General features: G+C 40.1%; 1 protein-coding gene across 1 annotated transcript; it reads right to left on the bottom strand.

Annotated features, from left to right (window-relative positions):
* Nucleotides 1–27,333: 27,333 nt before the first annotated feature.
* On the bottom strand, nucleotides 27,334–58,373 carry SHCBP1 (SHC binding and spindle associated 1). Its single transcript, XM_040253615.1, has 13 exons — nucleotides 58,233–58,373; nucleotides 53,775–53,942; nucleotides 53,491–53,606; nucleotides 51,845–52,053; nucleotides 47,132–47,224; nucleotides 42,997–43,230; nucleotides 42,737–42,905; nucleotides 42,321–42,441; nucleotides 39,037–39,168; nucleotides 38,251–38,369; nucleotides 31,618–31,704; nucleotides 31,109–31,250; nucleotides 27,334–28,648 (listed from the first exon to the last, which is right to left on the bottom strand). Exons 1-13 carry the CDS (start codon nucleotides 58,339–58,341, stop codon nucleotides 28,323–28,325), a joined length of 2,025 nt encoding a protein of 674 aa, XP_040109549.1. The 5' UTR covers nucleotides 58,342–58,373; the 3' UTR covers nucleotides 27,334–28,322.
* Between the last annotated feature and the right edge of the window lie 13,716 nt (nucleotides 58,374–72,089).

Here is a 72,089-nt window from a genome sequence, read left to right as displayed (position 1 = left end):
TGTGAACAACAGTGCAGGAGGGTCACTTTCTCTCCACACCATCTCTAGCATTTATTCTTTAAGATGTTTAGAGGTGGCCAATCTGATGAGTGTGAGTGCTTGCCTCATTGGACTTTTGATTTGCATTTCTCTAGTCATTATGAAGAGGAAAAGTGAAAATTTTTGCATAACTGCCTGCTCTTTCTGCCTCTGTAACTCAGCTTGCTCCTTGCAGTCTAGATCACGTAGGTCTCAGAAAGTGGGGACTCACAATACTATAAACTGGAGCTTATCTCACTCACCCTTGTCCTACTTTTGCAATTGCCCTAGCCCCTGCAAACCTGCAAACCCACTTAATCATGCCTGTGCGTGTATAAAAACTCTGTAACCCCTTTGTTTGGGGCTCAGAGCTTGGAGTTAACTCCTCCGGGCCTGCCGGCATAATAAGTTGAATTCTCCAACTCTCTGAGTGTGGTGCTTGGTTTCTCGAGCACTGGTTTCTGCAACATTTCTGGGGGCCCCAGTGAGATTCAACCACGCTGGCCCCCTGAGCCCCGGGACTGGTGGCTCGACCCGGTCAGAGCAGAGGAGCCCCGAGCCGAACGAGGAGGCGCGCCACCTGGTGGTATTCCGGGTTCTCTTTCCAGCTGGCGTTCTGACTCTCCGGATGGCTGAGCCCTGGCTGGACTCATTGGAGGGATGGACCAACTCACCACGAACAGCCACAGGATAAGGTAAGGCCCCAGGGCCGGTCCCCAGGCAGAAACCTACCCCAACGGGTGGAAGAGGGGACTGATCACCTCCTTGGGCTCCCAAGAAGGGAGCATCAGACAGGGAAACCTGGGGACTCAGGAAAAGGGAGGTATTGTGATAACCTCTGAGGGACTGTGTATGATCGATTGCTGATTGGAAGAAGTGAAAGTGAGCTCCACAGTCCTCGGACTACGGAGCCTGAGAGGGTCCAAAACCTGCAGTTCCGTGACTGAAAGGTGGTGCCTTTCGAAGGGCTCATAAGGTTCATAAGGCTGAAAGGTGGTGCCAGTCTCTGGGGGATTTGATCCCTCCCTGTGAGGCTGGTCCGGGTCGGGGGTTTATATCGACCTGCCAATGGTAAGAGGATTTTAAATCTCCCTCAAGAGAGGAGCCAGGAGGACAAAAAATGAATGTGAATGAGTGGGCGGCCTGATTTGCTTGCACTTCAGGCTCGATTGTGTGGCTTCATGGCCTTCGTGGCTACGGAGTCCGAGTGGGCCTTAGCTTGCGGTTCCGTGGTGACCTCATACGGCTCAAGGCGGTGTCTGCCTCTGGGGGACCCAGTCCCTCCCTGCAAGACAGATCCAGATCAGGGGTTTATACTGATCTGCCAATGCTAAGAGGCACCTAAGTTCCCCCTGGGGAGGCAGCTAAGCGGGAGCCTGAATGGTCTCCTCTTTTGACCGGGGCACCCACCCTTGTTTTTTCTTTGCGCCACTGACTCAGGGCAGGATACACAGGGAGGGAGCAATTATTCAGTTCAGTTCAGTTCAGTTCAGTCGCTCAGTCGTGTTCGACTCTTTGTGACCCCATGAACTGCAGCATGCCAGGCCTCCCTGTCCATCACCAACTCCCAGAGTGTACTCAAACTCATGTCCATTGAATCAGAGAAATTTTTGGTTACTGGTTATTCTTCTGTCAACTGACTCCTTGAGCCGACATCAAAGAGATTAGGGTTTCCTCAAAACCCTGCCAGGTAGATTACATTTGTCAACATGGGGGGAAGTTCCTGTAAGCCAACAGTTTTAGACTGCATGATAAAGAACTTTAAGAACGGCTTTGTAGGAGATTACGGACTCAAGATGACCCCCAGGAAGCTTCATAACTTAAGTGAGCTCCATTCGCCATCCTTTGACGTTGGATGGCCGCCAGAGGGCACTCTCGACCTGCCCACTGTCCAAGCAATACACCAGGTAGTCACTGGGACTCCAGAACGTCCAGATCAGTTTCCATACACAGACTCCTGGCTTCTAAGAGCGCAGACCCTGCCCCCATGGGCAAGGTTTTGCAGGAACAGACAGGGACAGAGTAGGGTATTTGTGGCCCAACCACTCAGAAAAAGTGAAACACAAAGCAGCCCGGCTAGCAGCAGCATTGAGGAGCTCAGATCCAGTGGGACAGACTGCTCCCTCGTGGAAAGGGAAAGCTAAGAAGAGACCACCACCACGCTATGACCAGTGCGCCCATTGCAAAGAGACCGGACACTGGAGGAATGAGTGCTCCCATCACAGAGGGACATCTAAAGGGTCAAAGAAGTTCAGTCAACCCAACAAAGAAAGGTTCCAGCCTGAGCAGGCTGTCCAAAACCTTATCAGCCTGGCTGGAGCAGACAGACTAGGGAAGACTGGGCTCCCTGATCCTGGGCCCCTGGGAGTCCAGGGTCACAATGAAAGTAGGGAGCCAATCAATGAATTTTACAGTGGGTACTGGAGCTGAACACTCCGTGGTAACCACACCTGTGGCTCCCCTCACAGGCTGAACAGCACCTATAGTTGGGGCCACAGGAGACATGGCAGCCTGCTCATTTTGCAAGGCCTTTTCATGTCAGCTATGGGGCCATCTGGTGACTCATGAATTTCTGTACTTACCAAAATGCCCCATTCCCCTGCTGGGTAGAGAATTACTGACAAAACTGGGGGCACAAATCACTTTGGCCCCCAGAAATCCTGTGAGCCTCCCTTTGGGGAGCCAATCAGCTCTGAGGATGGCTGTGACCATGCCCAGGGAAGATGGATGGTGTCTCTATTCCTCAGGGAGGGAACAAATAAATCCCCCCAGCCTGCTAAAAGACTTCCCTGTCTGGACAGAGAAGAGGCCCCCAGGTTTGGCCAAAAACCATGCCCCCATTGTGGTGGACCTGAGCCACAAGCCACTCCTGTTAGACAAAAACAAATATCCAGTACCATGGGAGGCATGCCTGGGAATTTGGGACCACATCCAGCGTCTACAAGATGCCGAGATCCTAATTGTCAGTCTCCTTGGAAAATCTGCTCTTACCAGTCAAAAAATCTGAAGGGAACTACTATCACCCCATCCAGGACCTCCGCGCGGTCAACAGTGCAGTGATCACCATCCATCCAGTGGTCCCAAATCACTACACTCTCTTGAATCTCTTACCCACTCAGGCAATCTGGTTCACATGCCTTGATCTCAACGTCACATTCTTCTGCCTCTGGCTGTCACCAGCCAACCCGCCATTGTTTGCCTCTGAATGGGAAGACCCACACACTGGGAGACACAGCTGACTTGGACTCAACTGCCACAAGGCTTCAGAAACTCACCTGCCCTGTTTGGTGAAGCCCTGGCTGCGGACCCTGCTTGCCTTTCCTGGAGAAACTTTAAACTGCACCCTGCCCCAGTACATGGATGACCTGTTGCTAGCCAGTCCCGCCCAAGGGGACTGCTGGAGAGGCACCAAAGCCTTGTTGGTTCTACTGTCCACCACAGGGTACAAGGGGTCATGGAAAAAGGCTCAGATCTGCAGACACGAGGTCAAGTACCTGGGGTTTGTAATCTCAAAAGGGCATCGGGCACTCAAACATGAGAGGAAGCAAGCCATCTGTTCAATACCTCAGCCGAACACCAAGAAAGAAGTCCATGAGTTTCTCGGGGCTGCTGGATTCTGCCGAACCTGGATATCAGGTTTCTCTGAGATTGCCAAGCCTTTGTTTAAAGCCACAGCAGGGTCTGGTAAAGACCTCCTAGAGTGGGAACTTGAACAGAAAAATTCCTTCGAGGATATAAAGAGACTCTTGACCCACGCTCCAGCATTAGGACTGCTGGATGCGACATAGGACTTCAACTTCTTTGTAGGTGAGAAAAATCACACTGCCCTGGGGGTCCTCACACAAACAGCTGGGCCATGGAAGTGCCCAGTCACATACCTGTCCAAACGACTGGATCCGGTGGCCACGGGATGGCTGCCAGGCCTCTGGGCATTAGCTGCCACTGTGGTTTTGGTCAGAGAAGCAGATAAGCTTACGCTGCTGCTGCTGCTGCTAAGTTGCTTCAGTCGTGTCCGACTCTGTGCGACCCCATAGACAGCAGACCACCAGGCTCCCCCGTCCCTGGGATTCTCCAGGCAAGAACACTGGAGTGGGTTGCCATTTCCTTCTCCAATGCATGAAAGTGAAAAGTGAAAGTGAAGTCGCTCAGTCGTGTCTGACTCTTGATGACCCGATGGACTGCAGCCTACCAGGCTCCTCCGTCCATGGGATTTTTCCAGGCAAGAGTACTGGAGGGGGTTGCTATTGCCTTCTCCGAAGCTTACGCTAGGGCAAAATATAAATGTAAATGTTCCCCATGCTGTTACTGGTCCGATGAACAGCCAGGGACAAAAGTGGCTAACCAACTCCAGGATGACTCACTATCAAGGAAACCGAAAACCCACAGGTCCAACTTGAGACTGCGGACATTGAACCCCGCCACCTTTTTACCTACGGAAGCAGGAACCCCCGATCATAACTGTGAGGAGGTCATAGATGAGATTTACTTGAGCAGGCTGGACCTGACGGACATTCCCTTCCAGAACCCAGAATTTGAACTGTTCACTGATGGAAGCAGTTTCACCCAAGACGGGCAGTGCAAAGCAGGCTCTGCCATAGTAACAACTGACGAGAGAGTAAGGCTGAGGCCTTGCCACAAGGGTGGTCAGCCCAGCAAGCTGAGCTGTGGGCACTCGCCCAGGCGCACGCCGAAGGGAAGCGAGGCAGTGTCTATACTGATTCAAGGTATGTCTTTGCTACTTCACGTATACATGGAGCCATTTATAGAGAAAGGGGACCATTAACAGCAGAGGAAAGGAAATTAAAAACAAAAAAGAAATCCTTCAGCTGTTAGGAGCAGTCTGGAAGCCTTTCCAAGTGGCAGTCATCCATTGTAAAGGCCATCAGCAAGGAACTGATCCAATCAGCAAAGAAAATTAGTTGGCTGACCAGGCAGCCAAGGAGGCGGCAACTCAACCGAACCCCACAGTGGGCCCCGAGGCAATCTTTAAGGTCCTCTTGACACCAGAATTGCCTCCGTCCCCGAGATACACCAAGGAAAAAGATCAATGGGCTCTAAATGAGGGAAGAATAAAAGAAAAAGAGGGCTGGAGGAAGCTCCCAGACCAAAGACTCTTTGTCCCCAGCAATATAGCAGTCCAGCTGGTAAAACATCATCATGAGACAATTCATTTAGGAAAAACTGTGCTGGAGAGTTTACTGAGCTGAATGAAATAGTATATTTCATTCTTAAGCTCCCAACCCTGTGTGCCCAGATCAGGGCTGGATGTGTGACTTGTGCACAAAACACTACCAGCCAAGGACCAAGACCCAACCCAGGGGTACAGATAGTTGGGACACTGCCCTTTGAAGATCAAGAAGTGGACTTTACTGAAGTCAAGCCCTATAGTGAAGTGAAGTCGCTCAGTTGTGTCCAACTATTTGCCACCCCATGTATACCAGGCTCCTCCATCCATGGGATTTTCTAGGCAAGAGTACTGGAGTGGGTTGCCATTTCCTTCTCCAGGGAATCTTTCTGACCCAGGAATCGAACCCAGGTCTCCCACATTGTCAACAGACGCCTTACTGTCTGAGCCACCAGGGAAGCTCTATAGGGGCCATAAGTATTTACTTGTGGTAGTCTGCACCTACTCAGAGTGGACCGAAGCCTACCCCACATGTGCTGAACAGGCACAAGAAGTGGCCAAGGCCTCACTAAGAGACATAATCCCGAGATATGGGCTGCTTCTTTCCATAGGGTCTGACAATGGGCCAGTTTTTGTGTCTGAGATAATCCAAACTTTATCCAGGACACTGGGAATCAAATGGAAGCTTCACACTACTTACAGGCCACAGAGCTCAGGGAAAGTTGAATGCATGAATCGGCTGTCAAGACTACATTAGCTAAACTCTGTCAGGAGACCCAGTTATCTTGGGTCGACATCTTACCGCTAGTCTCACTCCAAGCCTGATGCACCCTGAAATCCTAAGGCTATTCTGTCTTTGAGATCTTATATGGGAGAACGGCCCCAGTGATAGGAAAACTCAATGGAAACGCCCCCAAACTAGCTGAACTGGAGATGTCCCAACACCTCCAGGCCCTGGGAAAAGTCCTCCACCATATCACCCGAGACACCTTAGAAAGGATACCTGTTCCTTTAGGCAGTTGGGTTCATCCCTATCAGCCAGGAGATGAGGTGTGGGTTAAGGACTGGAAACTCCTCTGGGCCCACCAGCGTAATAAACCTGAGTTCTCCAACTCTCCGAGTGTGGTACTTGCTTTCTCGAGTACTGGTTTCTGCAACATTGCTAGAAACGGCTCTAAGCAGTTTACATTTAACCTCAGAACAATCCTATGAAGTGAGTATTTTGTGCCTAAGCAAGCAGATGCACCAAGGGATGACATAGCTTTCCCAAGGTCATTCAACAGGGAAATGGTGAATTTACTAAAAGATGTGGAATCCCTGAATATCAGAGCATTGTATTATGATCATGTTCATTACAAACTTGAGGCCAACAGCCCTAGAAAGGCAGAAACTGATATCCAGCATGACCTTATGGGGCCTTCTTGGGGCAGATCCTTTCCCCATATTCTCTACTTTAGCTTCTCTCTGAAGTATGCAGATAACAGTATTTGATGCACACTTCCTGAGATCTTTTATAGATGTCAACCCCCCACCCCCACCCAAAATGGGAAATGTTAACTACTTGATGCCCATAACCTCCAAACTTCCTGGAGCCTACAGACTGACAATGGGAACCCCTGTGACACCACCTTGTTACCTCACCATCAACCACTCAGGGAACTGTGCATGAGTTGAATACTTACCCTGTAACTGCCCCCCTCACCTGGCCTTTAAAAATATTTTCTTGAAATCCTTTGAGGAGTTTGGGGTGGTGGTGGGCATGAACCCACAGTTCTCCTTGCATAACCCTCTGAAAAACCTTTCTCTCCTCCAGACTCCAACATTTTGGTTTGTTTGGCCTCATTGTGCATTGGGCCCATGAATTTGCGTTTGGTAATAGTAGTAGGGTCATGACATTTTGGGAATGTGAAACTGATACTCTGAGAGAAGAAGTAACTTGCCTAAAATCACACCACCAGGAAAGGCTGGGATATAACTCAAACTCACATTTGAATGACTCATCGTCCCTGCTCCTAATTGCTCTGTTGTACTGCAGAAGATAAAGGGGATTCAGCTTGCTCCATAGAACTTAGCAGCACAGAATTAGTGAGTTATAGGAAAACTGAAATTACTTCACATGAAGAAAAACGGATCACAGCAGTGTGAGTGCCCCTCAGGGCTCACAGAAGGTCTCTTTCGTTGGTCTCACCGTAAGACCAATGCTGACAGGTCTTATGTTGAGGTTGATGAAGAGGAGATTCTTGCATCATGAAAAGGTTCCATCAAGGACCTCTGAGGTCTTCTCCAACCTCCAGACTCAATGATTCACATGGCTAAAGCCCCTGTCCCTTTAATTCCTGGGAGCTTTATTCTTTGTGCTTTACACTTCTTACATTAAAATTGAGAAAAAATAATGAGTGAGAACATAAAACTCATTTTGACTTTTTTTCTATTTTTACATCTAAAGAATTGGAGTTCAGTTTAGGTGATCTGAAAAATATAAGGAACTAGCCTTCAGTGTTTGATTCCCCAAGTAGTTAATCTTAGTGAATCTTAGTGAATCTTAGCTTTATGTGCTTAGTAGAAGTCACTTTTGAATTCAGCAAAGATGTTTCATTTTTCAGCTGCCAATGAGTTGATCTCTGTGGCAGACAGATTGAGTTGTGAGCAGCATATTTGTATGGTCCAATGCAGACTGTGTATGCTTAGCTTGGGTATAAGGTTTTGTACTTGCTACAGATGAATTCCTTTAAAGATTTTTTGCAAATTTGACTCAAATAAGAAATCTTTGGCTACGGCTTTGAATCTTAAACACCTGATTCACTTCTTCTGATAAATAATTTAAACATTCCAAGTGCTGTCATCCTATTCAGCTCGATGACCTGAGCATACCATGCTTTGAACATCATGCTTCTTTCTTTTTCAAGAACAGTTTATTTTGTCTGCCAAGAAGGATTATTTCCAACAAAGGATAAAAGCCGAGAAAAAGAGTAGTTGACAATTTGCATGTGTTCAGCTCAGCTCAGTGTCTCCCCTTCTTCCCCTATGCAAGCTGAACTCAATCCTTCCAGACATGTAGGTCCAAGAAGAATAACACCGGTCTCTAGAGAAATATGTAATTCTCAGAAAAAATAGAAGCCGTCGGATGGAAACGTTCTCATCTTCCATCTACGAAATCCATAAACTCTACTGCGGCAGTGCCTCTCCTCTTTCTGCCTCTTACAATTGAGGAAGAAGTCCTTCCTGATATACATGAAAGGCCCACTCCTCTATTTGTGCTACGAGCCTCAAGCCTTTTATCCCTCTAACGGACCCATCGACACCATCGTTCTCTTCCCGTCCTGTGTCTCCATCATCCCCACCTTGGTATAGTGGACAGGAATGTTTCCTAGCATTCCAGTAAACAAGAGTCAAGCCAGTAGCTACTATGGCTGCTTCCTAACCCTGTTCCCAGGATGCACCATGAGTGGAATTCAGGATAGAGAAAAATAGGAAGCTTTATGTGCTTTGGATACTGAACCTAGATAGTTCAAATGCACATCTAAGGAATAATTTCAGTGACCTCAGATTCTTGCATCTTCCCATACATACAAAAGCACTAAAATAATTAACTTGAGATTCCTGGTTTTGTGATTAGCAGTAACCTTTTGATATCTGACTACAAGGATGTTTTCCTGGCAAAAAAACTCCAACACATCCTGGTTCATCCCTTATCTCTTTGGAAGAGTTATCACGGCTGAGAAGCTGTCTCCTGAGCATAACCCTCACTTAGTAAGGTCCCTGAATAGAACTTAGCTTGCAGCTTTTAAGTTGTGCATTTTTCTTCAGTTGAGAGTTTACATTAAACAAATGCCCTAGTCTCTATCCTCTTTAAAAAAAGAGAACACAGCACACTGCACGTTGCCTCAAAACCTGTCCTATTTTCTTCTCTCCTCTTCAGAGTCAGTCTTCAAAAGCATCTGAGTTGTCGTCTACATGAGGTGTTGCCATTTCCTCTCACCCCCATTTCCTCTTCAATCCACCCTAAGCTGGCCTCACTATCACAACCCCCCAAATGAGCTCTTACCAAACGCACTAAGGGGCCCCAATGTTCCTCGATCCAATGACTACATTTTATTTTTTTTTTCTTTTAAAAGTTTTTAATTGATTAAAATGAAAATGATACAATGTATTTTGGAGTGTACAGCATACTTAGAAGTTCAGTTCAGTTCAGTTCAGTCTCTCAGCCATGTCTGACCCTTTGAGACCCCATGGACTGCAGCACACCAGGCTTCCCTGTCCATCGCCAACTCCCGGAATTTACTCAAACTCATGTCCATTGAGACGGTGATGCCAACCAACCATCTCATCCTCTGTCGTCTCCTTCTCCTCCTGCCTTCAATCTTTCCCAGCATCAGTGTCTTTTCCAATGAGTCAGTTCTTTGCATCAGGTGGCCAAACTCCAAAATTGAAGTTTCAGCTTCAGCATCAGTTCTTCCAATGACTGATTCAGGACTGATTTCCTTTAGGATTGACTGGTTTGATCTCCTTGCAGTCCAAGGGACTCTTAAGAGTCTTCTCCAACACCACAGTTCAAAAGCATCAATTCTTTGGCGCTAAGCTTTCTTTATGATCCAGCTCTCGCAATACATGACTGCTTTGACCATACAGACTTTTGTCGGCAAAGTAATGTCTCTGCTTTTTAATATGCTCTCCAAGTTTGTCATAGCTTTTCTTCCAAGGAGCAAACGTCTTTTAATTTCATGGCTGCAGTCACCATCTGCAGTGATTTTGGAGCCCAAGAAAATGAAGTCTGTCACTGTTTACATTGTTTCCCCATCTATTTGCCTTGAAGTAATGGGACCGGATGCCATGATCTTTGTTTTTTGAATGTTGAGTTTTAAGCCAGCTTTTTCACTCTCCTCTTTCACTTTCATCAACAGGCTCTTTAGTTCTTCTTTGCTTTCTGCTATAAGGGTGATATAATCCGCATCTCTGAGGTCGTTGATATTTCTCTGGACAATCTTAATTCCAGCTTGTGATTCATCCAGCCTGGCATTTTACATGAGGTACTGTACATATAAGTTAAATAAACAGGGTGACAATATTCAGCCTTGATGTATTCCTTTCCCAATTTTAACCAGTCTGTGGTTCCATGTCCTGTTCTAACTGTTGCTTCTTGACCTGCATACGGATTTCTCAGGAGGCAGGTAAGCAAGAGAATTCCAGAAAAACATCTGCTTCTGCTTCATTAACTACACTAAAGCCTTTGACTTTGCTGTGGATCACAGCAAACTGTGGAAAATTCTTCAAGAGATGGGAATACCAGATCAGTGACTACATTTTAATTCCCACTTCACCTGGCCTTTTAGAAGCATTTGCCGTTTTTCTTAAAAAGCTCTCTATCCAGGCTTTTGTGACTGAATGTTCTCCTGGTTTTCCTATGATCTCTCAATCTCTGCCTTTTAGGTGTGCCATCTTCTCCACCCAGCTTTACATAGCAGAGTTCTTCAGGGTTTGGCCCTGACTCTTGGTCTCTTCATATTTCTTCCTTGGGATCTCTCTCTCTCCCAAGATGTCAAACACAGTGCAAATATAGTCACAGCTATCTTGTTCGCCATAATTCCTCAGCACCTACTCTCCATCATCTTTGCTTAATTAATGAACTTGAAGCCAGAAGTGCTGGATTCATCATAGAGAAAGGAAGAGCAGGTGACAGGGAGTAAAACACAGGGATTAAAGGTGTCATCTTTGGGGTCAGAGCTTTGGTCATAACCCAGCTCTTGTCTGTGATTTTGGACAAATGAATTTTCCCCCTTATTTCTAAAATAGAGCTAAATGTGATACCAATGATGGATTTTCCTGAGAATGAAATATATACTAGAATTAAAATTTCATAAGGGCATATCTTTATTTTTTTTGTTCAGTTAATAATATATATATCACTTAGAGTCTAGTTTGGTCAGTAAACTATACCTGAACATCAAACCCAGCCCACCATGTATTTTTACATGACTAAGAATGTTTTTTACATTTTTAAGCAGTTGAGGGAAAGCAAGAAGAATATGTGATAGAGACAGTATGTGGCTTGCAAAGTCTAAAACATTTACTGTCTACTGAAGCCGAGTCCCCCTAAAACTGTTGCGAGTGCTGCTCCAGGTCTTTGCTCAAAAATCATCAACCAATACCCCACCCCCACCTTTAACAAGAGTGCGTGCATGCTAAGTTGCTTTAGTCGTTTGCGACCCTATGGACTGTCGCCCGCCAGACTCCTCTGTCCTTGGGATTCTCCAGGCAAGAGTACTAGAAAGGGTTGCCATGCCCCCCTGCAGGGGATCTTTCCAATCCAGGGATTGAACCTGCATCTCTTACGTCTCCTACATTGGCAGGCAGGTTCTTTAACACTACTGGCACCTGGGAAGCCCTTAGCAGGAGTGTCCTTGCTTAAAACCTGCCAACACCTCTTCACCCTTTAGCAGGAGTTAACATGAAGTGCTTGCAGTACACTTATGAAGTGTTTTTAATATCGCCTCTGTGTACAGTACTAAACATGTATGCCTGGATCTTACAGGAAAACAATTTGGAACCTCTGATTTATAACAGTTTCCCTTATTTGGTAGTTAGGAGACCAAGGCCATCACAGAAGAAGGTGCTTCCCGACTGAAGTCATGAAGCAAGTCCTGATGGGCCCTAATAGAAACCCAGGACTCCAAGCTGATAGGCTGGTGCTCTGACCTCTTTATCAAACCTCTACAGATTTCTTCCTTCTAATCCAACCGTGCCAAAACTCTGGAGGGGGCCAAGCATAAGAACTTTTTTTTCAAAGCTCCTCAGATGATTCTGATGATCAGCAGATCTGCAAACACGGCTGCAAACTGTGCCGTTGGCACACCAGTAAATTTTAGCCAGCCAGGTTCCTCTGTAGGAGAAATTTGCAAAGAATGTTGAAATTTCTATGAAGGCATTATTTAATTAATTCTTATTGGATTCTCACATAGAAGATGTACATATATATGTTGGGACTGAAAAGCAGTTTTTCACCAAGCCCCTAAATTCTGTCTTACTGTTGTACTAAAAGGAAGAAAATAAAAGGAGAAGATGTTTAAATATTGATAACGATTGAGCAGTAGTGGAATGGGGATAACATGAGCACCAGGATTGGAACTGGACAGGCCAGAAGAATTTCATCTCTATCAGTTACTAATTGTACAGCCTTAGACCTCTCACTTTGTATTTCTGGATCTCAAATTCTCTATCCACCAAGTGAAGACAGAAATGCCTATCGGGCAAAATAATTACAAATTTCAAAGATAAAACAGTCAGTTCTGGATTACCTTGCCAGTGAGTTCAGGGACAGTAGGAGCCTCCTCCAGAGAACCAGGTAAATGGGCAGCTTCTATTCTCCCACTGGGAGGGCAGTACAGCCTTATCAGCCCCTGCCCAGCGACCAAACCCAGCCACAAAGGAAAAGACAGCCCAGGCTTAAATGTGGTACCTTAACCACTTCAGATGCTCACACTGATGACTTCAGCTCAGGTGTCAATAATTGACTCTAGGAATTTGTTAGCCGTGAGTTGGAGTTACCTGTGAATGTCTACTGGCACATCCTACCTGTAACTGTAGAGCTGACCTTAGTCATAAGGCACTTCGCATAAGGCCTGACATACAGGGGCAGCCATAATGATCATGATAATGATTATATGACTGTGGCATAGTGATTTACAGTCCCACTCTAGAGCCTGACCAGCCAAGATGCAGCTATGTGACTTTGAACGTTATTTCCAAATGTCTCTAAGTCTCAAATTCGCCATCAGTGAAATGAAAGTAATAATAGTATCTCCTGCTTTACATTATTATACTAATTAAATGAGCTGATATAGAAAAGGGTTTAACATAGTACCTTGTATATAATAGATATTCAGTAAACATTCCTCCAATTGAACTATTTCAAATCCTAAAAGATGATGCTGTGGAAGTGCTGCACTCAATATGCCAGCAAATTTGGAAAACTCAGCAGTGGCCACAGGACTGGAAAAGGTCAGTTTTCATCCCAATCCCAAAGAAAAACAATGCCAAAGAATGCTCAAACTACCACACAGTTGCACTTATCTCACACGCTAATAAAGTAATGCTCAAATTTCTCCAAGGAAAGCTTCAACAATACGTGAAGCATGAACTACCAGACGTTCAAGCTGGCAGAAGAGCCAGAAATCAAATTGTCAACCTCTGCTCAGTTCAGTTCAGTCACTCAGTCGTGTCCGACTCTTTGTGACCCCATGAATCGCAGCACGCCAGGCCTCCCTGTCCATCACCAACTCCTGGAGTACACTCAAACTCACGTCCATCGAGTCCGTGGTGCCATCCAGCCATCTCATCCTCTGTCATCCCCTTTTCCTCCTGCCCCCAATCCCTCCCAGCATCAGAATCTTTTCCAATGAGTCAACTCTTCACATGAGGTGGCCAAAATATTGGAGTTTCAGCTTCAGCATCAGTCCTTCCAATGAACACCCAGGACTGATCTGCTTTAGGATGGACTGGTTGGATCTCCTTGCAGTCCAAGGGACTCTCAAGAGTCTTCTCCAACACCACAGTTCAAAAGCATCAATTCTTTGGCACTCAGCTTTCAACATCTGCTGGATTATCAAAAAAGCAAGAGAGTTGAAGAAAACCATCTATTTCTTCTTTATTGACTATGCCAAAGCCTTTGACTGTGTGGATCACAATAAACTGTGGAAAATTCTGAAAGAGATGGGAATAGCACACCACCTGACCTGCCTCCTGAGAAATCTGTATGCAGGTCAGGAAGCAACAGTTAGAACTGGACATGGAACAAGAGACTCGTTCCAAATAGGATAAGGAGTACGTCAAGGCTGTATATTGTCACCCTGCTTATTTAACTTATATGCAGAGAACATCATGAGAAACGCTGGACTGGAAGAAACACAAGCTGGAATCAAGATTGCTGGGAGAAATATCACTAACCTCAGATATGCAGATGGCACCACCCTTATGGCAGAAAGTGAAGAAGAACTAAAGAGCCTCTTGATGAAAGTGAAAGAGGAGAGTGAAAAAGTTGGCTTAAAGCTCAACATTCAGAAAACGAAGATCATGGCATCTGGTCCCATCACTTCATGGCAAATAGATAGGGAAACAGTGGAAACAGTGTCAAACTTTATTTTGGGGGGCTCCAAAATCACTGCAGATGGTGACTGCAGCAATGAAATTAAATTAATGAAATTAAAAGATGGCTGCAATCACCATCTGCAGTGATTTTGGAGCCCCCCCAAAATAAAGTCTGACACTGTTTCCACTGTTTCCCATCTATTTGCCGTGAAGTGATGGGACTGGATGCCATGATCTTCGTTTTCTGAATGTTGAGCTTTAAGCCAACGTTTTCACTCTCCTCATTCACTTTCATCAAGAAGCTCTTTAGTTCCTCTTCTCTTTCTGCTGTAAGGGTAGTGTCATCTGCATATCTGAGGTTATTGATATTTCTTCCGGCAATCTTGATTCCAGCTTGTGCTTCTTCCAGCCCAGCGTTTCTCATGATGTACTCTGCATATAAGTTAAATAAGCAGGGTGACAATATACAGCCTTGATGTACTCCTTTTCCTATTTGGAACCAGTCTGTTGTTCCATGTCCAGTTCTAACTGTTGTTTCCTGACCTGTATATAGTTTTCTCAAGAGGCAGGTCAGGTGCTCTGGTATTCCCATCTCTTTCAGAAGATGGTATGGAGATTCCTTAAAAAACTAGGAATAAAACCACGATATAACCCAAGAATCCCACTCCTAGACATATACCCTGAGGAAACCAAGACTGAAAAATACACATGTCCCCCATTGTTCACGGCAGCACTATTTACAATAGCTAGAACGTGGAAGCATCCTAGATGCCCATCGACAGATGAATGGATAATGAAGTTGTGGTACATATACACAATGGAATATTAATCAGCCATAAAAAGGAACACATTTGAGTCAGTTCTGATGAGGTGGATGAACCAAGAACCGATTATACAGAGTGAAGTGAGTCAAAAGAGAAAGATGAATATCGTATTCTAACCCACATATAAAGAATTTAGAAAAATGGTACTGAAGAATTTATTTACAGGGCAGCAATGGAGAAACAGACAGAGAATAGACTTATGGACATGGGGAGAGGGGAGGAGAGGGTGAGATGTATGGAAAGAGTAACATGGAAACTTACATTACCATATGTAAAATAGATAGACAACAGGAATTTGCTGTATGGCTCAGGAAACTCAAACAGGGGCTCTGTATCAACATGGAAATGTGGGAGGGAGATGGGAGGGAGATAGGAGGGAGGTTCAAAAGGGAGGAGATATATGTATAGCTATGGCTGATTCATGTTGAGGTTTGACAGAAAACAACAAAATTCTGTAAAGCAATTATCCTTCAATAAAAAAATTAAAAAAAATTTTTTGAGAAATAATATGCTCATTAAAGTGTGCAAATCCTAAGTGAACAGTTTGATGGATACGTACATGTACACACACCCACCCACACATGTATATAACCACTACACAAGTCAAGAGAAAGAATCTCTCCCGCACACCAGAGTTTGCCCTCAAGCTCCCTTCTAAATATCCCCTCACCAAAGTTAATCAATTATTCTTTCTTATATCATATAAAATAGGTTCTCCTTTTTTTTTTTTTAACTTCCTATAAGTAGAGTCATGTAGATTCTGCTGTTTTATATGTATGGCTTCTTTCATCCAGCATTACAACATACATGTTGCATATACTAGTCTAGTCTGTGAAAATACAATTACATATCCATTCTGCTTTGAGACATTTGGGTCGTCTGTAATTTGGGGGTAGTATGAGCCAGGCTGCTGAGACAGTTTGGGACCTGGGACCCTTTGCTGTGGTACTTGCATCTGAAATCTCCTTGAGTAACAAAATACAAAGAAACTATAAAGGATTATAAATAACTGCCTGCACATCCAGTTGGGGCAAATTAGACAAAATACAAAAAGACCAAAAATCCCAGCTGCCACTTCTGAAGAGTTGAGAGCAGGGTATCTGGAATAAAACCACATGACCTATGCACACACCACTGAAAGGGTGGGCAAACCACTTATGCCACCCCTTGGCCCAACTCCTGAACCTACTCCTACTCTCACCTGATATAAGGAACACCCTTGCTCTCCTCAGGAAGTAAACAAGGGAACATGGTACTTTTCACTACCCCCTGCTGCAGCAAGGTCTCCATTGTCTGGCCTCTTACCAATTTCTGTTGATTAAGGAACCCACAAACCCTGGTTGGTAACACTGCTATGAACCCATTTCTTGTGGTTCTACATAGTTGGAAGTTGGATCTTATACATCCTTTACTCCCCCACAATATCCAGCAGGATGCCATACATAGAGCACTCTCCAGACAAGTCCCTGGGTCAATACTCAGACATTATGGTAGTAACACTTAGTCAAAAGACTTGGACATTAAAGAACCCCCCTGAAATTAACTCAAAGCAGGTCAGCAAAGCTGTATTCCATTTCTCAAGTCAGAAAATGTTCGGGTGGGTTATTCACATGTTCAAGGTGACATGAATAGTTCGTGGCAGATTTAAGAGGAATTTTCACACAACTCTAGACATTTAGAGTTCTGGGCTTTCTTGCAAACAACAATGTAACATGTTTTATTTTAAATTATCTATGCCTGAACTGACTTTAGATCAGTTATTTCAGGATCTTGAGAGGGTGGTGGTGCCTATGCATAATGTTTCAAGTGCTGAGAATCATCAGCTAATATCCCAGCCTTGTCATCTTACAGCACTGGCATGGAAAAAAAATGGGGTGGTGGTGCTGAAATAATGACCCTACATGCTTGGTCTCTAGAAATTGCTGGGAAATACTGGAAGACACAGACTCACATGCATTCATAATCAATACCATGAGTGATCAACCTGAAATAATTCTGTCTTCATGTTCTATGGAAATTATCCTTAGGCTCTTTTTCTAGAGAAGCAAAAGTTCTGGATAAAAATAACATACTCATACATTTCCATGATGTCTATCTAAGATAGTATTTTCTGAAAGCCTCCTATACTCCTGCCATTATCTACATCCTTAACATCTTCAAAATTTGGATGCAGAAAAGACCAAAGCTCTTTCCACAAGAGATGCCCTAACATATGTTATAGAAAAATACCTGTAGTCCAACATTTTTGTCTTGGGAAAAATGATTGGCTTTCTATTGTCAGTATTTGCTTTAATAGTCTCAGATCTTTCCATATGATATTATGCAGTGAATTTCATAGTGTAAGCCCTTATCTAATACCAGTGCCTATCAGCACCCCCTCCAGAAAAGCTTTTAGGTGATAGTGTTCTACAGAGTAGATTTCCTCCCTTCCTTCCATCATAATGCCATCAGCAAATTAGTCATTACATTCCAGAGCCTAGCAGAACCCTCCCTTGTCAATTGCTGAATAGTCAGTTACAGTATGGACAGAAGCGGTTTCTCACTGATTAAAAAAAAGAATTACAGTCGTTGTTTCTGTTTTTCAAATTAAGGGACATTTATGTAATATAGAATTAGACTTGGCTTAACAAAATGATTGGGTGTTAGTTCTAAAAGGTCTTGTAGGTCTTCATAGAACTGTTCAACTTCAGCTTCTTCAGCATTACTGGTTGGGGCATAGGCTTGGATCACTGTGATATTTGCCTTGGAAACAAACAGAGATCATTCTGTTGTTTCTGAGATTGCATCCAAGTACTGCATTTCGGACTCTTTTGTTGACCTCATGAGGGCTACTCCATTTCTTCTAAGGGATTCCTGCCCACAGTAGTAGATATAATGGTCATCTGAGTTAAATTCACCCATTCCAGTCCATTTTAGTTCGCTGATTCCTAGAATGTTGATGTTCACTCTTGGCATTTCCTGTTTGACCACTTCCAATTTGCCTTGATTCTGGAATGGAATTCTGGGACTGGAATGCAAAAGTAGAAACTAAAGAAACACCTGGTAACAGGCAAATTTGGCCTTGGAATACAGAATGAAGCAGGGCAAAGGCTAATACAGTTTTGCCAAGAGAATGCACTGGTCATAGCAAACACCTTCTTCCAACAACACAAGAGAAGACTCTACACATAGACATCACCAGATGGTCAACACCGAAATCAAATTGATTATATTCTTTGCAGCCAAAGATGGAGAAGCTCTATACAGCCAGCAAAAACAAGACCGGGAGCTGACTGTGGCTCAGATCATGAACTCCTTATTGCCAAATTCAGACTTACATTGAAGAAAGTAGGGAAAAACACTAGACCATTCAGGTATGACCTAAATCAAGTCCCTTATGATTATACAGTGGAAGTGAGAAATAGGTTTCAGGGACTAGATCTGATAGACAGAGTGCCTGATGAACTATGGAATGAGGTTCGTGACATTGTACAGGAGACAGGGATCAAGACCATCCCCATGGAAAAGAAATGCAAAAATGCAAAATGGCTGTCTGAAGAGGCCTTATAAATAGCTGTGAAACGAAGAGAAGCAAAAAGCAAAGGAGAAAAGGAAAGATATAAGCATCTGAATGCAGAGTTCCAAAGAAGAGCAAGGAGAGATAAGAAAGACTTCCTCAGCAATCAGTGCAAAGAAATAGGGGAAATCAACAGAATGGGAAAGACTAGAGATTTCTTCAAGAAAATTAGAGATACCACGGGAACATTTCATGCAAAGATAGGCTCAATAAAGGACAGAAATGGTATGGACCTAACAGAAGCAGAAGATATTAAGAAGAGGTGGCAAGAATACACAGAAGAACTGTACAAAAAAGAGCTCCACAACCCAGATAATCACGATGGTGTGATCACTCACCTAGAGCCAGACATCCTAGAATGTGAAATCAAGTGGGCCTTAGGAAGCATCACTACGAACAAAGCTCGTGGAGTTGATGGAATTCCGGTTGAGCTATTTCAAATCCTGAAAGATGATGCTGTGAAAGTGCTGCACTCAATATGCCAGCAAATTTGGAAAACTCGGCAGTGGCCACGGGACTGGAAAAGGTCAGTTTTCATTCCAATCCCAAAGAAAGGCAATGCCAAAGAATGCTCAAACTACCCCCAATTGAACTCATCTCACACGCTAGCAAAGTTATGCTCAAAATTCTCCAAGCCAGGCTTCAGCAATATGTGAAACATGAACTTCCAGATGTTCCAGCTGGTTTTAGAAAAGGCAGAGGAACCAGAGATCAAATTGCCAACATCCGCTGGATCATCGAAAAAGCAAGAGTTCCAGAGAAACATCTATTTCTGCTTTATTGACTATGCCAAAGCCTTTGACTGTGTGGATCACAATAAACTGTGGAAAATTCTGAAAGAGATGGGAATACCAGAGCACTTGACCTGACTCTTGAGAAACCTATATGCAGGTCAGGAAGCAACAGTTAGAACTGGACCTGGAACAACAGACGGGTTCCAAATAGGAAAAGGAGTACGTCAAGGCTGTGTACTGTAACCCTGCTTATTTAACTTCTATGCAGAGTACATCATGAGAAACGCTGGGCTGGAGGAAGCACAAGCTGGAATCAAGATTGCTGGGAGAAATATCAATAACCTCAGATATGCAGATGGCACCACCCTTATGGCAGAAAGTGAAGAACTAAAGAGCCTCTTGATCAAAGTCAAAGAGGAGAGTGCAAAAGCTGGCCTAAAGCTCAATGTTCAGAAAACTAAAATCATGGCATCTGGTCCCATCATTTCATAGCAAATAGATGGGGAAACAGTGGAAACAGTGTCAGACTTTATTTTGGGGGGCTCCAAAATCACTGCAGATGGTGATTGCAGCCATGAAATTAAAAGACACTTACTCCTTGGAAGGAAAGTTATAACCAACTTAGATAGCATATTAAAAAGCAGAGACATTACTTTGTCAACAAAGGTTTGTCTAGTCAAGGCTATGGTTTTTCCAGTGGTCGTGTATGGATGTGAGTTGGACTGTGAAGAAAGCTGAGCTCTGAAGAATTGATGCTTTTGAACTGTGGTGTTGGAGAAGACTCTTGAGAGTCCCTTGGACTGCAAGGAGATCCAACCAGTCCATCCTAAAGACCAGTCCTGGGTGTTCATTGGAAGGACTGATGCTGAGGCTGAAACTCCAATACTTTGGCCACCTCATGTGAAGAGTTGACTCAATGGAAAAGACCCTGATGCTGGGAGGGATTGGGGGCAGGAGGAGAAGGGGATGACAGAGGATGAGATGGCTGGATGGCATCACTGACTTGATGCACATGAGTTTGGGTTAACTCCGGGAGTTAATGATGGACAGGGAGCACTGGCGTGCTGCAATTCATGGGGTTGCAAAGAGTCGAACACAACTGAGTGGCTGAACTGAACTGAACTAACAAAATGATTCCTTAAAAGAACATAAAATTGAATTTAGAGGGAAACTCTGAGAGCAAGACAATGTGACTTTCCAAAAAGAAGAAGTTTGAAATCTGTTAGCCTTTCTAAATCCGGAAAATTGAAAGACCCCAGGGAACTGTAAACAAATCTAATATCAATACTATGTTGAAAAGTCAAAACGTTAATTTCCTCCAGCACCGGAGAGGATTTGTCTCACTAGCAAATTTTAGATATAAATACCAAGCCAAAAATAATTCTCCAGTGACTCTGAGTATGTTATCAATGACCACAGATTTGAAATGTATTTTAGAAGCAATGAAATGGAATTAAATAGATTTCCAGTACTATAAAGCTTAATATTACTTTAGAAAGTGTTAAACTCTCTCTCTTATCTTCCTTGCAACTCATTTGGTATCTTGTAAGCGTTGAAGAAAAGCTAAGTGCAGGAGCAGTTTATTAATGTACCAAAAGCCACATCAATGTTAATATGCCTAACACCTTCAGAGAGTTTTTGAGAGATCTAAAATAAAACAGTATGTGAATTCCTAAAAGCCTTGTTGGAAAAATATCACTAGCTATCACCTAGGAGAGCTGCCTTTAGCACAAGGACCAACTATAAGTTAGGAATATTTGATTTTGCAAGAATATTCACAAGTTAACTGCAATGCATTATGCTTACCATGAAAATAATGTAAAGATTCTAATTAGTTTTTAATTGCTTGATAAATTGGTCCAGTTTTACTCAAAATGGCCTTTAAAGGGCTATACACCAAGATTATTTCAGTGAGCAAGACAAATTGAAAAGAAAATGGAAAGACCCCAGGGAACCATAAACTAATCTAATATCAATACTATGTTGAAAAGTCAAAACGTTAATTTCCTCAAGCACTGGAGAGGATATGTCAGCCAACCTGGCCTTCAGGCAATAAAAGCTGAACTCAGAAAGCATGCATGCATGGTAAACTCCTAACTTTGGATGTGAGCAAACCAAATTAGAGTTGGTTAAGATTCTAGAATGTGAATGTGCTCAATTCAGAGTTAATGCCCTGTGATACCACTGTACCAATACTTCCTTTTATTTAAATGCTCCAAAAAAGTTTTTATAGTCAAATACCAACCATTCTAGTAAATATTTCAACAGAAATAAGTATAAAGAAACTCAGGAACTTGACCTAGTTCCTAATTGGCTATCATAGAGTATCCTAAATAGAGAGTTAACATAGAAAGACTCCATAACATAGAGTCTTCTAACTTCTCTCTCTACTAACACAGAGTCTCCCATTTCTTTTGGAAGTGGTTCTCATCTCAGAAGGAGAGTGGTCCTGAAGAGAGATCTCCATTCCCTGCCCAGGAACAGAATCTGGGTAACCTGTTTAAAAACCAGGAATCCTAGCCACTACACCATCAGAGGCTAGAGGCTAGAAGCGAACTGTACCTGGCTCTTTCCGTTTGAAAACAAAAATGTTTCAAGGAGGCAAAAACTGTAAGAACAGGCATAAAGTTTATTATTAGAGACACAGTACAATGTATGGGAGAGCACATAGGAAAACAGTCTAAAATCAGAAGCTAGACAGAAATACAGCCCAGAGAGAAAGGGTCTGGGCATCCTCTTTGATGAGGAGGAGCCCAGTACGGTGATTTAAATCACTTATATAGGACAGTCCTTTCAGGTCTTTGCTTACATTTGACCAATTATCTTGTTTCTTTCTTCACATCTTGGACTTTCTCCAAGATGCATGTGTGACTTTTTCCTAAGATGGATTCTACCACAGGCCTATGGGTGCATGTCCTCACTTGTTATGGAGTGGGGCCCTCTCCCTTTTCAACCCCCAAGAAGCCTTCCTGCACATGTGCAGACAGGAAAGTCTTCCTTGACCTCAAGAACGGGCACCTTATTGCTTTACTTTGGCAGAGCTCAACTTTTGCCACTAGCTTTGCCCTTGGAGTGTCTGGATGAGAACAAAGCTTGAATTTCACTCCACTCGACAAACACTAGGTGTCCAGCCCAGAGGCCATCTTCTACCTCAGTTCCAACCTGGAGGATTAAAGAAGACTTCCACTTTCAGTGAAGACTGAGTAACAAGTTTCAGATTTACCCTCCTGCCTTAAATAACTAGAAAACTGGACAAAACATAAGAGACAATGGGTTTCCACACGTCAGACAACAGATAACACAGGACTGTGATACCTGAGACGGGAAACAAAATTATGCCAGCTTTCTGCCTGGAGGCAGTTTCCAGGCCTCAACACAGGGACAGGGAGCAGAGCACAGCTGTTTCACTAAGGTTAGGAAACAGAAATCAGGAGTTTAGAGGCCAAGGCGCCCAGAATTTGCAAGGCAAACTACTAGAGAAAGGAAATGTACAGGAGAGCTTCAGAAATCTGCAGTGGGTCCCCTTGAGTACGGGTTGAGTACCAACCTGCATACGTGTGAAAAAGTTACCCAAGGCTGGGGAAAGGGTCATCAGAAAAGAATGAGCAGAAAAAACTTCACTCTCACCAGCCAAAGTGAAAGGACCTCATAATATATGGGGTACCAGATAGATTTCTGGAAAAGCAAAGAAAGGTGTAAATTGGTCCCAGACTACAAGCTGCTCTGAACCTGCCCAACAGCTTAAAAACAAACACTGAAAGAATTCAACTGATTCCAAGTAACCACATTCCAGGTAAAAAAAAAACAAAGCCAACACTATAAAGGACTAAAACAAATTACACATTAACACAAAATTCATGATGCCTAGCATCCAATCAGAAATAAGCAACCAGCAAAGAAACAGGAAAATATGACCCATAACCAAGAGTAAAGCCAATCAATAGAAACAGACACAGAAGCAAGAGATGATAAAGCTATCAAATAAGGATACTAATGGCTATAATAAACATGTCCTATAGGATCAAGAAACTAGAAGAAAATATAATCATGTTAAAGAGCAAAAGGAAAGATGTTATAGTCACCCTGAAAAACCATCTTGGGATTAAAAAATACATAATATCTGAAATGGGTGAGATTAATAGCAGTTTAAACTATTTGGAAGAAAATTTTAGTAAACTTGAAGACATAGCAATAGAAACTATCCAAAGTGAAACACAAATGAATAATGTATCAGTGACCTTAGGAACAAAATAAAATAGAGAAACATTTATGTAATTAGAATTAAGGAAAGAGAGATGAGAGAGAGAGGAGGACAGAAAAAATATCTGAAAAAAATAAACTCACACAATGAACTCCATGCAGAATAAGTAAAAATAAAACAAATTAAAATCAACACAAAGATATAGGATAATGAAACTACTGACTGACAACCAGTGATAGAATCTTAAAAACAGTCTGCTTGCTAGAAACTATGAAAGTGAAATGATAGTGAACAACATCTTTAAACACTGAGATACACTGTCAATTTAGAATTCTCTAAGCAGCAAAAAGTCATCTTTCAAAATTAAAGACAAAATAAAGGCATTTTCAGACAAAACCTAGAATTCACTGTCAGCAGACCTATACCAAAAGAAATGATAAGGAATGTTATTCAGGTAGAATATGATGCCAAATAGAAATTTGGATCTATATAATAAAAGCAGAGACATTACTTTGCCAACTAAGGTCCGTCTAGTCAAGGCTAGGTTTTTCCAGTGGTCATGTATGGATGTGAGAGTTGGACTGTAAAGAAAGCTGAGCGCCGAAGAATTGATGCTTTTGAACTGTGGTGTTGGGGAAGACTCTTGAGAGTCCCTTGGACTGCAAGGAGATCCAACCAGTCCATTCTGAAGATCAGCCTTGGGGTTTCTTTGGAAGGACTGATGCTAAAGCTGAAACTCCAGTACTTTGGCCACCTCATGTGAAGAGTTGACTCATTGGAAAAGACTCTGATGTTGGGAGGGATTGGGGGCAGGAGGAGAAGGGGACGACAGAGGATGAGATGGCTGGATGGCATCACTGACTCGATGAACGTGAATCTGAGTGAACTCCAGGCATTGGTGATGGACAGGGAGGCCTGGCGTGCTGCGATTCATGGGGTCGCAAAGAGTTGGACACGACTGAGAGACTGAACTGAACTGAATGAAGAATGAAGAGTGCCAGAAATAGTCCATACATTAACAAATATAAAAGACACATTTTTCAATCTTCCTGACAGCTAATAGTTTAAAGCAAAAATGACAGCAAAAATATTGAGGGGCTTATAATCTATGTAAGGGTAAAATGTTTGACAACAATAGCACAAGGGAAAGAAGGGAAAATAGACCTTACATATAAGGGCAGAAGACAGTTTATGTCTATTGTAAACTGTAGAGCAAGGGTTAGCAAATTCAGGCCATAGGACAAATTCATCTTGCTACTTATTTTTGTTCAGAAGCTACGAATGTTTTATACATTTTGGAAGCGGGTGGGTAGAAGGAGATATAAGACCATGTATTTACTATCTGGTTCTTTACAGAAAAAGTTGCTGAGGACTGCCTGGAGCAGGAGCTTTTCTTGGTACAACTGACATTTTTGGCCAAAATGTCATTCCGCAATGTGAGGGTAGGTACACTGTTAGATTCAGATGTTTACTGGCATCCCTGGCCTCTACCTAATAAACACCATTAGCACTCCACTCTAAGCTGTGACAAGCAAAAATGTCTCCAGACTTTGGCAAATGTCCTTTTGGGGTGGAGGTAAGGGGCCAAACTTGCCTCTGATTGAGAACTACTGCCCTGAAGAAAAATACAAAATATATATTTAACACGTGTATATATAATAAGCCAATGGTAGAGATAAAATGGATCCATTTTTTAAAAAAGTTTAAAAAAAATCAACCCAAAAGAAGGTAAGTTAAAGTCACTCAGTCATGTCTGACTCTTTGTGACCCGATAGACTATACAGTCCATGGAATTCTCCAGGCCAGAATCCTGGAGTGGGTAGCCTTTCCCTTCTCCAGGGGATCTTTCCAACTCAGGGATCGAACCCAGGTCTCCCATATTGTAGGTGGATTCTTTACCACTGAGCCACAAGGGAAGCCCAAAAAGAAGGTAGGAAAAAAAAAAAAAAGGTTTCCAGAGAAGGCATAAACTGGTACTATTAAGAAAATTAAAGCCCACACCACGGGCAGAAAGGAAATATTTGATTAAAAAATTGCATCCAGAATTAAAAAAAAAAAAACAAACCTTACAACTCAGTAAGACAACCTGATTGGGGGAATAAAATAAGACGTGAATAGACACTTCACCAAAGATATAGAAATGGCAAGTAAGTATTAATCATAAAGTTCATTAATCATAAAGTAAACGCAAATTAAAAACACAATGAGCTGCACATCCGTTAGAATACTTAAAATTTAAAAGAATGACAATTACCAAGTGTTAGCAAAGATGTAGAGCAACTAGAACTCGCATAGACTAGGATGCTCAACAGCCACACAATGGAAAACTACGCAGCAATAAAAACGAACTACAGACACATGAAATGATAGAATGTATTTTAAGAGCATTATGCTAAGCTTGAGAAGGTGGACACAAAGACTATATACTGAGTCATTCTTCATTATGTATAATTCTAGGAAAAAGCAAAACTATGGTGACTGACAGCAGATCAGAGGTTGCCAGGACCCAACGGGAGGCAGAGGGGATTGACTGCAAAGAATAATGAGGGAACTTTTATTAAAGAGGATGGGGACTTTCAATATGGTGATTGTAGTAGTAGTTACATAACTACATATTTGTCAAGACTCAAAAAGCGTTGTAGATTTAAAATTGATGATTTTTTTATTATATCAAAGAAAGAGATAAATGTTAATTTTCAAGAAAGTTTTTAAGGTTTTCAAGGGGGAAGTGAACCTATATTTTCCTCTGGTGACTAGGAGGAAGAATAACTTGCTACAATGCAGGATGGCTAGAAAATACTTCTATTCAAATTTGATTGAGTGCTAGTGAGGTAGATTCTTGTAACAGAATATACACTTAGCTAGAGATTATCAGACAGTAGTTTTTAAGCCAGAGGGTCAACTAATGGCAAACATGGGAATTTAGCATGATTCCAGTTAAGTGGGGAAAAATATGAACTAGTCAACAGACACTATCAAGAGAACTTGCTAACCATTGAAAGAAAAAGAATTTTACATCATAACATACATAAAACCAAATTATAGGTGGATTAGAAGGGTAAATTTAAATAAGCCTACTTGTACTAGAAGATAATATAAAATACTTTTATAAGCTTGTAATAGACAAGCCCTATGTAAACAAGTCACAAGACTCAGAAGAGTGGATTTGACTATACATTAATACTTAATCTCAAGTAAAAACTTTTTCCATGTCAGTATTTTCACTTCAACTGTCAAATCCCTCGAGGGCTCTCTCTATACTCCCTGAACTAAGTTATCTGAGATGCTCAATCTTCCCCAATAAGCAAAATGGACTCTATGTAACTTAAATAAGAATATACTATGTCTATTCACTAACATCATTTGAACAAAAATTAATATATAGTAAGGTTAGATTTAAACTGAGATAGAAATGAAATCTGAAAAACCATCATCCTATAATAAGGAACAAAGAAGGTATTAACCTGACTTACCTGGTCATTCCCTTGACACTCTAGTAAGTTACAAGAGAAAATAAACAAAATCTAAACTCTAAGATAAAACAGAAATTTAATCAGAAAACCAATTTGATCTTTTTAAGTTGAATAAATGGTTTTCAAATAAGAATTTAGCTCAAGTGATACAGAATTAATTGGTATTACTTTTGGAATAGGACTTAAAGAGTGAAGGAAAGATGTCTTGCAATGGTCAAACGAAAAATCTAACACAAATTCTTCCACACTTTTTAGCATCTGAAAATTACAACTATTCAAAAATCTAAAATTACAACTTATTCAAATTTAAGAAACAATTTCTCTGAGAAAAAATCTTAATACTCTTTCTGAAACACTAAAATGATGTCAAAATACTGTATGTGCTTCAAAGGATCACACGTGCACACATGCGCTATGGCCCACATGCATTTGAAAAAATATTACAAGATACAATTCATTATTTTCATCATTGTAATTTTAATCATAGGAACATTGATGTCACATATACTATTTTATAATATAAATATTTTTAAAAGCTGTACTTTACAATAAGATATCAAGAACATAGAGCTGGTATGTTTATAGGTAATCATTTTGCCTATGTAAGAAATCTGATCAGAGTACTTTTATGGTGAAAGAAAAGTACCTTCTTAATCATTCATATACAGCAACAGGGAAAATGCTCTATGTACACACTGGCTCTGAATAACACATTTCATTCCTGTTTCAAACCTGCTATGCTATTATTGCTTTAATGATTACATAAAAGTTCAACATAAAAAGGCATTTCCACTCAAGATTCTCAGTAAGTCTGATAAGGCAGGTCACCTCCCAATCATAAAAGCTTTTATGCAAATATTATAAGTATTATGCAAATAAAGCATGGATATCAGACTCACTATAATTGGGATTAAAAAGACAACTATAAGAACACTGCATATTGATACACTATGTTTTTGTGCACTCACCTGGCATTCTCTGCCTTTTTTCTTCATCTTTGAAGTGCTAAAGTATATTTATACTAGAAAGTTATTAATAGACTTAATGTGGGAACTATGTATTTGAGAAAGCAAGACTTTCTGGATAAGAATCTCCAAATATTTTCTATTTTGTTTTTATGACTTTATTAAACAAAGAGAGAGTGTTTTACGTGCAACACTTGCAGAGAGAAATAAAGCTACATTTCACTCAAATCCAACTGAATATATCAGATACAAAATATAGACATGAAGCAAAGTATGATAGCAGCAGTGATTCTTGGGGGCAACGTGCAAAATTCAATATTTTGCTATCTATTTACATCACAGTGGTCAAAAAAGAAATGTGCCAAAACTCCCTTTCCCATTCCACTTGAACTGGTTCCCCACGATTGAAACAAACATCTCCTGTGACATTAAGTTGTCATCAGCTTGTGTGATCCCCAGTTCACTCAACCTTTTCTTCTTCATCTGGCCTTTTTGTGTGGAGGCAGCAACTAGTTCATTTACAATTTCACAATTGCCTTCAACTTGCTCAGAAAGCTCAGCTCTCGCATAAAGCTCCATTTTACCAGTTGCACATTGAATCAGCTCTTCGAGATCCACTCTTCCAGCCTCATCTGCCTCTCCACTTGTCTGAACTTTAAGTTCTTTATTTTCTGGAAAAAGAAAAAGCCAAATTACAAAAATTGAGTTAAATATACAAACTAACTCAACTAAAACATGTATTTCTACAGTCTATCAGAGCTTTCAAGTTTTTTCTGTCAAGGGGTCCTATGTCATTTGACTGGATTTTCCAAACTCTCTGCCATAGTGTCTCAACAAGCAGTTGTATTAATTGTCAAGGTTTCCTGACCTTCATACAGGATTACCAACTTCGAATTTTCTCTTTTTATCCTAGATCTCATTCACTCAACAGACCTCTCCTGGATATTTACTAAGCACTGTATTAGAAGCTAGATACAAAGATAAACAGAACAGTACTAGTACTTTAGTTTCCCTAAAGGAACTCCCAATTTAGCAGCTTTATAAGTGATTGCCTATGATAGGCAGAATTCTAGATGGCCCTGTGATGCCTGCCCCTTGTTACTTTTACGACTGTTAAATGGTAAAAGGACCTTGCAGATGTAATTAAGGTTACTTATCACTTGACCCTAAGAAAAGGATATAACTCAGGTATTCCTAACCTAATCATATGAATCCTTTAACAGCAAGGTTTTCCCTGGCTGGATGATGAAGAAGAAAGCATAAAGAGATTTAAAGCGTGAGAAAGATTTGAAGCATGAGAGATTTGCTTTGAGGGAGGTCCTCTGTTGCTGAAATGGAGGTGGTCATGGGGGTAATAACCCAATAGTGATCCCTAAGAGCTGAGAGCAACCCCTAGCCAACAGCTGGCAACAACAATAAAAAATAAGAGATCTCTGTCCTACAACCTCAAGGAAATTGATTCTGCCGACAACATAAGGAACTTGGAAGCAGATTCTCTCCCAAAGATTTCAGATAAGGGCCCTGCCCAGCTGATACCTCACTTTCACCCTTGTGAGACCCTAAGCAGATAACCCAGCCAAGCTCACCTTAACTTCTGACCTATAGAACTATGAGGAGAAAAAGAACTAACAGATAGCTGGAGTGGACCTTGAAGGATGAGAAGGACTGCTCATCATCCTTTAAACGTTCCTCACCCATGCCAAGGCATAATCCTGCATGGCTGAGATTTCATAGTGATCTGGGTCATGGCTTGGAGTTCAAGAATTTCCTGCAAATCAAAACCACAATGAGGTACCATCTCACACCAGTCAGAATGGCTGCTATCAAAAAGTCTACAAACAATAAATGCTGGAGAGGGTGTGGAGAAAAGGGAACCCTCTTACACTATTGGTGGGAATGCAAACTAGTACAGCCACTATGGAGATCAGTGTGGAAATTGCTTAAAAAACTGGAAACAGAACTGCCATATGACCCAGTAATCCCACTGCTGGGCATACAGACCGAGGAAACCAGAATTGAAACAGACACGTGTACCCCAGTGTTAATCTCAGCACTGTTTACAATAGCCAGGACATGGAAGCAACCTAGATGTCCATTGGCAGACGAATGGATAAGAAAGCTGTGGTACATATACACAATGGAATATTACTCAGCTATTAAAAAGAATGCACTTGAATCAGTTCTAATGAGGTGGATGAAACTGGAGCCTATTATACAGAGTGAAGTAAGTCAGAAAGAAAAACACCAATACAGTATATTAATGCATACATATAGAACTGAGAAAGATGGTAATGATGACCCTATATGTGAGACAGCAAAAGAGACACAGATATAAAGAACAGTCTTTTGGACTCTGTGGGAGAAGGCGAGGGTGGGATGATTTGAGAGAATAACACTGAAACATGTATATTATCATCTGTGAAATAGATCGCCAGTCCAGGTTCGATGCATGACACAGGGTGCTCAGGGCTGGAGCGCTGGGATGACTCTGAGGGATGGGAAGGGGAGGGAGGTAGAAGCGGGGTTCAGGATGGGGAACACATGTACACCCAGGGCTGATTCATGTCAATGTGTGGCAAAAACCACCACAATAATGTAAAGTAATTAGCCTCCAATTAAAATAAATAAATAAATTTTAAAAAAAGAAATTCAAGAATTTCCAACTGAGTTAGCTCCACTTTGCTGCCAAGAAAGATAGCTGTCAGGGAGACATTTACTTTTACAAATAAAAAACAGAGGCAAACTCTATGATCCCCTCCAGTCAAATGCAGTTTTCAACCTGGCACATTCATTTTCCTGCCTCCATCCTTAAATGCTAAAAGGATTTGTTAGCAATAGCCTCCATTGCTAGTGTATGCCCATCCTTATTCTATAAATCTAGAGAAAACCAAACATGAGAAGGGAACTGCAGGACTACAGAAACCACACATCAAGGCTTTGACCAGCTGACCTTGAAAGTTTCTTTCACACCTAGACTCCATATTATAGCTTCACCAAGCTTCTCTATCTCTGTGCCTAAGTGTATGCTAGTTATCTTTTTTTAAGGAGAAGATTTCTATCTTTAATTGGAGCTCACTGCTGAAATAAACTAGGTCGAGATTTTATTTAGCAAATTACTAAATATACCATACCTTCAGTTTCATCTTGGGCATCTTCTTGCAGATCAGAGAAAATTGTAGGTTTCACCAAGACAACACCATAACCTTCATTATTATGTATGACATTATTCACCATGGATATTTTGGGAATGTCATAATGTTCATCTAAGAAGTCCTGTGACATTGAAAACAAATGTTTCAAGGAACTGTCACATTCAACACTGCCTGCTTTAAAAATCTTCTCACTTTTTTCAGGCTATTCTAAAAATAAAATAGAAAGCTATGCTTATTAATATGCGGTAGCACAATCTGAGCTCTGAATGACACAGCATTCCTCTGTTATTTCTGCAGATCTATGGGCAGCAAAGTATTTACAAGAGACTTTCAACCATCAACTATTGATATCATTAAAATTTATATACTGTTTATGCTTTTTAAAACAGAAAACAGAAATAACATGGGAATTTCATAAAACATAACTGTTTCTTAGGTAAAACCTAAATTCTACCCTTTGGAAAGAGAGTATCTCAGCAGGGGCTCACCTTAATGAGGATCCCTTCCTTGCAGTGATGGATCCCGTTATCACTCAGAGTACACTTACTCCCAGGATATATTTCTATACCAGCACCCTACAAATTACATTTTAAAGTAATCACAGTCAGTTTTAAATAGGCAGGACTATAAAAGAAGGTTTATCACTTCTTAGACTTTTAATGTAGCACAAATATAAAGTGTTTTATAGAAAGTTTTATTAAGTATTTCTAATCAACATTTCCATTTGCTTAATTTTCCAGCAAGTTGTCTATCATTTATCATATTCAGATACCATATAGACACACACACAACAATGGCTAAGAGTTTCAACACTTGATTACTATTTCACTCTTTCATTCTGGACAAATTACTTTTCTGATTCTGCCCCCAAAATGTCAGTTAACAATTACATTGAAAGGGGCACATACTAAAAATAACCATTCTCTTAGATATACTCAATTAGTTGGAGAACAGTTTTCAAATCTAGTAAAATATTGTAAATTGTAGATAGAAATAAGGCTCTATATTTTGAAAAGCACACCAGTTCAAGAATATCCCAACATAACTTGAAAATCATTTCTGTGAATTAAAATAACTAATGCTCCCCACTACTACACAGTTTCCAGCAGAAACTCTGAAAGCCAAAGGGCACAATATATTTAAAGTGATAAAAGGGAAAAAAACTAAAATCAAGAATACTTTATCTGTAAAAATAATCTGAAAAAATATATATACATACATATGTTTTAACAGACTCATTTTGCTGTACACCTGAAACTAACCCAATATTGTAATATATCAACTATGCTTGAACAAACAAACAAAAAAGAAATCCCCATATTGGACACCAGCTGATAAAAAGGCCAGCATGCTTCATGGTCTGTCCAAAAGAAGAGAAAGGCAACAGGGATGGCCAGGGGACACATCAAGACATTCCTGGCCTGAAATGTGGTGGGAAGGAAGATACCCTGCAGGGACAGTGAAGTTAAGCAGGGGTTAAGGAGAAAACTGGAGCCCAGAGGAGGCATCCCACCATCCTGGCTGCATCACTCCCCTTTTACTGAGATACAACTCACATACCATGCAATTCACCCAGTTATGTTTAATGTACCATTCAATAGTTTTAGTATATTCACAGAGTCGTGCAACCATTACCACAGTCAATGTTAAAACACTTTCATCGTCTTCGTACAAGACCCTGTACCCTTTAGCTATTACTCCAATCCCCTCTTCCCCACTCTATGCCCAGCCCTAGGCAACCACTACTTTACTTTTAATCCATATAGATGTGGCTATCCTGGACATTTCACATAGAATGAATTATATACTATGTTGAAAAAAAAGAGAGAAAATACTTTATCTAGCAAGGCTTTCATTCAGATTTGATGGAGAGATCGAAAGTAAAGCAAAAACTCAAAGCATTCAGCACCACAGAAGCAGCTTTTCAAGAAATCTCAAAGGGAATTCTCTAAGCAAACAAGAAAAGGTCACTACTAGAAACATGAAAATTATGAAAGGAAAAGCTCATTGATTGATAAAAGCCGCTATACAGTAAAAGTAGTAAATCAACCATGTACAAAGCTCACAGAAAGATTAAAAGATATAGTAAAATCATCTATATGGGCAATAAGTAGTTAAGGGATTACAAAAGGATGTAAAATAAAATGTCAAAAAACAGTAACTGTAGGGGCAGGGGAATAAAATTGCAGAGTTGTTAAAAATGTATTTGAAATTGAGATCAGCAACTTAAAATAATTACATATACATAAAAGTTGATATATATATATATAAATCTCACTGTAACCACAAATCAAAAATCTATAATAGACACAGAAAAAGAGAAAGGAATCCAAATATAACAGCAAAGACAGTCATCAAATCATAAGGGAAGAGAACAAAAAGAAAGAAAGGAACAATAAAGAATTGCAAAAACAACCCCAAAACAACAAACAAAATGATAATAAATACATCTCTATCAATACTTTAAATGTAAATGGACTCAGTTCAGTTGCTCAGTTGTGTCCAATTCTTTGCGACCCATGAACTGCAGCACACCAGGCCTCCCTGTGCATCGCCAACTCCTGGAGTTCACCCAAACTCATGTGCATCAAGTCAGTGATGCCATCCAGCCATCCCATCCTCTGTCGTCCCCTTCTCCTCCTGCCCCCAATCCCTCCCAGCATCAGGGTCTTTTCCAATGAGTCAACTCTTCGCACAAGGTGGCCAAAGTATTGGAGTTTCACCTTCAACATCAGTCCTTCCACTGAGCTAAATACTCCAATTAAGACACAGAGTAGCTGAATGGATATAAAATAAGACCCATGTATATATACTCTCTACAAGAAACTACTTCAGATCTAAAGACACACAAACTGAAAATGAATGAATAAAAAACAGTACTCCATGCAAATGAAAAAAAAAAAAAAAAAAAACTGGGATAGCAATACTTATACCAAACAAAACAGACTTGAAAACAGAAACTGTAATGAGAGATAACAAAGGAAATGACACAAATATAAAGGAGTAGACCCAACAAGAAGATGTATCAATTGTAAATATGTATGCACTGACACAGGCAAATATAAAGAAACTGACAGTAATACAATAATAGTAGACTACTTAACACCTCCTCAATGGATACATCATCTAGGGAGAAAATCAACAAGGAAACACTGGCCAGATGGACTTAATAAATACCATTCCATCCAACAGAAGCAGAAGACATCCTTTACAAGTGCATATGGCAACTCTACAGCCAGAAAACAAATCTCAAAATTCTAGAAAACTGAAATCCTATCAAGCACCTTTTCTGATCACAATGGTATGAGACTAGAAATCAACTACAAGAAAAAAGACTGCAAAAAACACAAACATGTACAAGCTAAACAACATGATACTAAACAAACAATGGGTCACTGAAGAAAAAAAAATACAAAAACCTGGAGACAGATGAAAACAGAAATGATCCAAAATACAATGATGAAAATAAAAACACAATGATCCAAAATCTATGGAATGCAGCAAAAGCAGTTCTAAGGGACAAGTTTACAGTGAAATAAGCCTACCTCAGAAAACAAGAAAGATCTCAAATAAACAATGTAATGTTAAAGGAACTAGAAAAAGAACAAAGAAACTCCAAAGTCAGGATAAGGAGATAAATAACAAAGATCAGAGTATAAATAAATGAAGTAGAGACTGAAAAATAATAGAAAAGTTGAATGAAATCAAGAGCTGGTTCTTTGAAAATATAAACAAAATTGATGACCCCTGAGCCAGACTCACAAAGAAAAAAGAGAGAGGGCCCAAATAAAACCAGAAATGAAAGAGGACAAGTTACAACTGATACCACAGAAATACAAAGGATCATCTAAGACTACAAGGAACAATTTTATGCCAACAAAATGGACAACCTAGAAGTAATAGATAAATCTCTAGAAATGTACAATCTTTAAAGACCAAATTAGGAATAAATAGAAAATATGAACAGATCAATTACCAGTAATGAAATTGAATCAGTAATTTAAAAGCTCTCAGCAAAAATATGTCCAAGACCGGACATCTTCACAGGTGAATTCTACCAAACATACAAAGAAGAGTCCACATCTATCCTTCTTAAATTATCCCCCAAAATTGAAGAGGTACATTCCCAAACTCATCCATGAGGCCACCATCACCCTGTTATCAAAACCAGAAACAGACAACACACACACACACAAACCACAGGCCAATATTCTTGACAGTCATAGATGAAAAAACCCTCAACAAAATATTAGCAGATAGAATCCAACAATACATTAAAAGGATCATATGCTATGATAAAGTGGGATTAACCTAGAGAAACACAGATGGTTCAATATCTGCAAATCAATCAACACGACAAAACACATTAACAAATGAAAGAATAAAAACATCATTTGATCATCTCAGTTACTGCAAAGAAAATTCTGGACAAAATTCAATATCCATTTATGGATTCTCAACAAAGTGTCCATTAATGGAATATACATCAATATAATGAATGATATATAGCTAATACCATACTCAATGGTGAGAAGCTTAAAGTATTTTCTCTAACATCAGGAAAACATGACAAGGATGCCCATTCTTGTTATTATTATTCAATGTGGTACTGAAAGTCTAACCACAGCAATCAGACAAGAGATAAAAGAAATTCAAATAGGAAAGAAGTAAAACCATCACTGTTTTCAGATGACATGATACTATCCATCAAAAATCCTAAAGACATCAGCAAAATCCTACTAGAACTCATCATGAATATGGTAAAATTGAAGAATACAAAATTAACATACACAAATCTGTTACCTTTCCATACATTCATTATCAGAAAGAGGAATTTTAAAAACTATCCAATTTACAATCACATCAAAAAGAATACCTAGGACCAGATCTAATTAAGGAGGTAAAAAACCTGTATATTTAACAAGACTTCCCTGGTAGTCCAGTGGTTAAGACTCTGCACTTCCACTGTAGGGTGTGTGGGGTCAATTCCTGGATAGGCAACTAAGATCTCATATGACATGTGGCATGGCCAAGAGAAAAAACAAAGCTGCACTTAGAAAACATAAGAAACTGATGAAAGAAATCAAAGATGACACAAATAGATGGAAAGATATACTGTGCTGGTGGATTGGAAGAATACTGTTAAAATGACCATACTACTCAACACAATCTACATATTCAAAGCAATTTCTATCAAAACACCAATGGCATTTTCCACAGAACTAGAATAATTCTAAAATTTGTATGGAAACACAAAAGACCCCAAATAGCCAAAACAATCTTGAGAGAGAACAACAAAACAAGAGGTACCATGTTCCCTAATCTCAAGCTATACTACAAAGGTATAGTAATCAAAACAGTATGGTACTGGCACAAAAACAGGAGAAATCTTTGCACCCTAGGGCTAGACAAAGAGTTCTTACACATAAAAGGAAAAATTGATAAACTTGCCTTCATCAAAATTTAAAACTTTGTCTATAAAAGCCTCATGAAAACAATGAAAAAACAAGCTACACACTAGCACATCTGTAAATGATGTACCCAACTGAGGATTCCTATCTAGAATTTATAAAGAACTCTCAAAACTCTAGAGTAAAAAAAAAAATAATAATCCAGTCAGAAAATGTACAAAAGTGTTGAATTTTTCACTGAAGTTAAGGGTAGCAAAAAAGCACATGAAAAAAATGTTCATCAGTATTAACCACTGCTGCTGCTGCTAAGTCGCTTCAGTCCGACTCTGTGCGACCCCATAGACAGCAGCCCACCACGCTCCCCCGTCCCTGCAATTCTCCAGGCAAGAACACTGGAGTGGGTTGCCGTTCCCTTCTCCAATGCATGAAAGTGAAAAGTCAAAGTGAAGTTGCTCAGCCATGTCTGACTCTTAGCGACCCCATGGACTGTAGCCTACCAGGCTCCTCTGTCCATGTGATTTTCCAGGCAAGAGTACTGGAGTGAGGTGCCATTGCCTTCTCCTAGGGAAACACAAATTAAAACACACCTATCAAAATGGCTAAAATTAAGAAGTAGTGAAAATACCAAATATGGATCATTGGATCCATAATACCAAACCAAAAATTGGATACAATATAAAAAATTGGATCAAAAATACCAAACTGGATCATTCAGACTTTGTTAGTGGGAATGTAAAATGGTACAACTAGTCTGGAAAACAGTTTGGCAGTTTCTTTTAAAAAAGTAAGCATATAACTAACCACAGGTCCTGCAACTATACTCCTAGGTATTTATTTACCCCAGAGAACTGAAAATGATGGTCACACAAAAACCTGTACACCAATGTTCACAGTAGCTTTATTTACAAAATCCCCAAACTGGAAACAACAGATGTTACTGAACAAGTGAACAGTTAAAAGTGTGGAACAATCATACACGGAGTACTACTTAGCAATAAAAAAAGAACCTATTGGTAAATGCAGCAACCTGTATGCAGATCCAGAGAACTGTGCTGAGTGAAAAAAGCCAATTCCAAAAGGGTATATACTGTATGATTCTATTTACATAACATATTTGAAATGATGAAATAACAGAAATGGAGAACATATTAGCATTTGCCTGTGATTAAGGAGAAGGTCAGAAGGAGAGGCACATAGACAGATTTAAAGAGCAACATGAAGGATCCCTGTAGTGATGGAAATATTCAACTGAATTTTATCTTGGTTGTGATGCTGTACTATAGTTTGGGAAGACATTACAATTAGAGGAAACTGGTAAAAGGCACACATATAGGCTATTTCTGTATTATTTCTTACTACAGAATGTGAATCTACAATTATCTCAAAATAAAAATTTGATTTAAAAACAGCAAACAAGCTTCAATTACTACATAACTTACAAAGTTACAACTTGAAAAGTCTAACCTCTTTTTTAAAGGTATGACAGAGAAACTGTGAGATGCATTACTGTCTTCCTAATAATCTGTTTTGAAAATGCTAAATAAGAAGAACATTATACAATTGAGTCTGGCCAACTTAATGCATGTAAGTATCTGAAGTTCTCTGAAGAAAGAGAACAGAAGTATGTATTTACATCTTGTCCTACATTTTATTTATCTATTTAGAACTTAAACCTAAGCTACTCCCCAAAAGGATAAGAGATGATCATACCTTGGCACCATATAAATCTGAGTTCTTCATTAAAAATTCTGCTGAAGTTCGTACTGTGACTCCTGTGGTTTCACACTGCAGTACACAGTTTTCCAATGTAGTCTTGCCACGGTGAATGACTATGATGAAAACATGCAATCAAATGCTTTAAGAAGTAATGTATCTTTTACAATATTAGAAATGGCCTAGAGTTGATATTAGATACAGTCTAAATAATTCTCATTTAAACTTTGTTACTGAAATTATGAATTCTTAATTTATAAAAACAATGACTATTGTGAGCTATTTTCTAAAATCTAAAAGCAGTATTTTTAAAAAAGAATGACTTGACCTCAGAAATGCAAAATCATGTCAAAAATCACTTCTCATTACAAAAAAAAAATTATGAAAATAACTTTCATGACTGTCTTACAAGAGAGAAGAAAAGGAGGCCCAATTCAAAATAGGGGATACAAATCCCAGGAAACAAATACTATCACAATGTGAAGATAGCTGGTTTGAGTCCTAGACTAAATCAAATACAAAGAACACAGACCACATATTGGAATGTTCTAGTAGAAAAAAATGATCACTCAGAAACAAATATTAAACTAACAAATTTTCAAGAATACATTGAACTATTTTTCACTTTAGAGTAAGCTTCCTAAGTTGTCTAGCTATGTACATAATTAACCAGCTTTTCATACTACTCAAAAGTGGTATTTCATTAAATTCTATCTTCCAGGGGAAGTAAAGCTTTTCTTCAAAGCCTGGAAAAAATAATAAATGAAATATTCAGATATTTACTCAAGATTCCTTCTACGGCATCATGCTGGACAAATTTTATGCTTGAGATTTTAATATCTGCACCCGTACAATCCACAAAAGTGTCTCCTTTGCCTCTCTTTTCTATCACAATATCATCTGGTAGACCATATCCTAAGGAAGAGAGCAAGAACATTTAGGATAGGGGAGGGGAAATGTCTAAACACAAAATTTCTATGACACATTTCTTCATTTCAAATGACTCGAAATGATATTTAAGACCAGTCAACCCAGTTACATGTAAATAAAATCGAGGGACTTTCCTGGGGGTTCCGTGGTTAACACTTGCCTTAACTGAGCAACTGAACTGAACTGAACTCCAACGCAGAGGGTGCAAGTCAGACCCCCGGTTGCGGAGCTAAGATCCCACGTGCCTCATGGGCAAAAACCCAAAACATAAAACAGAAGCAATATTCCAACCAATTCAATAAAGACTTCTTTAAAAAAAAACGGTCCACATCAAAAAAAGAAAAATCTTAAAAAAAAAAAATCTATTTCTCCACGTATCTAGCTTGAGTTTTATCAAGGCATACAATTTGTTAAGAACTGCTTGCATATCAGGAAGACTACCCCCATCAGTCATCTCATACCAGTTTCGGCAGTAAACTCACTTATAAAACTGCTACTAAAAAATAATAATAATCTTAAGTACTCACAGCTGGGTCAGAAGCCTTTAATCCATTTAGCCTTTATAAGTTTTTACTTCCCAACCCAAAGATTCTATTATTCTAATGCAATTAGATTTGAAAAAGCGTAAGCATTTCTCAAGATTTTCTCATTTTTATATTCTCTTAACCAGATTGACCTAAAATCTGACAAACTGGCTTAGAACAGTTTTAACTATTGGAAAAATAGGTCTACCTTGTTAACCAATAAAAAAACATTGTTCTTTACAAATCTTAAACTAATAATGCAGGTAGACCTCTGAATGGGCTTATGAAAAACTGGAGTATCAAAAACTAGAAAACTCTGCCTGACTTTATCATAAACCAGAAATTACACAGAGAAAGCTTTAAGAATTAACTCTCATTGTCTAAACATCAAAGACTCATTGTTGAGTCTTTGCTTGAGGAAATGAAAGTAGTAAAACATTAAACAGGCGAAATCTCTGAAGTTTTCTACATTGGAAGAGGGTAGGGGCACTAGAGTATGCAAGAGGAGCCCCCCCATGGGCATGCTACTAATGCTGTATTCTGGATGACTAGATTGTAAATTTTCCCCCCTGATTCTTTTTATGTGTCTATGTGTACTTTGCACATTTTTAAAAATAATAACTTTTTATCATCAGAAAATTAAAAATATAAAAAGGATGGCCATGTTACATTATATAAACAAGTTACATAATCCTAGCCATTTAAAACACAAAGCCTTCACCCAAGTGAATGGCTTTTCTAAACAAGAAAAATCCTATTATAAGTACTATTAATACCATGCAAATAGTGGGTACTCAATATATATCATTTGTTATAAGTGTTAGCTATAGATCAGATAAGCTATCATATAAGCTTTAATCTACCTCATAAACAATTACTCCATATAGTCACACCAGAGATACCATCTGATTCCCCAAATTCTCAGAAATGCCCTATGTTCATATATTTATAGTCATTCTTACACTTAACTATCAGAATTCTATATGGTTATTTATGCGCTTAGTTGCTCAGTTGTGTCCGACTCTTTGTGACCCCACGGACTGTTGTGTGCCAGGCTCCTCTGCCCGTGGACTTTTCCAGGCAAGAATACTGGAGTGGGGTACTTCCTACACCAGAGGATCTTTCTGACCCAAGGACTGAACTCTCATCTCTTGCATCTCCTGCAATGGCAGGTAGATTTTTTACCACTAGCACCACCTGGGAAAGTAAAAGTCACTCAGTCATCTCCAACTCTTTGTGACCCTATGGACTATACAGTCCATAGAATTCTCCAGGCCAGAATACTGGAGTGGGTAGCCTTTCCCTTCTCCAGGGGATCCTCCCAACCCAGGCATCGAACCCAGGTTTCCCGCATTGCAGGCAGATTCTTTACTAGCTGAGCCACAAGGGACGTCCAAGAATACTGGAGTGGGTAGCCTATCCTTCTCCAGGGGATATTCCTGACCCAGAAATCGATCCGGGGTCTCTTTCATTGCAGGTGGATTCTTTACCAACTGAGCTATCAGGGAAGCCTTGGTTATTTGTGGCACATGGCACAATTACATTATAATTTCCTCACCAATCTAGGAAGAATGCTTATCCGCCATATAATCTATAATATCAATGCTGTTTGCACTATGCCAAAAAAAATAAGTGCTTTTATTGCTGTGATTTATTCTAGATGTGTTATTTATAAAACACACATCTGTCATATATCAAATGTTGGCGAGGAAACAGAACAAAAATTATACACATAAAATAAAAAAGGGGGTGAGGTGATATATTGGTGAACAGCAGGATATTAAACTGCCAGCCTAGCTTCTATTAAGAAGTTTTGACAAGATAAAGAACAAAGCTTAAGCAGTTTGTGAACAGCTGCACCAATCCCAAAATAATATAGGATTTTTTGCATTACAAGTTTTATTGCTAACTTGAAGTTCTTTTGATAAATAGTTGAACAGGTGCATCTAAATTTGACAAGCTATGGAAATACAAAAGACCAAGGTGAACTACTGTAAAGCAACCTAAATTTAGGAATCACTCTAAATGTACAGTGAGGTTATAACAGCTAAAAGCTATTTTTAATGGACTCTTTTAATGCTAATGTTCTCAAAAGTACACTTTAGAAGTTGTGACATTCAGAAGTTCTTAAAATAATTAAGACAAAGATTTTCAGTCTACTTTCAAGTTGGACCTATACCTCTCACAAAAATAAGCTTAATTTAAAACAAAAACCATGCACCAATATATCTACAACATACATGAAATAAGAGGAACAACAAATTAAAAAATAGTAAACTTAAAAAAAATATTGCTGGGAATTTTTTTTTATTCTAGAAATGAATTCATTTTCATCAACCACCTATAGTCTGGAATTATGTTTCTCCCTAGTGGTTGTTCCTCTATATTTTTGTCTTCCCAACATTTATAACGTCATGAAGACTCATACTTCACGTTGCTCAAACACTGAGTCAATAACCTGTACACTTCAAAAATCCTTAATGTTTCCAGGCAACTCATTTGAAATTAACTGGATTGAAATAAAATTCTTAAAGCTTCAACAAGATCAGTGATTTCCTGTTTTCTTGAGTGTCTCATGCAGGAGAGTTTGGTTGTATCATCTTCCATACTCACCTTCCAACTCAATGGAGTCAGCAATGGAGAAGGCACCATGTACCACATAATGGCCAGGACAGACAATAACAGTGTCGCCCTCATAGCAGGCATTTATAGCAGACAGCGGATCACTATGGAACTAGAAAACAACAACAACATATTGCAACCCTCAAATGCAACCTGAGTATTACTTCAGGTGCCTTCATGTTTCACTTTGAAAAGGGAGCCAAAACTGTATATTTATCTCCTTTGCTATTGCACTGAGCCCAGTACGTGACTGATGACTAGTGCTGCGGAAAGGCAGTACTCTCACTACTTCCCACTCCACAGAAAACCAGCTCAGGGAAACACCTATAAACTTTCTGTAGAATTCAGGAAAGCCTAGGGTGAATCAGACAGAAAAAAGCAACCGGAAGAAGAAACTCTCCTTTTACCTGAATTTCTGTTTCTTCCTTACAAGGCTCTGGGCAAAGCCTATCCCTGAGCAGGGACTGCAGCAGACCAGTCGTCATGGTGGAGGAGACCACATGAGTGACCTTCTGGCCATTTGGACGGATGCCTTTTGCTTGTATATTAGAATTCTTCTGATAACCAAATACATATCTTAAAGAAACCAAACAGACCTGTCAGTTCTCAGTAAGACAGCTGGTTAGAAAAGATGCTGACTAGTTGAGAATAACAAAAATACACATACCTCAACAAAGGATTCTCAATGAGTTTTAGCTTTTGTTTCAACTGTTCGATCTCTGAATACAACTTTAACCCTTCCACCATGGAGATATTTTCCTGCTCAGAATCAGAGTTACAATTTGACAAACTGCTTCTCAGATTTAAAAATTTCCTGTAACTCTCCTCACATTGAGTCAACAGATTTTGGTAGTCAACAATAAGTCCTGAAGGAACTCGGTCTTCAAGAATGTCATAATGCCTGAAAGTTTAAAAGCAAATTGAAACACATTTTCCCATTTCAGACACATTTTTCCATCACTAAGACAGCCATTTAGTCCTCAAAGACCTCATTAGAAAAGTGTCTCAGAGTATGCAACTCAGCAACATGTTAAGTCTCACTAAATAGGTGGATGTTATTGAAAGTTTAAGGGCCACTTCATTAAGGCCACTAATTTTTCTTTTGAGGAGTTGCTATTTTTTTTCCCCTTAGATCCAAGCATTTGTGTTTTTGAAGCACTGAGAGCTTATGTTGCACAATTTGTAATTATTATTTAATAAGAAATTATTTTCTCATATATTAAATTCAAAATCTTAATAAGTGGGTGGCAGTGGACAATCTGGAGGTGGGGTGGGGAGGAAAGCATCCCAAATAGTTCATAACAATGTTTAAGATTACCACATTTACAGGATTAAAAAATTTAAATGATTCAAATCATCTAGTCCTTTCCTGCATTTTAAGCACTGTGGAGCAGAATTTGCCAAATACTTCTTCAGGAAGATTACTAGAGTATTTAAATAAAAGCCTTTGAGATTCTGAGAAAAAAATAAAGCTGTTATTACTAAACTAGAGAGTGATTAAAACAAAATAACCTTGTATTTTGTATTGGACAACACTGTTAGCACTTAAAGTTTATTATTAATTTATATACCTTCTCAAATATATAAACACAACAAAAAGTTCTTTTAGATGCAATAATTTATAAATGTGCAATTAAGTTAATGGATATGAAATGGATTTGAAAATAAATTATAGTATTATTTCATTACCTATAGTTTTAAAATAATTGCTCTATTTCTCAAGTATATTGACTTAGGGCAGAGCTTCTCTAATTGGAGGCTAATCACTTTATAATATTGTGGTGGTTTTTGCCGCATCGACATGAATCAGCCACGGGTGTACACGTGGCCCCCTCACCCCATCCTGAATCCCCTCCCACTCCCTCCCCATGCCATCCCCCTGGGTTGTCCCAGTGCACCACAGGCTTTGAGTGCCCTGCTTCATGCATTGAACTTGGACAGGTCATGTTTCACATATGGTAATATACATGTTTCAATGCTATTCTCTCAAATCATCCCACCCTCACCTTCTCCCAGAGTCCAAAAGTCTGTTCTTTACATCTGTGTCTCTTTTGCTGTCTTACATATAGGGTCGTCGTTACCATCTTTCTAAATTCCATATATATATGTGTTAATATACTGTACTGGTGTTTTTCTTTCTGTCTTACTTCACTCTGTATAATAGGCTCCAGTTTTATCCACCTCTGAAGAACTGACTCAAATGTGTTCTTTTTTATAGCTGAGTAACATTCCATTGTGTATAAGTACCAGAACTTTCTTATCCATTCGTCTGCCGATAGACATCTAGGTTGCTTCCACGTCCTAGCTATTGTAAACAGTGCTGCGATGGACACTGGGGTACATGTGTCTCTTTCAATTCTGGTTTCCCAGCAGTCGGTTTGCTGGGTTGTATAGGCCAGAGCTTCTTAACCTTGGCTGCTTATTAGAATCACTGGGGAACTTTTAAAAATACAGATGCTCAGGTCCCCATCCAGACCAATTAAATTAGTCTTTAGAAGCAGAGGAGTATTTTTTTAAAATTCCCTGGAGATTCTAATGTACAGCCAAGGTTGTGCACTACTGCCTTAATGTCTTAACTTTGTCATGCTCTAAAGACAGGAGGACAAAAAAAGAAAACCACATCCTAAACAAATTTACATCAAATTACAGCGAGCATTTAAATAGTATTTAAGGTGAATAAAAAATACTTTTTCCACTTTTCAAGTAAATGAATTAGGTGAAGCTTGAAAAGCAAGGATTTTGTCTGCTTTGGTTAATCCATACTCATTTAAAAATATTCTAGAAATCCATTTTGCAAACAAGAAACTGGGGAACCCAATCACTAACTGCTTGATCAGGTCTATTAACTTATGGAGATTAAGACTCAAATTTTAAAATAAGTTTCTTAGTACTTCCAATATCCATGCCATTCAGCTTATTTCTTCTCATTATAGTGATGCTTCATAGTCTGAAAGTAATGAATCAATACCTGCGTCTCAGACCCATAACCTCTGAAGCAGAGTGTTTTGAATTAGGAAGGAAAAATAATTTACTTCACAATGCAAAATCAAGACAATATAGTTTTATTCCCTTTAGCTCTTGCCTGTTAAGAGCTCTACTCCTGTCCTAGCCCAGGGACCTTTTAAAGAGTCTGTCTATATTTGATAACATTCTGGTTTCCCCATCAAGTCCCATAGTTTCTTCTCCATAACTGAAAACAATTCCTCTTTATGCTTTTCCATCTGCCAGTGAAGTATAAGATATGTATGTAAATCATTTCTTATTGTTCAAACATGTAAAGCTGTCAAATTGGAATATTTTCCAAATAAAGATCAAATTTGCCAGATACATGATATTCATCCATTACATTTCCCTTCAATCAAAACCAATCACTGCTCTTTAAGATCAAGTGTATCAAAACTAGAAAATATGCAAGCTTATTGAAAGTCTGGATTTTATTGACTACATTATAGAAAAACGGGAAATGAACAATGGAAAAATTGGAAAGGCTAAACAAAAATCATAGCCAATTTATGAAAATCTGAAATTAGACATTCATAATTCTAAACCAAGTAGAACCAACCTTAACCAAACTTCTCAGGTATTTTTTACTTATGACTTACTATTTAAACCAAAGGAAACTTACTAAATCAAATCAGTTCTACAGAAATGTAAAGAGTACTGCCTTACCTTATGTAACCACATCATCTTTTACACAGGGGAAAAAATTACCTTCTGCAATTTACTTTGATCATGCAAGGTCTAATTTTATTCTTATTGCAGCACTGCCTATTAAATTACAGTGCACAAGTATCAAAAAACTATCTGATCTTATAGCACCATCTAGTGGAAACATTTAACAAAGTCAGTGTAGGACAACTACTTGGGTTGCATGGTTAATCTGGGGTATTTGTATAATGGAAGGGTTTTTGCCTACCAAAACATGATATATCAGAAGAATGTAAGTTTAGGTATTTTGTTTACTTAAGTATGTGCTATATTTGTTTAGCTATTTGGAAATTTTTATTCATCATCAATATTAACTATGCAGTATTTTTATTTGTAAAATAAGATTTAAGGAAAAGAACTTGACAAAACATCCTGAGGTAAATCTGTTTAGCCTAGTACTTTACCTAGAGTAACCCCTGTCTTTAAAAGTAGTCTTTAAATTAAAAAGAAGTGTTCTATAATTCAATTAATTTCACTGTTTTTGAAACAATTATCTTTGAATTTGGTTCTTTTTAATATATGCTCAACTGAGTTTTACTTAAATTCAAAAACAAGTAAGCTGTTAACTTATATGTTCTTGAATTCTCTGCTTTTAGATTCTAAAAACACTACAAGTAGGTTTATAAACACAAAGTAGGTTTCTCTGCACTTATACAAATTTCATCTAATAACTTGTCAATGGGTTATTGGAGAAGGCAATGGCACCCCACTCCAGTACTCTTGCTTGGAAAATCCCATGGATGGAGGAGCCTGGTAGGCTGCAGTCCATGGGGTCGCGGAGGGTCAGACACAACTGAGCGACTTCACTTTCACTTTTCCCTTTCATGCATTGGAGAAGGAAATGGCAACCCACTCCAGTGTTCTTGCCTGGAGAATCCCAGGGACGGGGGAGCCTGGTGGGCTGCCGTCTGTGAGGTCGCACAGAGTCAGACATGACTGAAGCGACTTAGCAGCAGCAGCAACAATGGGTTATACTATTTGTCTCTGTCTGTAGGCTCCTGGAATATATATACAGTATACACAAAACACGGGTTAAATTAAACCATAAATAGCTATTTTTTCCAACATGTTCAAGGCCACTAATAAATACTTACAATCTCAATCGAGGTTCAACACATCTGACAAAATAATCATACTCATCCTCCTCTTCTTCATCCCAACTCCTCCAAATGTTCTGATAGAAAAACCTGAAAAGTAAATCAGTATCACTCAGTCACTGGCTCAAAATGTTAGCGGGGTAAGAGTAAATCAAACAAGTCTACCAAGTATGAAGAAGAATGCATATCTGCTAACTTGACAATCATGAGTCCCACAAGAACTTCTTTGGATTGGCTAAAGAAGTTTTTCTACAACATTGGTTCTGTTACAACCTTATTTTTATCAGAAGAACTATTGACCATCTGAAACTTGGTGGAAAGTAGTGCCATTTGTTTAGAAAAGACTGGGAGAGAAACAAGTTTAGGGCTAAAAACAAAGAGTTCTGTTTTCACTATGTTCAGGTTGAGATGCCTATTTGAACTCCAAGTGGATGACGTCAAGAGTGCTGATGAATATACAGAACCTGAGCTCAAGAAAAAGGTCAAGGCTAGAGACATATCTGGAAGTTGTTGGCATACAGATGGCATTAAAGCAGTAGATGAGATCATCCAGAGACATAAAGCAGTAGTTCTCAACTCTGGTTGCACATTGGAGTCCCCTGGGAAGCCTTTAAAAATTGATTTGTAGCCCTATTCCAGACCAATTAATCAGAATCTCTTGGGTGGGAGACAGGAGAGAGAGTGTACAGGATCCACATTTTTTTAAAGTTCCCCAAAGTAATTTAACAAATTTTTTATCATCGAAAATTTCAAACATTTACAAGAACAAAAAGTATCATGAATACCATGTATCCATGATCCAGCTTTGACAATACCAACTCCTGGCAATCTTATTTTACCTCTATTCCACCCACTTACTTCTCTGCTCTCCTAATCCCACCATACTGACACTGGATTATTTTAAAGCAAATTTCTGACATATCACTCATAAGTGTTTACTTTATACCTCTGAAATAAATCTTTATACAAAAAAGTTTTAATTACTTAATAACCAAGTATCCTCAGTGTTTCGTTTTCCCTGTTTATCTTTCTTTCATTGTTGCTGCTATTGTTTTATTATATTTGGCTAATTCAAATCAAGATCCAAACAAAGGTCAGCCATTAAATTTAATTAAATCACTTTTACTCTATAAATTATCCATCCTTCTTTTTCACCTTGCAATTTATTTAAGTTTCCCACACTCTGAATTTTACTGATTGCATTCCCATGGGGTCATTTAACATGTTGTGTTTCCTTTATTTCTAGTAAACTGATAGTAAGAACTAGAGACTTGATCATCTTTAGGAAAGACTTTTTGGCAAGAACGCTTCAAGGGATATAATGTACTTTCATCGCAAAGCACATGATGCCTGGCCATCTCTATTTTATTATGGGTTGCAAATACTGATACTCTCATCATTCTTTCTTCATGTACCAGCTGGAATACTCCTATAAAGAAAAGTCCCAGGAGATTCTAATGTGTTTCCAAAGCTGATTAGAGAGAGATAAGAGTAGAGAGCCTAGCCCTAAGCCCTGGGAAATTACATTCTGAAATTTGAGTATGAGAGGAAGAACCGGCCAGGCCAAGATTACTAAAAAAGCAAGCCCATCATAAGGCGGTGTCCCAGAAGCTGGGAGGAGAGGATATTAAGAAGATGAGAATTATCAAATAATTAGAATATGACCAAGAGGTCAGGGCAAGATGAGATCAGAGGAGTGATGACTAGCCATGAGAATATAGGTGACCTTAAGCACAATTTCAATACTGTAGAAGTAGAGGCGTGAGTGGAAAGCCAGTAAGTACAGACTATATAACTGTCAAAAAGTTGAAAAGGAGGGAGCAGTGAAAATGAAGCTATCTTTGGATTCATGTTGATGTTTGACAGAAAACAACAAAGTTCTATAAATCAATTATCTTTCAATTAGAAAATAATTTTTTTTAAAAATGAAGCCATTCTTTTAATTCTTATAGTCTCTTCACCCTCTGGAGTCCATCTCTTAAAAACAAAAAAAATAAAACAAACCTGAGCATGCCTTTGTGTGTGTGCGTGCTAAGTCACTTCAGTTGTGTCCGACTCTGTGACACTACGGACTGTAGCCTGCCAGGTTCCTCTGTCCATGGGATTCTCCAGGCGAGAATGCTGGAGTGGGTTGCCATGCCCTCCTCCAGGGCATCTTCCCAACCCAGGGATCGAACCCACATCTATTATGTCTCCTGCATTGGCTAGCGGGTTCTTTACCACAAGCACCAGCTGGGAAACCTGAGAATGCCTTTACTCAACCAAAAAATTGCTGGCTCCTTGTTGTCCTCCAAACAAAGTCCAAATTCCTGAGACTGGTGATATTAGATGGACTTACAATCCACTTCTAGAGCACCTGTCTTGCCTCGGAGCCCCTATATGCAAACTTGCAATTTCACAAGCTCTTTCAAACCGGCTGTGACATGCTGGTCAGGCTGTCTTCCACCTTTTCCACCTGGTGAGCTTATATTTGGCCTTCCCTGATGGCTCAGACGGTAAAAGAATCTGCCTCCAAGGCACGAGACCTGGTTTCAACCCCTGGGTCAGGAAGATTCCCTGGAGAACGGAATGGCAACCCACTCCAGTATTCTTGCCTGGAGAATTCTATGGGCAGAGGAGCCTGGCAAGGTACAGTCCCTGGGGCTGCAAAGAGTCGGACAGGACTGAGCGACTAACACAATCTTATATTTACCCTTCATGACCCAGCTCAAAACTGGTCAATCACCTTTCATTCACATCTGCACTTCCACCAGTGTTTATCCTCTCGAGACAGAAACTTGGGAGTCATCCTTGCCTTCTCCCATATCCATTGCACCATCAAGTCTTAACCATCTTACTTTCTCAATAAGCCTAATCTGTATTTGCTCTATCTTCACTCTAGTCCACTCTGTCTCTTAACTGGTCTCTCTACCTGTTCCCCCTCCATTTACTTTCTACACAGCAGCCAGAACGAAACTTTTAAATAAAAACGCTTCATGGGTTTCCCATTGCACTTGAAGACAAAAATGATTCATTGGCTAACAAATCCCTGTGTCTTCTGACCCCTGATAACCTCTAAGCTGGTTTCCTAAGTCTCATCTATCACTGTCTACGTTCCAACCAATCTGGGCTTTTGGCTCCATAAATTCAGAGCTTCCCAACATGTTTCTTCCTCCACCCTGCCGCAACAACTTGCACCTAGCAAACCCTGCAGACCCAAGTTCCAATACCATTTCCTCAGGTAATAACCATATTATAGAAACCTGAGCTAGTCTTAGAACACTCTGTAATCCCTCACAGCACTCACTGCAGTTTCCAATCACACACACATCTTTATGTGATTATTTCACCAAGGTTCATCTCCCACATTTAGACTGCCAACTCCCTGGTGATGGTAACTGTGCCTGTTTTGTGCACCACTCAAATCTCATCCTCAACTCAAGACGCAGCACTGAAACACTTACTGAATAAAATGAACAAATGAAGACTCTTATAATCTGACCTTTTCTTGACAGTGATCAGAATCTGAGCCTTCAAAATGAAGAATAATTTAGCCAGGTTCTCCTTCAAATAATACTAATTCCAGATACTTGTCTTTCTACCAACTTCTATACCCATGAGATTAACTTCCTGATTTCTAATTTCCTAAATGCATCAATTATCCCTTTACTTTCAAATGTCTCAGTTGACAGCTTTTTAAAGTGAGAGAAACATAAGGGAGTTATTTTGGTTCTGGACATAAGCCAGTTCTTTAGATTTATATTGTTTGGCCTAATATTGAATACCTATGGTTGAATGTCCTTGAATACAATTAGAAATCTTCCATGAAGTGTCAGAGATAGGGTGCAAGACACTCTGCTTCTTTGTAGAGTATCAAATTAAGTTCAACAAAACCAGGTTAACTCATGAATGGTATAGAAACTGGAAATTACTTTTTGAACTACACAACACCAAGCAGCGTTATTAACATGATCTTTATATTATCCAGTCTTCCAGTTTATGGAGGAATGTAAGTCCACTTTGAAATAGCCAAAAATAAGCCTTCCTTAGTAAATATACTTATAAAAAGATGATTCAAAAGAACTATCTGTATCAGGAACTATCTGACAAAAAAAGTTATCTGAAACTAAAGAAAACATGAGGTATGAGTTTTCCTTCTCATTTAAGGGACAAGGCATGCAGCTGTATAAGAGGAAACCAACTCAGCCAAAAAAGGTTGAAAGGCATGCACATCCCCTCTAAGGATCCCAGAAGTGGCCTGAGAAAACATCTTCTTTGGCCAGACACATCCGTGAAAACACTCTATGTTAGTCTTATCAGTGCACAGGTGATGGTATATCATCTTCTTTCCGTTCCTTATATTTAAGTGTATCAACTATAGCGTTAGCATCCAGAATTTTTAAGGCAGTTTCTAAACATATACAAACCAAATTAAGAATCCCCTGTCTTTTGTTAATATTTGGGGACACTGAGAAAAGGCTATACAGGAATCCCTAGTACTATTTTTCTCAACTTTTCTGTAAGTCTGAAAGTAGCTCAAAATGAAAATTTTAAACATTGAAATCATTCTTTAATTTAAAAAAGATCCCTCTATCTTTGAATATTTTAAAATATTGCAGTGACCAGATTTACAGTTTGAGCTTTAAATCTAGGTATAATACAGACCAGAATTATAGCATTTCATCCAAAGTTTTTGGCCACAAGGTTACTTTTATCAACCTCTATTCCTACCTGACATGCTCAATTGCAAGTGCTGTCTGATCAAATAATCCAGAATCATCAAACACCACCCACAGCTCCTGCAGGGGCAACCGGTATTCCTTCAGATCAAGGAGTTCTTTCATACACTCCAAAGTAAAAGCGCTCACTTGCGATTCACAGAGGTACGGATCGGCAAGCCTCACCACTGCCTTCAAAGCTGTGAAGTCTACGTCTGTGACCTGAAATTTAAAATGTGACTTAACATACGCAAATCAAAATTAAGATACATCTAAAACACTATTTACAGCCTGATTTCTTTTCTAAAGCATGAAATGGGAGTGGAGAGCCTTCTCCCATACATAAGGACAAACAGAACAGACCTGGCAGGTACCCACACGGAGCTGAGATTGTAATCAAAGTGACAAATAAGGCGGCAACAAGTATGTGACAAAGAGTAAGTAGCAGGGGTGGTGGTCTGGTTTTACTGGGAGGGTTGGGGAAGTCTCTCTTGAGCTGGGATGGAAAGGAAGCAGCTGTTTCAAGAGGAGGAAAGATGAAAAGGCCCTGAGGCAGAGATGAGGTTGGCAGCTGAAGAGCAGAGAAGCAGTTTTTCTTGCTGGAACAAAAGGAAGGAAATGAGGTAGGGGCAGCAGGAGGGGACAAGAGAGGCAAGATCAGGACAGGAAGGGCACTGAAGGAGCTTGGCTTTTACATGTTATCTAACAATGAGAGGCCAGAAAGCCAAAACCAGACCTCTAGTATATGCGATGCATTAGAGGAATGCAGGGGAATGGCACATTTCTCTTTTAAAATAATGATTTTGGCTGCTTTTAGAGAACTGAGGTATGTTGAGGGGAGGGTGTTACTATCATAATCAACTTAATGGCCTGAACTGGAACCAAAGGTATTAGCATAATCCAAAATTTAAACATCCATGAGCAGCAGCTGCTTGCAAACCACTGCCTCATACACAGTCACTGTAGGATGTGATGTCATTTTCTAAAGGGGCTGCAGATACAAGCTGTACACACACTCCCTGGTTTACCATTTTAGTTTAATGGGGTTTTTTTGTGGTTCAGTTAACAAACATTGAGAAAAATTCACAGCTCTAAGTAGAGTGCAAGTTTAATGTAAAAGCCCCAGCCAGTTGAAAAATAAGACTTTTTACTTTCTGCAGTGGAACATAATATCAATAGATTAACTACATATCTACAAATCTGTTAGGCAAAAAATAGGCTAGTTTTAAAATGCCTACTTGCTTTGAGCTACCTTAATGGGCTATAACTAAGAAGATAAAAAATTGATTCAAACCCCACTGACTTTATAAAAATTAATTCAAACCCCACTGACTTTATAAAAATTAATTCAAACCCCACTGACTTTATAATTAGGCATCTTATTTTTTAAATGGTCTCAAATACCTCCCCCACTTCATAGGTTTCTAGTCCATTTCCCTTTTTTAAAGGATGGTGAAACTTAAACCACCCCAATTCCCTCTTCAGTTGCCTTTAAAATTTGCAGAACACTTCTTACACCACAGCAATTAGGTGTGAAAACACACGCCATTTTCAATCAGCTCATAAATCTTAATTAAAAATAAGCACTTTGGTTACAATAGTCTGAGGGAAAGTGTTTTTAGGTAGAGATAAATGTCTTAACAACAGAATTAAATTTACCTCAACTAGCACCTCAAACACATTAGTGTGCCAGACTGCCCGCCATCCGGATGGTTCAAGGACCTTCTCTAAGAACTCAGCTGTGAATTCTTTTACCTCAGAGGCCTTGCAGTCAGCTACAAACAAATTAAACACAATAAGAATTGAGACAGCGTAAAGCAGAGAGGTTAATAAATCCTTGTAAGTCTACTTTCTCAGAACCAGCAATGGCAGTCTGAGGAACTGAGACAATCTACCTGTAAATTAAAAGATAAAAGAAGCAAAAAAAAAAAGGACCTACTCACCTAAAATGTAATCTTGATAAGCTCTGAATCGCTCATAGAACAAAAGTTGACTTGTCTGGAACATTTCTGGGAAATGAGTTTTTCCTTCTGGCACAAAGCTTGGTAAGCTACTACCTGGTTTAGCATGATCACTACAATCACTGCATGAATCTTCATTTTCAAACAAACCTAAGAGAGCAACAAAAACAGTCAGGTGCAACTATCTCAGACACCTCGAATGCCTATCAACCGCTTCTATTTTCATATATTTGCTTAGAAATTTCAAATAAAATATAAACAAGGATTTGGATATAATGCTTTACTTACCTCTATCACTATCAAAAAATTTTTTTTTTCTAAATTTAAAAATATCTCAAAACTCAAGTTTTACTTCAAAACAGTTAAGAACTTAAAATCTTCCATGGGTTAGGTTTTTGTTGCTGTTCTGTGAGGCAAAGAAAGAGGGTTGTTTTTTAATTCAGTGGAAATCACCCAAGTCCTCCTTCAGAAGATATAGCTATGATTATTACTAGAGCTATAGAGGAAGAAAAACAATGACAAACCTAGGCAATGTATTAAAAAGCAGATCTATTACTTGCCTACAAAGGTCCATATAGTTAAATGGTTTTTTCAATAGTCATGTGTGGATGTGAGAGCTAGACAAGAAAAAAGGCTGAGCACAGAATTAATGTCTTTGAACTGTGGCACTTGAGAAGACTCTCGAGAGTCCCTTGGACAGCAAGGAGACCAAACTAGCCGATTTTAAAGGAAATCAACCCTGAATATTCATTGAAGGACTGACGCTGAAGGTGAAGCTCCAATACTTTGGCCACGTGATGGGAAGAGCCGACTCACTGGAAAACACCCTGATGCTGGGGAAGATTGAAGGCAGGAGAAGGGGATGATGGAGGATGAGATGGTTGGATGGCATCAATGGACATGAGTTTGAGCAAGCTCCGGGAGATGGTGAAGGACAGGAAAGCCTGGTGTGCTGCAGTCCGTGAGGTCGAAAAGAGTCAGACACAACTGAGGGACTGAATAACAACAGCAAAGCAACTCATAATGGTCAAATATTTTACAATCATTAAAAAAAAAAACAATTCCATAAAGCTGTATTAAATGTAGAGGTGGTTTCCGATATATCATCTCAAAACAAACTGAAACTTCCCTTTAATTTCTACAATATCACCTGTCAATACCACTCAATAAACATGGATATGCATTCTTAATAATGCATAACATCTATCTCTTTTATACTTTAATAAAACTTTATTACACAAAAGCTCTGAGTGATCAACCCTCGTCACTGGCCCCAGATTGAATTCTTCTCCTCCAGAGGCCAAGAATCTGGGTGTCTTTTGTGGTTCAGCAGCAACCTTTCATCTTGGGGGCCCATCGGGGATTCTTTAGGACATGGCAAGGATGCTTGCTCTAGTTCTTTGTTCTCCTAGCGACCATGTTTTCTGCTATAATTTACTAACTCTACAGTGTGCTTGTGTGATGCCCCACACAAATCAAGTGAGGAGCCCTGTTCTGCAGTTCCACGGTGACCTCATAGGGCTTATGGCAGGGGGTTTATACCGACCTGCCAATGGACTCCCCTGGTAGCTCAGATGGTAAAGCGTCTGCCTACAATGCAGGAGACCAGGTTCAATCCCTGGGTCAGGAAGGTCTCCTGGAGAAGGAAATCGCAACCCACTCCAGTGGGTCATCCACGGAAAATCCCATGGTTGGAGGAGCCTGGTAGGCTACAGTCCATGGGGTCCATCACAAAGAGTCGAACATGACTGAGTGACTTCACTTTCACTTACTTCACCAAAGCTACTAGGTTTTTCCTCTTTAATTTCAGTGCCTATGTCTAACGAAAGGATTAAAAAATGCTAATCGAATTAGGTTTGGGCTATATGTAATTATGTTTCACAAGGCGTGATTGAGCTAGTGGCATATCTACTTCTGTGTAATATGATGTTTTTAATAGTGGTCATTTTAAAATGACCACTATAATAAATAAACATGCTGAGGATAGCATTTAGATCAGCTAAGTCCTTTCCAGTGGTTTCAGGAAGGTTATCTGAGACTTTTAGCAGGAGTCTCTTTCTCTTCCCCCATCCCTTATATTTCTCCCTCCTTCCACTTCTTTGCCCCAGTTTAGGGCACCAGAATTATGCGACCTCACAGACTGTAACAGGGAATAACAAATCTGACTCCATATTGGATCTGTTTCTTGTACTTTCTTTGTATTCTATTACTTTTGATACAAGAATGTTGCCTATAGCCTGAAATAGACAGGATAGCCCATTCTCAAGGCTCTGACCTTTAAAGGTATAATAACTTTTCCCCATTCATATACAGATAAAACGTTGCAGAACAAAGAATAACATTTGCTTTGTTGAAAGTTTAAAGAAACATCATGACTTGACCTACCTAACAGCTGCAAGAATAAAGTCTTCTGAAACAAAGAAGTGTGCAACAACCAGCCACACCCTCTCCCCTTTCAGTATAAAGGAAAGCTGAATTCTAACTTTGGCAAGATGGTTCTTTGGGACACTAGTCCACAATCCTCTGGGTCTGCTGGCTTTCCAAATAAAGTCACTATTGCTTGTGCCAACAACTCCTCTCTCAATTTATTGGCCTGTGGTGCAGAGAGCAGGAAGTGAGTTTGGACTTGGCAACAAGATAACCAAGGTGTACACTAGGGTTTCCGGCTGATAGACACCAATACACCAGAGCTTCAGAGGACATCAATACCTTATCAAATGTGTGAAAATCTCTCTGAACCTCGGGAAGATGAAAATAGTATGCCAACTTCAATTAAAAGAATAAACTATTTCACACCATCCGTCACATAATATAGATATGTTTTTTAAAGAAATAATACTCCATCTCACACCCATTAGGTGACTATTATCCAAAAAAACAATGAGAAGCTACCAAGAAAACAAGTGTTGTTAAAGATATGGAGAAATAGGAACACTTGTGGACTGTTGGTAGGCATGTAAAATGATATAGCCACTATGGAAAACTTACAGTGATTCTTCAAAAATTTAAAAATAGAATTACCACATGACCCAGCAATTTAAAGCAGGGTCTCCAAGAGATATTTGTACATGCATGTTCACAGCTAAAACTATTTAGCTTTAAAAAAGGAAGAGATTTATGACTATGCTGGATGAACATTAGGCTGAGTGAAATAAACCAGTCAGTCATAGAAAGACAAATACTGTGTAATTCCACTGATATGGGGTACTTAAAGTAGTCAAAACCATAAAGGCAGAAAGTATAATGGTAGTTGCCAAGGGCTGGGGAAGAGGGGCGAATGTGGAGTTATTATTCAACAGGTATAGAGTTTCAGTTTACAAGATGAGAAGAATCATAGTAACAGATGGTACAGAGTTTCAGTGTACACGATGAAGAGTCATAGTAACAGCTGGTGGTGATGGCTACACAACAATGTGAATGTGTTTAATACCACTTAACTGTACACTTAAAACTGGTTAGGTTCTCAGTGGCTAACCAACTCCGCCACCCCATGGTCTGTAGCCTGCCAGGCTCCTCTGTCTATATGATTTTTCAGGCAAGAATCCAAGAGTGGGTTGCCATTTCTTACTCCAGATTATCTTCCCAACCCAGGGATTGAATCCACGTCAAAAATGGTTAAGATGGTAAATTTTATGTTATGTGTGTTCAGAGCCGATTTGAAATACTTTTCACACATTATTTCACTTAATCTTCACCACTCAGCAACACTACTACCTGTTTTGCAGATGAGAAAACTTAAGTCACCTGACTGTTGCCAGATCACAAGGGGTGAGTAGTGGAATTAAGTCCCATTTAACGTTTTCTCACTTCTCCAGGACTCTTTCCACTACACAATACAACTGAAAATGTTAAAGTAAAAGCCTGAACCACCTTAAATTATCAGGGGGAAAAAAAAGGAGTCTCCATGAAGAGACAGAAAGGACTGAGAATTAGACCTGGGTTCTATTTTTTTACACTGTGTCACAAATTGGCTCCCCTTCCTTTGGGCACGTCACCTGCTCTCAATGCTCAGTACTGCTATATAGGCCAAGCGTCCAAGCTTCTTTTCTTTCGGGAAAGGGGACAGTGGTACGTGATCTCCTTTGAGATGCAAATAAAAAATATGCGTCCACTCTAAACACACAAACTAGCGCACAAGGGCGGGGCGGAGCGGGGCGGGGAGACACCCAGACAGCAACAGTAGGGATCCCCGCCCCGCCCCAGTCCCTCCAGTCTCGAGGAAGCTGAGGCCAGATTGGGCGAGGAGGAGAGGTGTCCTGGGTACCTCCGGATTCGACGTCTGGAGAGGGGGTCGGGGCCTCGCCCAGTCACAGCCGCCACCCAGGCCAGCCAGGTCCGGAAGGCCTGCGCCCCAGGCGCCCTCGGAGAGCCCCAATGCCCCGCGCGCTGCCGACGCGGTCTGTCGCAGACGGCGGCTCCTCTCGCACGGCGGGTGCTCACCTTTCTCCAGGCGCTCCAGCTCCTCCTCGGCCGCCCAGCCAGGAAGCTCGGGCTCTGGCGCCATCGCTTCCGACGCCAGCCCACCACCCGCCAGCAATCCGTCAGCCATTTCAAATTTCCGCGGGCGGCCTCCCTGCCCAGTAATGTGATGACGCAGCCGCTTCTAATTGGATAGTGGGCCGAGGCCCTCGGACCAATTAAAGGAAGGCAGGGGTGGCCCGTGTCGGCACGAGCCCCGCCCCCTTCAGCCTCCACCCACCCTGGAGGGTAGTGTCTGGGCGCTATCTCCTGGCCTGGTGGACTGCTGTTCTCGTCCAAGATCTTGCTCTTTTTGTTTACTGGGGTGAACTTGCATAATGTTAAATTAGGACATAATTTGGGATAATTTCCGAAAAACTAACAAGCCATACCTGGAGTGGGGTAGAGTGGAAAAGGCACTGGCTTGAGAGTCAAAAAACAGTATTTAGACTTGTTTCTTCCATTATTACCACTTCACCTCGCAGAAAAGCATCTTCAATTCTAATAATATATTGACCTAGATGGTTCCATGGAGAAGGCAATGGCAACCCACTCCAGTACTCTTGCCTGAAAAATCCCGTGGACAGAGGAGCCTGGTGGGCTGCAGTCCATGGGGTCGCTGTGAGTCGGGCACGACTCAGCGACTTCTCTTTCACTTTTCACTTTCCTGCATTGGAGAAGGAAATGGCAACCCACTCCAGTGTTCTTGCCTGGAGAATCCCAGGAACCGGGGAGCCTGGTGGGCTGCCGTCTGTGGGGTCGCACAGAGTCAGTCACAACTGAAGTGACTTAGCAGCAGATGGTTCCAAACCTTTCACCACCAAAAATCTGTTGCTCTGTGGCTTTCTCTTTCCCCTTCTCTTTCTTTGACTATCTACACAAAGAGGATATTTTCAAAAAATTTCAAATTATATTTAGTATGTAAAAGTATTTTTTACCCACATTTATTAATCAACAACAGATACAACCTCCAATGATAATAGCTAACATTTATTGAGTACTGTGTGCAAGACACCTTTCTGCATATTTTACCTACAGTGTCTTATTCAATCTTCAAAAGCTATCCTATGAGAAAAGAGATTTTACTATTCCCATTTTACAGATGAGGAGGTGGAGTCATCAAGAAAATAAGCAGTGCCCAAGTTAACCCAGCAAAGCCGGTATTAGAAACCAGTCAAATTCCTGAATCCACCCTTTAATGGCTCTGCCAGATCATTACTAGTCAAGAGTTGAGAGGGCCAGCAACGGCAGGGGTTACCAGAACACCAGGAAGGGTGAGACCCACAGAAAGACAAGGGCCTGGTCATGACAGTGTCATCACAGGGAAGACATTTCCACTTAATGCCTTTAAGGAAAACCTTGAGCTAAAGTCTCTCAGATCCCTCACAGCTGAAATGAAATGGAACCGAAGAGGTGACTATAAAAACCTGCACTTAATTCAGCTAGCTTTTCCAGAAAACAAGGTTTCTTTGACTCTCATATACAGAGTCTGACCTTCCATTTATTTGTTCACTGAACAAATATTTATTGAGCACCACAAGGGGGAAACACATAAAACAATAAAATCAAGACTAGCATCAGGCCTTGAAGACTAAGTTATCTTTCTCATAAGTCTCCTTTTAACCCTACTGCCCCAAACCCCACAAGTGGAGGGATTTCTACTCACCCACCCCTGTCTGTGCTGGAGACAACATAGTTCTCTCCTTGTTCAATTACAGAATATTTCATCAGCCGTCAAGATATTGCTTCTGGAAAAAATCTTGGAAATGAACATGTGGCCACAGAGTCAGATGAAACACCTGTGTTGCTGCAAACTCCATAAAGGACAAATCATTTATTAAACTGGATACGTTTCCTGTGCAACCTATGCTTGCATGGATTATATGGAAGGTTTTTAGAGCTTTCCTTCAAATCATTCCTGTTGCAGCAAAATAGAAATGAGTGAACAGCCTTTGGCACATACCAGCCAAACAGGCCTACAAGAGTTAAACAATCTTGGTTAGACTTTAGCTGTTACTACCAACAAACACTTGTAGCTGGACTTGTCCTTCACAAAGAAAATTACTCTGACTCCATATAGATTATATTTGCACCTGGCATTTGTGTCCCCCTACACTCTCTTGTAGCATTCAGCATTTCAAAAAGGACATAGGCGGATAACTTCAGGGTCACCAGACCTGGTTGTTGAGTTGCCTGATGCCAGCTGTGACCATTCTGAAACCTTACAAAAGAAAGAAAGAAAGAAAAGAAAGCATAGACTTCAAGAGGATATAAACCTCTCCTTATTCCTGAGAAGGGGGCACAGATTTTGAGGCCCTACCCTGCTATGTTTCCCTTTTGCGTAGCAAAAATAATAAAGCTACTCCTTCCTATTTCCTCCAAACTCTGTCTCCATATTTCTATTTGGCATCAGTAGACAGGGAACCAAGATTTTGGCAACACCCCGGGGAGTGCATTTTCTCTCCTGCTTTCTTACTGGCCAGTAGCTTCCCCCAGAGGCCCACTGTCCCTCACGCCCGTCGGCCTCCGCCCGCAGCAGCATTCTTGGTCCAGCACGCCCGCTCCGCTGTCTTTCCTCAGGTGGCCTCCGGGCCCTCCCTCTTCTGGTCCTCCTCCCTGCCTCCTTCCTCTTCCTCCGCCTCAGATTCCCTGAACACAGGGGGCTCCCAAGGGCACTGTCCTGAGTCTGTCTTCCTCAGGAGGTAACTCAAGTGAGTGAAGAAGGCCACGTGTGGACTCTAGCACTCACTTCAAGCTCATAGGAAAGCGCATATACTGATTCACTCGACAAATAATAAATATAGAGGGTATAGACTGTGTGCCAGACACTGCTCTGGGCTCAAGGGAAGCAGGAGCAAACAGGACAGACAAGGTCCTGCCTGCATGGAGTTCACAGCCTAGGGAGATGCACAACAAACAAAAACATTCAATTTATAAGCAAAATTCAATTATGAAAGATACTACTAATAAAATAAAATTCAGTGATGTGATAGAGAATGATGAATGGAGAAGACAGATTCAGAATTTTATGTGAAAATGCCTGACTTTAAGCTGTTAGCAACTTAAAAAAGTTTTTTTAAGGTTTTTTTAATGTGGACCATTTTAAAAGTCTTTATTGAATTTGTTACAATATGGCTTCCGTTTTATGTTTTTTGGTTTTTCGGCTGCAAGGCATGTTCAATCTTAGCTCCCCAACCAGGGAGTGAACCCACACCCCCTCCTTTGGAAGGTGAAGTCTTAATCACTGGACCTCCAGGGAAGTCCCACAACTTTTTAAAATGTAGCCACTATGTAACCCTGAAAAACCTTATTTCCTAGACAAAATTTGGCCCACAGCCCACTAGACTGCAACCTGTCTTCTAGCCCCAAGCTCTCAAAGTATAGTCCAGGGACCAGGAGCTTGTTAGAAATGCAGTTTCTCCCCTATCCCCAGATGTGCTGGATTGGAATCTGTGTTTCAGCAAGATCCCCAGTCCTCAAGCAACATCATTCATATTTGCTACAAAGATCTTCGGACCTGAGTTCTCTACTGTGGCTATTTCAGTTTTCATTTCCTGCTGAAAAATTTGACTTGGAATTCTCGTTCACAGTCATGTTCATTATGCTCCAGAGCCAAGAGCAGCCCAACCCCGTGTATAAGGCTCTCATGTCATCACACTCTCCCTGCCATAGCCTCCTGTGGCCATCACCATCTCCCATGCAGGCTGTCGAGATGGCACCTGGGAAGTCACCACACCTGAGAAGACTCATTCACCCTCTCACCTGCTTCAGAGTTAATTTCTCACCTCTCAATGCTCCTAAGGGAGCAGGGGTCCCCTAGGACCCTGCAGAGGTCTCAACACAGTGCCAGGCTGGCCAGGCAGGTGACAGAAAGGAGAGGAGCACTGGTGCCAGTCCCATAGGATGTGATGGGTGTGGACCCCATGTTGCTTGTCATCCAATTGAAGCCAGAAGTCTAGATTTTTATAAGAAATTTCCCATATTAAAAAGTTGGCAACTAATTTTTAAAAACTTAAAACACTATGCTAGCCGAATAAAACATATCTGCAGACCACCAGTTTGCAACTTCTGAGGCCTAGTCTACTTGTGACATTTCGTCAGACGCTGTGGTTCTTTGAAGGCAAGTACCGTGTCATATTCATTGTTGCATTGCTGGTGCCTAGGACTAAACTTCACTTAGTAAAGGGACAAACTAAATTAACACTCCTCCTTTTATGTATATTTAATGCATAGTGTAATATTACTATGGCATTAGCTAAAGGCTCAGATTTAGAGCCATTTCTGGGCCAATTCTGTTGCTACTGCCCAGAGACTCTCTACCCAGAACCACAGATTCAACGTTACTTCCATTACCTAAGTCAGGGTCAGCAAATCCTGCTTGTATCAGGGACTCTCTGTCCCCAAACATCTCCCCTAGGACAGAAACGCTCTGAAGTGTGCAGCTCAGGGCTTTGATTCCTGGGGGACAGAAGCCAGCAGAGCCCCAACTGCCCCACTTTAGAATGTGTCCGCGCATCCATATGAATGGGTTCCCGAGTGTAGACAAGGACCGAGACACATAGTGAAAAAAAATTTTTTTTGACTATGCTGGGTCTTCCTTGCTGTGTGGGCTTTCCTCTAGTTGTGGAGAATGGGGACCGCTCTCTAGCTGGGGTTCGTGGGCTTCTCATTGTGTTGGCTTCACCTGTTGTAGAGCACAGGCTCTAGACATGTGGGCTCAGCAGTTGCTGCTCCCCAGCTCGAGAGCAGGCTCAGTTGTTGTGGCACTCGGGCTTAGTTGCTCCGTGGCATGGGGGATCTTCCTAAATCAGGGTGGAACCGGTGTCTCCTACATTGGCAGGTGGATTCTTTACCACTGAGCCACCAGGAAGGCCCCATGGTGCAAATCCTGAACATTAGAGAGGGGTGGGGAGAGCACCCAGATCCTGGGAAGGGTGCTCCAGGGGGAGGCTGGTCCCTCCACCTGGAGTTGTGGGGAGCTCCACCTGGGCCTGGGGTGGGCAATTAGCCCATGATATCCAGAGAGAGGAGAGATGCTAGGCCTCTGCTATTCTGATCTGAGAGTCTGGGGCTCTCATTGACAAAAACAAAAATGAACAAAACCAGGCCCCAGTTTTGGCTTGTATTTTCCACTAGAGGGCAGCTTAAACTTTCAAAAGAAAAGAAATCTTTAGCAACTTGGTAGAGCATTGAAGGCAATGGCACCCCATTCCAGTACTCTTGCCTGGAAAATCCCATGGACGGAGGACCCTGGTGGGGTGCAGTCCATGGGGTCGATAAGAGTCGGACATGACTGAGCGACTTCAGTTTCACTTTTGACTTTCATGCGTTGGAGGAGGAAATGGCAACCCACTCCAGTGTTCTTGCCTGGAGAATCCCAGGGATGGGGGAGCCTGGTGGGCTGCCGTCTATGGGGTTGCACAGAGTCGGACACGACTGAAGCGACTTAGCAGCAGCAGAGCATTGAGAAGTCCTTTCAGCAAGTTTCTTCTAGAGCCTCTGGGTCTTGTGGAAGGCTGCAGGGGTTAGAAGGGAACAAGTAACTTCTTACCTCACAGAACCCACAGTCTGTTTAGGGGAGAGACATATTAAGCAAAAGAATACCTGGTGAATATAGTCAGACCTGGGATAAATGGCACCAAGGAGACAGAATCTTAGGCAGAGCCCTCTTTGAGGGGTACTGAGCTAAAACCTTCAGGATAAGACAGATGCAGCCATTGCTGGGAGGTGGAGAGGGACTCAGGAAGAAGTGCAAATTCAGGAAGGAAAGTGGGGTGACTCAGGAAGACAAGAGCCCCAGTTCTAGAAGCCTTGAGACAGAAGAAAGTTTGGCATGTTCCAGAAACAGAAAAAGTGTCTTAACTGTGATGTTGGATATATCAACCTACACAGGTGTTAAACTTATATAGAATTTAATACACACACACATACACACATGATGAGCACAAGTAAAACTATGGAAATCTGATTAAAGTCAGTGAATTGTATCAGTGTCAGCATCCTGGTATTCTATATTCTATATTCTATTATAAATTTGCAAATGTTCAGTTCAGTTCAGTTCAGTCACTGAACTCAGTTCAAAGAGTCACATGTGGACTCTTTGTTACCCCATGAACCGCAGCACGCCAGGCCTCCCTGTCCATCACCAGCTCCTAGAAATGTTACTATTAGAGAAAACAGGGCAATGTATTTATTCAACCTGAGGAGAAACCAGAGTATTCATTTCTTTGTTCACACCAATATTATTGTTAAGAATAAATTATACAAATAAAAATATACCCTTTTTAAGTATACACTTCTAGAAGTTTTGACAATGTATACAGTTGCATAATCACCTCCATAGCAAAGATATAGAAGTTCTTCATTGCCCCAAAAGGTTTTTTTATGCTTCTTCCTAGTCAACTACCCCCAAAACTGCTGCTTCCAGCCCCTGGTAAAGGCTGATCTGCTGTCATTATAGGTTTGTCTTTTCTAGGTTTCATATAAATAGAATTATACAGAGTGTACTTTTTTGTGTGTTTGACTTCTTCCACTTAGAATAATGTTTTTTTTTTAAAATTCACTCATATTATTGCATGTAATAGTAGTTCATTATTTTTACTCCCAGTATGTAGTTTTCCCCCACAATTTATTTAATCATTCACTATTGGTGGATATTTATGTTGGTTCAATTTTTGACCACTATGGATAAAATTTTTATGAATATTTGAGTACAAATTATTTTGTGATCATATGTTTTCATCTTTCCAAAGTAAATGCCTGGGAATGGAATTTCTGAGTCATATAAGTATATACTTAACTTTTGAAGAAATGGCAAAATTGTTTCCGTAAGTAGTATGATGGTTGATTTTGTGTCAGTTTTACTGGGCCATGGAGTATCCAGAAGTTTGGTCAAACGTTATTCTCAGTGTTTCTGTGAGATTGTTTTTTTGTTGTCGTGTTCAGTTGCGAAGTTGTGTCCAATTCTTTGCGACCCCATGGACTGTAGCATGTTAGGCTCCTCTGTTCTCCACTATTTCTCAGAGTTTGTTCAAATTCATGTTCATCCCGTTGGTGATGCTATCTAACCCTCTCATCCTCAGCCACCCTCTTCTCCTTTGGCTTTCAATCTTTCCCAGCATCAGGGTCTTTTCCAAAGAGTCAGCATCTGGTGGCCAAAGTATTGGAGATTCAGCTTCAGCATCAGTCCTTCCAGTGAATATTCAGGGTTAATTTCCTTTAGGATGGACTGGTTGGATCTCCTTGTAGTCCAAGGGACTCTCTAAAGTCTTCTCCAGAACCACACTTGGAAAGCATCAGTTCTTCAACACTCAGCCTTCTTTATGGTCCAATTCTCCCATCCATATATGACTACTGGAAAAACCATAGCTTTGACTTGTTGGCAAAATGATGTCTCTGTTTTTTAATACACTGCCTAGATTTGTCAGTTTTCTTTTCAAGGAGCAAACATCTTTAATTTCATGGCTGCAGTCACCATCTACAGTGATTTGGAGCCCAAGAAAATCTGCTTTCAATTTTCCTCCTTCTATTTGCCATGAAGTGATGGGACCAGATGCCATGATCTTAGTTTTTTGAATGTTGAGTTTCAAGTAAGCTTTTTCACTTTCCTCTTTCACCCTCATCAAGAGGCTTATTTGTTCCTCTTTACTTTTTGCCATTAGAGTGGTATCATCTGCATATCTGAGGTAGTTGATATTTAGGTTGAGATTAACATTTAAATTGGTGGACTAAGTAAAGTTAGTCTTGATGAAAGTGAAAGAGGAGAGTGAAAAAGTTGACTTAAAACTCAACATTCAGAAAATGAAGATCATGGCATCTGGTCCCATCACTTCATGGCAAATAGATGGGCAAACAGTGGAAACCACAGTTCCAAAGCATCAATTCTTCAGTGCTCAGCCTTCTTCACAGTCCAACTCTCACATCCATACATGACTACTGGAAAAACCATAGCCTTGACTAGATGGACCTTAGTCGGCAAAGTAATGTCTCTGCTTTTGAATATGCTATCTAAGTTCATCATAACTTTTCTTCCAAGGAGTAAGCGTCTTTTAATTTCATGGCTGCAGTCACCATCTGCAGTGATTTTGGAGCCCCCCAAAATAAAGTCTGACCCTGTTTCCACTGTTTCCCCATCTATTTCCCATGAAGTGATGGGACCGATGCCATGATCTTCGTTTTCTGAATGTTGAGCTTGAAGCCAACTTTTTCACTCTCCTCTTTCACTTTCATCAAGAGGCTTTTTAGTTCCTCTTCACTTTCTGCCATAAGGGTGGTGTCATCTGCATATCTGAGTTTATTGATATTTCTCCCAGCAATCTTGATTCCAGCTTGTGTTTCTTCCAGTCCAGCATTTCTCATGATGTACTCTGCATATAAGTTAAATACGCGGAGTGACAATATACAGCCTTGACGTACTCCTTTTCCTATTTGGAACCAGTCTGTTGTTCCACAGTCATAAGAAACCACTAATCTACCTTCTGCCTCTATAAGTTTGCCTATTCTGGGCATTTCATATAAAATTAATCATACTGTCTGTGGTCCTTTGTGACTGGCTTCTTTCACTTAGCATGTTTTCAAGGCTCATTCATGCTATAGTATGTAACAGTACTTCAGTGCTTTTTATGGCTGAATAATACTCCCTTATAATGATATATCACATTTTGTTTATCTGTTCCTCAATTGATAAACTTATGGTTTTTTACATTTTTTTGCTATTATGAATAATGCTGCTATGAATATTCATGTACTACAAGCTTTTATGTAGACATATATTTTCATTTCTCTTGAGTACATACTTAAGCGTGGAATTGCTTGATCATACTTCATGGCAGATAGATGGGGAAACAGTGGAAACAGTGGCTGACTTTATTTTTCTGGGCTCCAAAATCACTGCAGATGGCGATTGCAGCAACGAAATTAAAAGATGTTTACTCCTTGAAAGGAAAGTTATGACCAACCTAGATAGCATATTCAAAAGCAGAGGCATTACTTTGCCAACAAAGGTCTGTCTAGTCAAGGCTATGGTTTTTCCAGTGGTCGTGTATGGATGTGAGAGTTGGACTATAAAGAAAGCCAAGTGCCAAAGAATTGATGTTTTTGAACTGTGGTGTTGGAGAAAACTCTTGAGAGTCCCTTGGACTGCAAGGAGCTCCAACCAGTCCATCCTAAAGGAGGTCAGTCCTGGGTGTACATTGGAAGGACTGATGTTGAGGCTGAAACTCCAATACTTTGGCCACCTGATGTGAAGTGCTGACTCATTGGAAAAGACCCTGATGCTGGGAAAGATTTAGGGCAGGAGGAGAAGGGGACAACAGAGGATAAGATGGTTGGATGACATCACTGACACAATGGACATGGGTTTGTGTGGATTCCGGGAGTTGGTGATGGACAGGAAGGCCTGGTGTGCTGCGGTTCATGGGGTCACAAAGAGTCGGACACTACTGAGTGACTGAACTGAACTGAACTGAACTGAAAGTTGACTCTATGTTTAACCAGTTGAGGAACTGGTAAACTGTTTTCAAAGTGACTGCACTAGTTTCCATTCCTACCAGCAGTGTATTAGGATTTTATTTTCTACCAATCCCCGTCAACCCATATTATCGTCCATCTTTTTTATTATAGCTATTCTGGTGAGTGTAAAGTGGTATATCTTACTGTGGTTTTGGTTGGCATTTCCCTGATGGCTACTGCTGTTGAGGACCTTTCCATGTGCTTAGGGCTATATGTATAACTTTCTTATAGAAGTGGTTATTCAAATCGTTTATCAATTTTTAAAATTGAATAGTCTTTTAATAACTGAGTTGTAATAGTTCTTTATATATTCTACTACAAATACCTTATCAGATATATAATTTGTAAGCATTACCTCCCCTTCTATGTGTTGCCTTTTTATTTTATTTTTAATTTAGATGATATCCAGATTTTATTTTTTCTTTTGTCAATTTTCCTTTTGGTGTCATATCCAAGAAATCAAGGCTTAATCAAGGTCATGATGATTTACAAACTTGTTTTATTCTAAAAGTTATATATTTTTAACTCTTATGTTTGTATCTTTGATCGACTCTGAGTTAATTTTTGTATATGGTGGGAAGTAGTAGGCAAAATTCATTCTTTTGCAAATGGATATTGAGACACCATTGAATTGTCTTGGTACCCTTATTAAAAATCAATTGGCCATAAATGTTTGTGTAAATTTATGGACTTCTAATTCTATTTCATTGATCTATATATCTGTCTTTATGCTGGTACCATGTTGTCTTGATTACAGTAACTTGCCATAGGTTTTGAAATCAGGTGGTATAAATTCAACTTTGTTCTTCTTTTTAAGTATTTTATTGCTTATTCTGGGTCCCTTGCATTTCCATATGATTTTAAGATCAGTTTGTCAATTGCTGCAAAGAAGCAGATTTTGATAAGGATTGCATTGAATCCACAGATCAATTTGAAAAATATTGCCATCTTTAACAATATTATGTCTTCTGATCTTCTAAAATATGAACATGGGCTGTCTTTCCATTTATTTAGGTTACCTTTTTTTCAACAATGTTTTTTAGTTTTCAGAGTACACGTTTTATACTTCTTTGGTTATATTCATCCTAAGTGTTTCATTCTTTCTTATGCTGTTGTTGTTGTTCAGTTGCTAAGTCATGTTCGACTATTTGCAACCTCACGGGCTGCAGCATACCAGGCTTCTCTGTCCTTCACTATCTCCTGAAGTTTACTCAAACTCATGTCCATTGAGTCGATGATGCCATCCAGCCATCTCATCCTCTGTTGCTCCCTTCTTCTCCTGTCGTTAATCTTTCCCAGCATCAGGGTCTTTTCCAGTGAGTTGGTTCTTCGCATCAGGTGGCCAAAGTATTGGAGCTTCAGCTTCAGCATCATTTCTTCCAATGAATATTCATGGTTGATTTCCTTTAGAATTGACTTGTTTGATCCCCTTGCAGTCCAGGGGACTCTCAATAGTCTTCTCCAGCACCACAATTTAAAAGCGTCAATTCTTTAGCACTCAGCCTTCATTATAGTTCAACTCTCACATCCGTACATGACTACTGAAAAAACATAGCTTTGACTGTATTTCTTATGCTACTATAAATAAAATTGATTTCTTAATTTCGTTTTCTGTTTTCTCTTTGCTACTGTATAGAAATACAATTGATTTTGGTTTAGAGATCTTGTATCCTGCAATCTTGCTAAACTCCTTTACTCTAATTGCTTTTTAATAGAGTCATTAGAACTTTTTGTGTATAAAGTCAGTGAAGTGAAATGAAGTTCTTAGTTGTGTCCAGCTCTTTGCAACTCCATGGACTATAGCCTGTCAAGCTCCTCTGTCAAGTCATCTGCAAATAGAAATAGTTTTGCTTCTTTTTCATTCTGAATGTGTTTTATTTGTTTTTCTTGCCCAATTGCCCTGTCTAGGAGAAACTCCCAAACAGTGTTGAATTGAAATGGCAAGTGAAGTGAAAGTGAAGTGAAAGTCCAACTTTTTGCGACCCCATGGAGTATATATATCGTCCATGGAATTCTCCAGGACAGAATACTGGAGTGGGTAGCCTTTCCCTTCTCCAGGGGCTCTTCCCAACCAGAGATTGAACCTAGGTCTCCTGCACTGCAGGCAATTCTTTACCAACTGAGCCACAAGGGAAGCCCAAGAATGCTGGAGTGGATAGCCTATCCCCACCCAGGAATCGAACCAGGGTCTCCTGCATTGAAGGCAGATTCTTTACCAACTGAGCGATAAGGGAAGCCTAGAAATGGCAAGAGCTAACATCTATGTCTTGTTCCTAATCTTAGAGAGAAAGCATCCATTCTTACACCATTAGGTATAATCTTACAGATGGATTTTTTTATTGACTTTATCAGACTGAGGAACTTCACTTCTATTCCTATGTTATTGAGTATTTATCATGAAGGGATATTGAACTTTATCAAATCCTTTTCCTCTGTCTCTTGAGATCATGTGGCTGTTGTCCTTTATTCTATTGATGTGGAATATTACATTAACGATTTTCAAGTATTAAACCAACCTTACATTCCTGGGATAAATCTCACTTGGCCATGATGTTACATACTGCTGGATTCAATTTGCTTGTATTTTGTGGAGAGTTTTTGCATCCATATTTAAAAAACATTTTCTGTAGTTTTCTTGTGATGCCTTTGGTTTTGACATCAAAGTAATACTGACTTTATAGTCTCCTGCATTTTTCCTATGTAAGATTTATCACAATGTACACTTCTCTATTATTCCTACCTCGCTTTTAAACAGTGAGCTCTGTGAGGGAAGAAACATGTTTGCTTCCTTATCACCAATTCCTAGTGCCTTTCTCAGTACCTGGTACACAATCAGTGCTCCACAAATGTTTGTAGCATTCATCAGTAAGTAAATCAGTACATGAGTATTGTGAATAAAATTCCATATTTTATAGCAAGACAAGAAAAATTTACACATAAAAAGTTTCCCCTGCCCTTTGGCCTCCTATTTCCCTCCTACTGTGTATTGTGTATCTGAATTATGCATCGGCCAAACCTCCCCCATAGCAGAAATACCTGCTCAGCCATAAGGAACAACATTCTCCCAGTATCAACAAAACAGTTCATTTAAAGATAACATTCCTTCTTGATCTTGTAAGGGGCCACATGGTGCTTAGATCTGGATTGTGTAAACTGTCAATAATACCTCATTTAATGTACAGCTCTGTCTCAAAAAACTTAGATAACTATATTTTGACTTCTAACAGGTGGAATAGTTTTTAGAGCTTTCTGAGATGCTGCTTCTGGATTATAATGCTCAACTTGGCTCAAATAAAATTTTCCATTTCTTTCTAAGATTGAATAATTAATTTTTCATTGACAGTATTCATACCACCTAGGGCTAGTCCCTTATCTCAGTCTTCACAGCAGGTTTCTTTCAACAGATAGGCTCTCCCTCCTGCACTGCCGAGGTGTTTTGATTTACAAGTGTTTAATTTGTTAGCAACATTTTCTCAGAATCACACATGTGCCTCCAAGTATAGCTATTTGGTCCCTGATCGATGTCTCAGAAGACCTTTCCTGACTGCCTAATATAACTAGATCTCACCCCATAATCCTTTCGCTATACCCAGTTAATTTTTTTCCAAGCATTTTTAAAATTTGTACTTATAAATTTCTTTCTTTTCTTGTTTGTTCTGTCTACCTCAGAGGGTGAGGACTACGTCCCGGTCACTAACACCTCCTTATTGCCTTGAAGAGTGTCTGGAACATGATTGAAGAAATGAATATTTCTTGAGTCAATAAAAGGACACATGGATAGCAGGTCTATATTAAAATTCATCTCTTTCAGTCCTCTTGGCCTCATTAAAGGATGAGCTCCAAAAATTAGAAACTATAAAGTCTGCAGCCATTGAACTGGGGATCCTAAATGAAACTGAAACTCAGCAGAAACGTGGGGCCCTCCTGACACAAGACCTTTTTTCCTGTCCCTTCTTTTTGTTTTCAGGAATAAAGCTTTCAGTCTCCTAGATTTTACTTAAATTCCCAAGGGCAGATTGAAACAGTTATTAATTAAAGGAAGTGAGGAAGGTATGAAGATTCCTTAAAAAACTAGGAATAAAACCACCATATGAACCAGCAATCCCACTCCCAGGCATATACCCTGAGGAAACCAAAATTGAAAGAGACACATGTATCCCATTGTTCATTGCAGCGCTATTTACAGTAGCTAGAACATGGAAGCAACCTAGATGTCCATCAACAGATGAATGGATAAAGAAGCTGTAGTACATATACACAATGGAATATTCAGTTCAGTTCAGTTCATTTCAGTCACTCAGTCATGTCCAACTCTTCGCAACTCCATGG

Source organism: Oryx dammah, unplaced genomic scaffold (assembly GCF_014754425.2).
Source record: "Oryx dammah isolate SB20612 unplaced genomic scaffold, SCBI_Odam_1.1 HiC_scaffold_13, whole genome shotgun sequence".
NCBI classification, from domain to species: Eukaryota; Metazoa; Chordata; class Mammalia; order Artiodactyla; family Bovidae; genus Oryx; species Oryx dammah.
This window is presented reverse-complemented; position numbering and strand designations above follow the sequence as displayed.

Coding starts and splice junctions, on each gene's coding strand:
- SHCBP1 (XM_040253615.1), bottom strand. CDS start 58,341: ATGGCTGACGGATTGCTGGCGGGTGGTGGGCTGGCGTCGGAAGCGATG. Junction 42,906..42,996: donor ATTGAGAATCCTTTGTTGAG/GTATGTGTATTT, acceptor GGTTTCTTTAAG/ATATGTATTTGGTTATCAGA. Junction 42,442..42,736: donor AGGAAGAAACAGAAATTCAG/GTAAAAGGAGAG, acceptor GTTGTTTTCTAG/TTCCATAGTGATCCGCTGTC.